Here is a 71,576-nt window from a genome sequence, read left to right as displayed (position 1 = left end):
AATAAGTGGCAAAGAATCAGTGAAGTCACACATTCACAAGGCCCCAGTTCAATAAATTTTTGAAAATTATTCCCATGTAATTACTTTTATTATAAAGACTACAGAGACTTGGCCTGGAATCGGTGTATTTCAACAAAGTAAAAGACTCTGGGGGTGGGGGTGTGTGGGCCCTAGATCATGATGGCAGAAGAGGACTTAGTGGGGGTTGAATTGTTATGTGGAAAACTGGGAAATGTTACGGATGTACAAACTATTATATTTTACTGACAACTATAAACCATTAATCCCCCAATAGAGATTTAAAAAAAATAAAGACTACAAAGATACTTATTATAATACATAATATTACTAACCACTTATGGAGATAAGAGAAATGACTATCTAATAAAAACTAGAGTTATAACTAAAACCTTACTTGAATATGAATTATTAATGTTACTAGATTATACGATATGTATCTTGAAAACTCATACAGCAAATAAAAGAAAGTCATTAGAATAAGACTAATGACAAAGAACCCAAAATTAATAGACTATATCATGTAAAAATAAATTTTTATGCTATTGAATTAAAGGGTAAATATAAGAAGAAATTTTTCTGGGGCCTGGTGGTGATGCACCTAGTTAAGCACACGTATTACAGTGCACAAGGTCCCAGGTTCAAGCCTCCAGTCACCACCTGCAGCGGGGAAGCTTCACAAGTGGAGAAGAAGTGCTGCAGGTGTCTCTCTATGTACCTCTCTCTTCCTCTATCTCAATTGAGAGAGAGAGAGATTTAAAAACAAAATACAAAAAGAAATTTTCCCTTTGTATCTCTCAGAAAGCAAACTTTTGAGCTATGGAATGGCTAGAGCTGGATCTAAAAACATCTAAACTTCATTGATAGGGTCAATTTACCTCCTTCCATGACCTGCCTAATACTGAAGCCACTCCTGGTTCTAAGTCTGAGGAATAAAGAAACATGTGGACTGAGCTGAGCATATCAGAAGCACCTGCAGAGTTTAAAGGCCAGGCTGGCATTGCCTCATCTCTGCAGACCTGCAATTGTAGTGTCTGCACAAAGGTGATAAGAGCCAACTGGGGAGGACAGAGCCAGAGTGTCCCCAATGAGCATTTTACCTGTCTTCTAACTTTATTCTCTGCTGGAAACTAACAATCTGGAAGAAGTGTGCTTGAAAGTTTTCCACCAGATCCCTTGGTACATCTGCCTAGAGGAACCAGAGGTGTAATGATCATGGCAGGTTGCACCAAGTTGTACCATTTGACTCTAAGATCCAATTAGTGCAGTCTCACTCCACACTCTGTAATATGTGCTTTGGAGTCAGAGATTCCTGCTGTGTGAGGTCACAGTGGCTCCAAGCGTCCACTCTTTGCAGTGTGGTGGGGATGGCCAATTCAGGTAGATTCTCTAAGAGAATGTATGGTTTCCAGGTAACATCACTCATGAGTTTCATGATTTCCATTCTGTCACTTTTATATTTCATGCTTTCACATTAAAAAATTTCCAGGGGGTCGGGCGGTGGCGCAGCGGGTTAAGCGCATGTGGCACAAAGCGCAGGAACCGGCGTAAGGATCCCGGTTCAAGCCCCCGGCTCCCCACCTGCAGGGGAGTCGCTTCACAGACGGTGAAGCAGGTCTGCAGGTGTCTATCTTTCTCTCCCCTTCTCTGTCTTCCCCTCCTCTCTCCATTTCTCTCTGTCCTATCCAACAACGAACTGCGTCAACAAGGGCAATAATAATAACCACAATGAAGCTACAACAAGGGCAACAAAAGGGGGGAAAAATGGCCTCCAGGAGCGGTGGATTCATGGTGCAGGCACCGAGCCCAGCAACAACCCTGGAGGAGGAAAAAAAAAAAAAAAAAGATTTCCATTCTGGCCAGAGATGAAGGGCAGAGGTCCCTTTGTCATTTCCTAGAAACCCATGGAATAAATCTCAAAATGGGAATATGCACCCCAGCATGTCAATAGCTCCAGATCATTTCTGATGTCCAACCATGTCTTTGAACAAAGTTGAGGATTTGTTACATCCTGTGATTGAAGTATTAAGAGATTTGATTCCCAATTTTCCTAGATCATCAGTGAGAAATCATGGTGGACAACACAGCACTACTCAGAGGATTTCTGCCACATGAAAATGCAGACTTCATTAAGAATATTCTGTGTACCCAAATAAATCGGATCATAAGTGAAAGAGAAGATATCACAACAGACACCGTAGAAATTCAACATATCATGCAAGTCTTCTATGAACAACTATACGCCACCAAGCTAGATAACCTGGACGAAATGGACGATTTCCTAGATACCTATGAACTTCCAAAATTAAGTAAAGAGGAACTAGATAACATGAACAGGCCCATCACAGCTAATGACATTGAAACAGCTATCAAAAAGGTTTCCAAGAATAAAAGTCCTGGACCAGATGGTTTTACAAATGAATTCTACAAAACCTTCAAAGAAGAACTAATACCTCTACTTTTAAAAGTCTTCCAGAAGACACTGGAATACGCCCTTCTAGTTTCTATGAAGCCAACATCACTTTGATACCAAAAGCAGACAGGGACACAACCAAAAAAGAAAACTACAGACCAATATCTCTGATGAACATAGATGCTAACATATTGAACAAAATTCTAGCCAACCGGATACAGCAGTATATTAAAAAGATTGTTCATCATGACCAAGTGGGATTTATCCCAGGGATGCAAGGTTGGTTTAATATACATAAATCAATCAACGTGATACACCACATCAACAAAAGCAAGACCAAAAACCACATGGTCATATCAAAAGATGCAGAGAAAGCCTTTGACAAAATACAACATCCCTTTATGATCAAAACTCTACAAAAAAAGGGAATCGATAGAAAATTCATGAAGATAGTGGAGTCTATATATAACAAACCTACAGCAAACATCATACTCAATGAATAATTGGAAGCATTTCCACTCAGATCAGATACTAGACAGGGCTGCCCACTTGCACTCTCTGAAAATTCAAAGCCAGTAAGATTGGCCAAAATAAAGAAAAAAAAAATTACAACCCAGCAGGTACTGGGGCAGTGGAAGAACTGAATTATAAGCTCCATTCATCTGTCTAAAAGAGCCTGAGAACCCTACCCTACCCTTACCCCTACCCCCCATGCAAGGTCTTTTCTTTCTTTCAGCTTAGCCAGGACTACCTAGTGTAGAGGCACCCACTAAAAGGCATTCGACTGGGGTGTTTGTAATAGTGGGAGTTCAGAAGGAGGCTGGCCAAGGGGTTTGGGAGACAGCTCATACAATAGAGCATACACTTGGCCATGCTCAAGGACCCCAGTCCCAGCCCCACAGCACCATGCAAGGGGGAAAGCTTCATAACCAGTGGAGAGGTAGGTGCCATGGTGTCTCTTCTTCTCCCTCTCCCTGTCTCTCACCCTCTGTCTGGAAAGAGGAAAAAGCAAAATAAAACAAGAATCCATAGGGAGTGCTGAAAACAGGCAGGCATGAAAGCCCAGTAGGCCCCCCCCAAAAAAAAAAGAAAGAAAAAGAACAGAAGGAAACTAACTGAAAAATTTTTAAAGTAAAATCTAGAAATGAACTTTCCATGGGCTGAATTGAATTCCTGGGAACCCAAAAGACCAAGAGCACAGTTGGGGTTGCAGGGCTTCCAGGGGGGACAGGCTAATGATCTAAGCACTCAGCTGTGGCTGATCTAAAGCAGAATAACAAACGGAGCCTCATGCATAAGGCATCCTGAGCACCCTGTGGTCCTGCCTTCCAGCTAACTCAAGAGACTGTTAGCTCCATGCTACTCAAAAATATCTCTCTGCACACATCAGCTGACCAGTATGGTGACACAGCAAGGATTTCGGAGGCCACAAAGACAAAACAATACTTTATAAAATTCATCAAATTTCAGTGCTCCGAGATCTGAACTGTTAACAAGCCAGGTGAGTCCCTTCACCTGACTCTCCTCAGTGAGAGAAACATTGCCTATTGCTGTTGGTTCCACCTCCTGCACTCCCATTCACCCACCTGACTTCTCTCCCACTCCCCGGAGGAAGCATGGTCCTCAATGATAGCCCTGGCCGGTGACTTTCCCACTTCTCCCTTCAGCCTACAGCCCTTGCCACATATCCATATGATAGATGTCTCAGCTAGAACAGTGCAAACACAGGGCATTTCACCAGTCACGAGTTTTCCTGCCCTAAGTCTCTTTCCTCTGAGGAGTCCCAACCCTCTCCTGACCACCACCACCCATGCTCCCCAAACCCAAAACCCTGGGAATGTTTTTAGCTTCTTTCCCCCCCCCCTTTTTAGTCACTTCTGATCATCAGTAGGACTTGCCTATCCCAGAGTCAAAATCACATCTATCCCAAATCCAGCCACCTACATTGTTGCCACCTAGCAGAGCCACCACAGACTACAATAGGATAGCAGAGGAGAAGATGGCAGGATAAGATAGGATAGGAGAAATGTTTGGACAAAATGACCAGAGGGCTCTGAACTCAAGACCTGGAGAGAGAAGGACGACAAAAGGAAGGACATTTGGAAGTAACAATCAATATATGTGTGGCTTAGAAAGGAAGAGAAGGCAGGACCATAGAACAGATGGACAAACATATATGTAGAAAGATAGATGATAGATAGATAGATAGATAGATAGATAGATAGATAGATAGATAGAAATGGAGAGAGGTATGATTATAGAAATAACAGTCAACCCACTTCAGTGATCCTGGAAGAACTACTGTAGTTTCCAGTGGAAGGAAGGGGACATAGAACTCTGGAGGTGGCAATGGTGTGGAATTATACCCATTATCACATAATTTTGTAAATTAATACTAAGTCACCCATTTAAAAAAAGATAAAATAATATCAGATAGGATAAACTATCATAGAACAGAATACAATGAATTATCACAAAATAGAATATAAAAGAATATCACAAAATAGGAACTGGTAGAATGTCACAGAGGGAATATCCTAGAATTGAAAACAATAGATTAGAATAGAATAGAATAGAATAGAATAGAATAGAATAGAATAGAATAGAATAGAATAGAATAGAATAGAATAGAATATGATAGGATCTCAGAGAATGGAATCACAGAACAGAGCAGAGTGACACAGAATAGAACACAGGAGAGTTATTACAGGACACAAAATATCCTCTTGATCTTCCTGCCCACTGTGGCAGATCTGGCAGATGCTCAGAGATCCCAGTCCCCAAGACTATTCTCTAATGTTCCTTAAAGCTCAGAATCACATGGCCAGGTCCTGGCTGCTAGAGTGTGGAAGGAAGGAAGTGGTGTTGCTACCTGGATCCTCACTCCTGAAATGGCCTGCTGCTCCTTTTGACGGGCAGAAGCCGGGCCAAGGTGTTGAAAGGCTCACCAGTCACTCCAGCCTGGGCCGCTAATGCACTTCCTGGAGGAGGACCCCAAACAACCACATCACTCTGAGCAGTGAGTGAGAGAGAAAACTGTCCATGTCAAACTGAGAGGCAGAAGTTTTCTGGTACTGCAGCCAGCTCCTCTGCATTCTTCTAGGATACATCAAAAACTCAAGTGGAAGGACTGAGGAGATAGCATAATGGTTATGCAAATTCTGTTCATACCTGAGTTTCCTGAGTTCCCAGGTTTGATCCCCAAAACTATTTAAAGCCAGAGTTGAGCAGAGCAATGGTAAAAAGAGAGACAGACAGACAGACACACACAGAGAGAGAAACAGAGAGAGAGAGAGAGAGAGAGAAAAAAAAAACAGGTAGAGATTACTTCATTTGGACATTTAGAACCTTGCCCTGAGACAGTATTTTCTCCATTTTTAAACACAAATTTGCTAAATACCATTGAGATGCATTGTGTCCATTAGACACAGCCAAATAGAAATGTTTTAGAAGCAGCAGCAGATCTGTTTCTCTCCTCTCCTCTCCTCTCTTCTCCTCTCCTCTCCCATATCAACTAGGCATACCAAAGGAGACCACCTGGGACTGAAACAAGACAGGACTAGAACGACTACAGGAACCCACCAAATCACCAGTGAGTGCAAACACGTGGCTAGTGACAGAGAGAAGCCTAGGGAGAGACTAAGTGGCTGGTAACAGTCCGATGCTCTATCCATTGAGACACCACCTCCACCAACAAGGAGACAGCTGAAGGGGGGAGAGGACTCCCCGGAGACTCACCAAGTGCAACTCTGAGTCTCCATTGCTATTGCCCTCAAAATCTGGAGCAGCAGCAGGGAGGGACACCAGGGACAGAAATCTAACCAGGAAATTCAGGAGAAGACATATACCTCGGTGGCATAGTTGTGGGGCTGTGAAAGTCTCTTTGCATAACCACCAGACTATCTCTGCCACACCTTGCCTTATCTCTTGGTTAAGAGTCAGTGACTAAGTTAGAAGCCCTCAGGCTCCCATAGTCTACAGAGAAGAAAAAAAAAAAAAAAAAGAGGCTTTTAAATCACTGAGCTCCAACTTAGGGATTAAAATACTATTGAAACAACTGTTAACTTCCACCACTGTGAACCCTTTAATTACCTTACTTAGACACAAGTCAATCTAGGAAATAGTGATCAGTAATTTGAAAAGTACTAAGAGAGGGAACTCATAACATAATATATAAAATGGGTAAACCAACAAGAAGAAATATTGGAGAAACTAATCAGGACAACAGTCCAGCTAAAAGTCCCCCAAAGGGTGAAGCACAAAATAACGAGTTCAACATCCAAACATTAGCTAAGGAAATCATCACAGGAGTTAGTAAAGAGTTTTAAACAAATGTAATCAGAAATATAGGAACAACAAATGAGACTCTGGAAGAAAACACTAACTACCTCAATGTTCTTAGAGAGCTGAAAGCTGAAATAGCTGAGCTAAGAACAGAACTAGCTAAACAAGCTAAAAAAGTATCAGAACAGGGAAACAAAATAGATGAACTCCAGAAAACAGTAGAGGGCAGAGAGAATAGAATCAATGAGGCTGAGGACAGAATTAGCAAGATCGAGGATGAATTAGAGACAACTAAAAAAGAAGTAAGAGATCTCAAAAAGAGATTAAGAGATGCTGAAAACAACAACAGAGACCTATGGGATGACTTCAAAAGAAACAATATACGCATTATTGGCTTACCAGAGGTAGAAAGAGAGGGAGAGGAAGAATGCATTCTTCAGGCCATAATAGCTGAAAACTTCTCTAGTCTAGACAACATCAAAGACATAAAAATTCAAGAAGCCCAGAGGGTCCCAAACAGAATTAACCCAGACTTAAAGACACCAAGACACATCATATTTAGAATGGAAAGGAATAAGGATAAAAAAAAGGATCCTGAAGGCTGCAAGAGAAAAACAAAGAGTCACCTACAGAAGAAAACCCGTAAGATTAGCAGCAGACTTCTCCACACAAACACTACAGGCCAAAAGAGAATGGCAAGATATCTATCGAGTGCTCAATGAGAAAGGCTTTCAACCAAGAATACTATATCCTGCTAGACTGTCATTCAGACTAGATGGAGGCATCAAAACCTTCTCAGACAAGCAACAGTTGAAGGAATCAAGTATCACCAAGCCTGCCCTGAAAGAAGTTCTGAAAGGTCTCCTATAAACAGTCAGACCATCATAAATAGGTCATATATCAGAACACTCTAAAACTCTACAAGAATGGCGCTAAAATATCTTCAATCTTTGATATCAATAAATGTCAATGGCCTGAATTCACCTATTAAAAGACACAGAGTAGGAAGATGGATCAGAAAACACAACCCAACAATATGCTGTCTACAGGAAACCCACCTAACTCAACAAGACAAACACAGACTTAAAGTGAAAGGATGGAAAACTATCATACAAGCCAATGGCCCACAAAAAAGGGCAGGAACAGCTATTCTCATATCTGACATGATAGACTTTAAAATAGATAAGATTTAAAAAGATAGGAATGGACACTACTTAATGCTCAGAGGATCAGTCAATCAAGAGGACTTCACAATTATTAACAGCTATGCACCCAATGAGAAGCCATCTAAATACATCAAACGTCTACTGAAAGAGCTACAGCAATATATTAACAGCAATACAGTCATAGTAGGGGACTTCAACACCCCACTCTCTCAACTTGACAGATCATCCAGGCAGAAAATAAATAAAGACATAAGCGAGCTAAATGAAGAGATAGATAAACTAGAACTATTGGACATTTTCAGAGTCATTCATCCCAAGAAACTGGAATACACATTTTACTCAAATCCACATGGGTCATTCTTAAGGATAGACCATATGTTAGGCCACAAAGACAGCATCAGCAAATTCAAGAGCATTGAAATTATCCCAAGCATCTTCTCAGACCACAGTGGAATTAAACTAACACTTAACAATCAACAAAAGATAAGTAATAGTCCCAAAATGTGGAAGCTCAACAGTACACTTGTAAACAACCTCTGGGTCAAAGAGGAAATCAAGGAAGAAATCAAAATGCTTTGAGACTTCAATGAAAATGAAGACACAAGCTATCAAAATATTTGGGACACAGCTAAAGCAGTCCTAAGAGGGAAGTTCATAGCTATACAAGCACACATTAGGAAACAAGAAAAGGCACAAATAAACAGCCTGATTGCACATCTTAAAGACCTAGAAGAAGAACAACAAAAGAATCCTAAAGCAACCAGAAGGACAGAAATCACTAAAGTTAGGGCAGAAATAAATAACATTGAGAATAAGAAAACCATACAAAAGATCAATGAAAGTAAATGTTGGTTCTTCAAAAGAGTAAACAAAATTGACAAACCTTTAGCCAGACTCACAAAACAAAAAAGGGAGAAGACCCAAATAAATCAGATAGTAAATGAAAGAGGAGAAATCACAACAGACACTGCAGAAATTCAACATATCATGCGAGGCTTCTATGAACAACTATATGCCACCAAGCTAGAGAACCTGGAAGAAATGGACGATTTCCTAGATACCTACCAACTTCCAAAACTAAGTAAAGAGGAAGTGGATAACATGAACAGGCCCATCACAGCCAATGAAATTGAAACAGTTATCAAAAACCTCCCCAAAAATGAAAGTCCTGGACCAGATGGTTTTACAAATGAATTCTACAAAACCTTCAAAGAAGAACTAATACCTCTACTTTTCAAAGTCTTCCAGAAGATTGAAGACACTGGAATACTCCCTGCCAGCTTCTATGAAGCCAACATCACTCTGATACCAAAAGCAGACAGGGACACAACCAAAAAAGAAAACTACAGACCAATATCTGATGAACATAGATGCTAAAATACTGAACAAAATTCTAGCCAACCGGATACAGCAGTATATTAAAAAGAGTGTTCATCATGACCAAGTGGGGTTTATCCCAGGCATGCAAGGTTGGTTTAATAAATGTACATAAATCAATGTGATCCACCACATCAACAAAAGCAAGACCAAAAACCACATGGTCATATCAAAAGATGCAGAGAAAGCCTTTGACAAAATACAACATCCCTTTATGATCAAAACACTACAAAAAATGGGAATAGATGGAAAATTCCTGAAGATAGTGGAGTCTATATATAGCAAACCTATAGCCAACATCATACTCAATGGTGAAAAACTGGAAGCATTTCCTCTCAGATCAGGTACTAGACAGGGCTGCCCACTATCACCATTACTATTCAACATAGTGTTGGAAGTTCTTACCATAGCAATCAGCAGGAGCAAGGAATTAAAGGGATACAGATTGGAAGAGAAGAAGTCAAACTCTCCTGATTTGCAGATGACATGATAGTATACACAGAAAAACCTAAGGAATCCAGCAAAAAGCTTTTGCAAATCATCAGGCAATACAGTAAGGTGTCAGGCTACAAAATTAACATTTAAAATTAACATTCCTCTATGCAAACATTCAAAATTAACATTCCTCTATGCAAACATTCAAAATTAACATTCCTCTATGCAAACACTAAGCTAGAAGAAATTGAAATCCAGAAATCAGTTCCTTTTACTATAGCAACTAAAACAATAAAATATCTAGAAGTAAACCTATTCAAAGAAGTGAAAGACCTGTATACTGAAAATATGAGTCACTACTCAAGGAAATTGAAAAAGACACAAAGAAGTGGAAAGATATTCCATGTTCATGGGTTGGAAGAATTAACATCATCAATATGAATATACTACCCAGAGCCATCTACAAATTTAATGCTATCCCCATCAAGATCCCAAGCACATTTTTTAGGAGAATAGAAAAAAATGCTACAAATATTTATCTGGAGCCAGAAAAGACCTAGAATTGCCAAAACCATCTTGAGAAAAAAGAACAGAACTGGAGGCATCACACTCCCAGATCTCAAATTATATTATAGGGCTGTTGTCATCAAAACTGCTTGGTACTAGAACATGAATAGACACACTGACCAGTGGCATAGAATTGAGAGCCCAGAAGTGAGCCCCCACACCTATGGACATCTAATCTTTGACAAAGGGGCCCAGACTATTAAATGGGGAAAGCAGAGTCTCTTCAACAAAGGCTGTTGGAAACAATGGTTTGAAACATGCAGAAGAATGAAACTGAACCACTGTATTTCACCAAATACAAAAGTAAATTCCAAGTGGATCAAGGGCTTGGATGTTAGACCACAAACTATCAGATACTTAGAAAAAAATATTGGCAGAACTCTTTTCTGCATAAATTTTAAAGACATCTTCAATGAAACGAATCCAATTACAAAAAGGACTAAGGCAAGTATAAACCTATGGGACTACATCAAATTGAAAAGCTTCTTCACAGCAAAAGAAACCACTACCCAAACCAAGAGACCCCTCACAGAATGGGAGAAGATCTTTACATGCCATACATCAGATAAGAGTTTAATAACCAACATATATAAAGAGCTTGCCAAACTCAACAACAAGACAACAAATAACCCCATCCAAAAATGGGGGGAGGACTTGGACAGAATATTCACCACAGAAGAGACCCAAAAGGCTGAGAAACACATGAAAAAAATGTTCCAAGTCTCTGATTGTCAGAGAAATGCAAATAAAGACAACAATGCGATACCACTTTACTCCTTTGAGAATGTCATATATCAGAAAAGGTAACAACAGCAAATGCTGGAGAGGGTGTGGGATCAAAGGAACCCTCCTACACTGCTGGTGGGAATGTCAATTGGTCCAGCCTCTGTGGAGAACAGTCTGGAGAACTCTCAGAAGGCTAGAAATGGACCTACCCTATGATCCTGCAATTCCTCTCCTGGGGATATATCCTAAGGAACACAACATATCCATCCAAAAAGATCTGTGTACACATATGCTCTTGGCAGCACAATTTGTAATAGCCAAATCCTGGAAGCAACCCAGGTGTCCAACAACAGATGAGTGGCTGAGCAAGTTGTGGTCTATATACACAATGGAATACTACTCAGCTGTAAAAAATGGTGACTTCACCGTTTTCAGCCAATCTTGGATGGACTTTGAAAAAATCATGTTGAGTGAAGTAAGTCAGAAACAGAAGGATGAATATGGGATGATCTCACTCTGAGGCCAAAGTTGAAAAACAAGATCAGAAAAGAAAACCCAAGTAGAACCTGAAATGGAATTGGCGTATTGCACCAAAGTAAAAGACTCTGGGGTGGGTGGGGAGAATACAGGTCCAAGAAGGATTCAGAGGACCTAGTGGGGGTTGTATTGTTATATGGGAAACTGGGGAATGTTATGCGTGTACAAACTATTGTATTTACTGTTGAATGTAAAACATTAATTCCCCAATAAAGAAATCAGAAAAGAAAAAAAAATTAAAAAAAGAAAAAAAAGAAATGTTTTAAAGTCAGGGTGAGTGGTGACCTATTGATCACCCTGATATTTTCTCCACCCTATCAAACTGCCTTTGGAGAAAATTCATCTTTTAAAAAACAAAAAGGAAAGGGGAAAGGAAGGCTTACATATTCCCTCATGTACTATAGCAAAGACCATGTCCTGACAACTTTCAGACTTTGAATGAAACTCCATTTTTACAAACCTCCCTAAAATGAGGAGGGGCCTAAGTCCTCACACAATTGAAATGAAATGAATTTTTCTCAGGAATTAGTGTGTCTTGTATGCTTTTTCTCGCCTACTAATTTCAGTTAGGGGATATGAATGGAATTTCGGAAAGAAATCTTTCTGACAGAATGCTGCTTCCTGAGAAAAATTATGAAATTCAGAGCTTGACAAAGAAAAAAATAATGTCAAAGCAAGGACTGCAAAAGCTGAATAAGGGCAAGAAACTGGCATACTTTAAGGATGACTCTTTAGTCACTATCAGGCCACCCCATCAGCTGGGGCCCTATTCGGAGAGTCCTGAGATTCCCAGACATGATGGGCCTACACCTCAAATAAGTCCCTCTCCCCAATGTTGCCAGTCATCTCTGTCAGAAACAAAAAAACCAGACCCCTTTGTGGGCCTCCATAGGACCTTGCCCTCAACTTGGATCAACATTAGCAGAGAATGTTCCATCCTCCAAAGGGAGGATGGACAACATACTCTATGTTCCACCTGAGGAAGATGGGTCCTGAAACTGAGACAGCTTGGAATGTTCCTACTCATGACCAGAGAATGTGAGCTCAGATCTACAGGGATGCAGAAGTCACATAGGCTCCTAAGCTGAATATGGGCCCCAGATCACATCAAATTGATGGGGCTTACTGTCAACAATATTTATACCCATTTCCCATATTTGGAAGCTACTCTCTTCCCTGATCCAGCTTTCTGGTCCTTTTTCCAGCCATGACATCATCTCCCCAGACAATAATTTGGATCCACCTGCATATCAGCTTTCAGGCTCAGGGAAAAAAGAAAAAAACTAGTATAGTCAAATAACTAAAATATGACTACTAGCTATCTACAAAACGAAGACCCCCAACTCTTCATCTGCACTATTCCAGCCTTTAGGTTCATGATTATTCAACAACTTGTTTGGCTTTGTATGTTAACTCTCTTTTCAGCCACCAGGTTCCAGATGCTTGCATGATACCAACCAAACTTCCCTGGACAGACAACCCCATCAATATGTCCTGGAGACCCCACTTCACCAGAGTCCCACCCAACTAGGGAAAGAAAGAGACAGGCTGGGAGTATGGATCAACCTGTTAACAACCATGTTCAGCGGGGAAACAAATACAGAAGCCAGACCTTCCACCTTCTACATCCCACAATGACCTTGGGTCCATACTCCCAGAGGGTTAAAGAATAGGAAAGCTATCAGGGGAGGGGGTGGGATACGGAGATCTGGTGGTGGGAATTGTGTGGAGTTGTACCCCTCTTATCCTATGGTTTTGTCAATGTTTCCTTCTTATAAATAAAAACTAAAAATAAGGAAGTTGGGCCATAGCGCAGTGGGTTAAGCGCAGGTGGCACAAAGCGCAAAGACGGGCATAAGGATCCTGGTTCGAGCTCCCAGATGCCCACCTGCAGGGGAGTTGCTTCACAGGCGGAGAAGCAGGTCTGCAGGTGTCTTTCTCTCCCCCTCTCTGTCTTCCCCTCCTCTCTCCATTTCTCTCTGTCCTATCTAACAATGATGACATCAATAACAATAATAATTACAATAACAATGAAAAACAAGGGCAACAAAAGAGAAAATAAATAAATATTTAAAAATAAAATAAATAAATATTTTTAAATAAAGATTTTTATTGGAAAAAAATGAAAAAAAGAATGTCCCAACCTTGGTCAAGGTCTCCAAAGGATGAAAATAACAAATATTGAAGGAAGAGGCAATGAGGAGATTCAGACCCTGAAGCTGTTTTTGAGTCCAATGATGTGACTTGCTCTCCCAGAGCAAGATGATGGTACTGAGACTCCAAGTGCATGAGTTTCCCTGCACTTCTATACTTGTTTCCATCTGGAAAAAAAATCAGTCAGATGCAGAAACTCACTGAGTGTTGCATTGAATACATAAAGGCCACTTATATCAAGCAAGTCACTTTCCCATAGCCAGTTTGCAGGGGGCCAATACTCAGCGGCCTCCAGAGAAGACCTTGGCTACAGTTCTGGTGCCATCTCGTGTCCATTCTGAGATCAGCACATCAGAACGAGAAAATATAAATTAAAAATGTTTCATCTCCTTTGTCCCATTTTGGCTGTTACTTGTAAGAAATCACATTAAGTGAGATATGCCAAAAAGAGAATGTTGGATACTGGATGATCTCACTCATAGGTGGAACTTAAAAACAAGGACGAGAAGAAAAATGTAAAGGAAAACATGGACTGAGTTTGATGTATTGCACGAAAGCGGAGGACTCTGGGAGGGAAAGGGCTGGGAGGAGCTACTTTGAGGTCCTGGTGCATGGCAGTGGAAAGAGGCGAGAGGTGAGAGTGTTTTGCAGACACCTATCACGGTGAGATGAGAAACTGTACCCCGTGTCTACAACTGTGCTGTGATCCATTAATCCCCCCCCAATAAAATGTAAAAAGGAAATAAAACAGAAATAGCTAGAAGAGTAAAGATGCCAGACTCTGAGAAGCTGAGCTGCAAGGCTCCAGGTCCCCACCTGCGGAGGGGCACTTCACAAGCGGTGAAGCAGGTCTACAGGTCCCTCTCTCTCTCTCTCTCTCTCTCTCTCTCTCTCTCTTTCTTTCTCTCTCTCTCTCTCTCTCTCTCCCTGCCCACCCCCATCTTTCCCCCTGTCAATTTCTCTCTACCCTATCCAATAAAATGGAATAAATAGCCATCAGGATTAGTGGATTCATCATGCAGGCACCAAGCCTCAGCATTAACCCTAGAGGCAAATAAATAAATAAATAAATTTCAAAAGAATTTTTTAAAAAAGGGTAAAAGAGAGCATAACTTGCCATTTACTAGATGACATGGAGCACACCCCTAGTTGTGCACAAGTCCTAACACCATATAGAGCACCTTACACAGTCATAGGGGAAGCTCCATATATGGTGGAAGTGTTGTGGCCTCTCCTCCTCTCTCTGTCTCAATAAATAAAGGGATAAATAATATAAAACTGGGTCGGGAAGACTGCTCCTCAGTATCACGCATACACAAGACCCCACCACCCAATGCAGCATGAAAACATTAAAGATAAAAGTAAAATAAATAAATGAATAAATAAATGAATAAATAAATAAGAAACTTCAGGAGAACTCGAAATGTGGAAAGCAAATGCACTGCCCACACCATCCCAAAAGAGCTCCTCTAAGAGAATTCAAGTCGGTCTGGGCTCCGAGACAGGAGGCTGACCAGACGACACTGCCCTGGAAACACTGGCATAGCCTCGCTCTCTCACCTCCAGGCCTGCACACCCGCCCTCTCTCACCTCCAGGCCTGCACACCACCCTCTCTCACCTCCAGGCCTGCACACCCTCCCTCTCTCACCTCCAGGCCTGCACACCACACTCTCTCACCTCCAGGCCTGCACACCACACTCTCTCACCTCCAGGCCTGCACACCCGCCCTCTCTCACCTCTAGACCTGCACACCACACTCTCTCACCTCTAGACCTGCACACCACACTCTCTCACCTCCAGGCCTGCACACCCTCCCTCTCTCACCTCCAGGCCTGCACACCCGCCCTCTCTCACCTCCAGGCCTGCACACCACACTCTCTCACCTCCAGGCCTGCACACCACACTCTCTCACCTCTAGACCTGCACACCCTCCTTCTCTCACCTCCAGGCCTGCACACCACACTCTCTCACCTCCAGGCCTGCACACCCTCCCTCTCTCACCTCCAGGCCTGCACACCCGCCCTCTCTCACCTCCAGGCCTGCACACCACACTCTCTCACCTCTAGACCTGCACACCCTCCTTCTCTCACCTCCAGGCCTGCACACCACACTCTCTCACCTCCAGGCCTGCACACCACACTCTCTCACCTCCAGGCCTGCACACCACACTCTCTCACCTCCAGGCCTGCACACCACACTCTCTCACCTCCAGGCCTGCACACCACACTCTCTCACCTCTAGACCTGCACACCCTCCTTCTCTCACCTCCAGGCCTGCACACCACACTCTCTCACCTCCAGGCCTGCACACCCTCCTTCTCTCACCTCCAGGCCTGCACACCCGCCCTCTCTCACCTCCAGGCCTGCACACCACACTCTCTCACCTCCAGGCCTGCACACCCACCCTCTCTCACCTCCAGGCCTGCACACCACACTCTCTCACCTCCAGGCCTGCACACCCTCCTTCTCTCACCTCCAGGCCTGCACACCCGCCCTCTCTCACCTCCAGGCCTGCACACCCTCCCTCTCTCACCTCCAGGCCTGCACACCCACCCTCTCTCACCTCCAGGCCTGCACACCACACTCTCTCACCTCCAGGCCTGCACACCCTCCTTCTCTCACTTCCAGGCCTGCACACCTGCCCTCTCTCACCTCCAGGCCTGCACGGCCGCCCTCTCTCACCTCCAGGCTTGCACACCCTCCCTCTCTCATCTCTAGACCTGCACACCCTCCCTCTCTCACCTCTAGACCAGCACACTCTCCTTCTCTCACCTCCAGGCCTACACACTCGCCCTCTCTCACCTCCAGACCTGCACACCCTCCCTCTCTCACCTCTAGACCAGCACACTCTCCTTCTCTCACCTCCAGGCCTGCACACCCTCCCTCCCTCTCTCACCTCCAGGCCTGCACACTCACCCTCTCTCACCTCCAGGCCTGCACACCCGCCCTCTCTCACCTCCAGGCCTGCACACCCGCCCTCTCTCACCTCCAGGCCTGCACACCCGCCCTCTCACCTCACGTGACCCAGGCAGAGGACTAGTCTGGCCGCCTGGCCCTGCACACACAGAAGCCGCCCGCACCCACGCCCACCATCTGCACCAGTAGGGAAACTGAGGCCCGCGGAGGGTCACTTCTTAGGCAGAGGGACAGACCCCGGCTCCCGGGCAAGGTGGGGTCGCATGAAGGGGAACAGGTGCCCCAGCGCCCCCACTGCAGCCTCACCTTGCTGGCCACACCTATGGCTTCTCTCCTCCTTCGTCACCTGGTCATTACTTCATCGTGAGTTCACTCAGTCCACTTGGCCCGGCAGAGTCTACTGGCCTGCTTGGTACACCTGCTCAGAAACTCTAGATGCACTCGGCCCCACTCGGCCCTACTCGGCCACTCAGCCTCACTCACCTCCACTCAGCTATCCTACCGCACTCGGCTTCACTCGCCCCATTCAGCCCTCCTCCGTTCTATTCCGCTCCACTCCAGCTCACCTCCTTTCTCCTTATCTTGTTGATTTCACAATGCTAGAGTCTCCCCTTATGATTGCATAGGAGTGGAATAAGACCCTCTTAAAAACACATATGTACTTGCAACTGGAGGTAATTGTGCTTAGCAAAATTATTAAAGAGGTGAAAAACAGCTATGGATAATTTCAGTCATGTGAAATCTAGAGACCTGAAACACCTGAACAACAACAACAAAAAAAAAAGACAAGCACACTGTCGCTAAAATTTTGTGAGAACTATGGTGGTTCTTGATGGGAGGGTGGGGCACAGAACTTTTGGGGTGGGTGCAGTGTGGAAACGTACCTCATAATCTTGTAAACCACCATTAATTGCAAAAAATTAGCTTGGAAAAATTTTAACAAGTTAACAAAAACAAAAGGGTATTCACTCAACAGCCCAGAATTTGTTTACTTGCTTATAATTTCAGTGTCCTCTTGATTCTGCTTTATTCTAGAGCCAAATGTTTTAACACAACACTGACCAAATGTTGATAATAATGGAATGTGAGCTCTAATGTTAAACCCTTTCATTTAACATCTATGGCTTTTTTGCTGGGCAGTGCAGTCTCTCTTCTGGGTCCCTGAATGTCCCCTCAGGAGCCCCACCCTAGGGCATGAGGGCTAACTTGTGCCCCCTCCCCTGCCCCGAGGGAATACTTACTGATGGGCAGCTCAGAGCAGGGGAGGAGGAGAGATTTCGGAGAGAGACTGCACGGCTCCCACTGGCAGCATGGCTCACTGGGAGGCTCCCCAAGTGGAGACTCTGAGGCAGCCGCGGGGACGTCTGAAAGCTGGGCTGCCCTGCTAAGTCTCTCACATGTGCAGAATCGAGTGGACAGACCTTCGTTTTGCTTTGTAGAGAGCATTGTGTCTTTTCTAAAAGGATGTATTCATTTACTTTGGAGAGATACAGAGAGCAGGAAGAGGAAGAAACGGGAGAAGGCAAAAAAGAGGGAGAGACACCACAGCATTGCTCCACCATCCATGGAGCTCCCAGTGCCACGGATGGAGTGATTCCAGGACATCATGGGCAGCAAGGCGTGCTCCCTACCCACTGAAGCCAACTCCCAGGTCCCTGTTTTAACAACCTTATGTGAACATCCCAGGAGGAAGAATCAGATACCACTTCCAGTTTACAGCTCTCCTGGGATGAGGCCAGGACAGAGTCTAAGTTACAGAAATAAAAAATAATGGAGCTAGGATTCAAACTTCTGCAGTCCTGATACTTCTATAAGTATCAAGAAGCTATCTAGCAGAACTCAGTGCCTGTCCTTAAGAACTATAAAACTTCAGAAGCAACCAATAGCACAGCTATATACAAGATACAGCAAACCTTAACAAAAGGACTTTTCAAAGTTAACCCAATTACCAAATAATGTGATGATAACATTAACTATCGATTGTCTTTTTGAACCCTAAGACAGCAGGAACCTCACATCTCCACTCTAGAGCCTCTACTTCCCCCAGTCCTGGAACCCTTGGATAGGGCCCACTTTCCCGTATGCCTCTCCCAATCCATATCAAATAATATTGCATCTGCCAATCACAACCTAATCAATGCAACGATTGCCACCTCAACATGCTTCACTTCAGACTGTGTCCAGAGACAACACTTGAGCTTCATTACTCGGGTAAGACCTTTCCTTTCATAGTATACTCTGATTCTATCTCAGGTGGTTCACTTTCTAACAAAGTCCCAAAACCTAGATATACACCAGTTTCTGTGAGAGAGAGCATATGTTCACACGTATCCAAAATATATACCTGAAAGCAGAAGTACACTAGAGTTTGCAGTGAGTACCTCCCTAACACTTCCTCTCCACTATTCCAAGCTTTGGGCTCATGATTGCTCAACAATTTGTTTGGCTTCGTATGTTAACTCTCTTTTCAATCACCAGGTTCCAGATGTCATCAGGATGCCGGCCAGGCTTCCCTAGACTGAAGACCCCACCAATGTGTCCTGGAGCTCAGCTTCCCCAGAGACCCACCCTACTAGGGAAAGAGAGAGGCAGACTGGGAGTAGTATGGACCGACCAGTCAACGTCCATGTTCATCGGGGAAGCAATTACAGAAGCCAGACCTTCCACCTTCTGCAACCCTCAATGACCCTGGGTCCATGCTCCCAGAGGGATAGAGAATGGGAAAGCTATCAGGGGAGGGGGTGGGATATGGAGATTGGGTGGTGGGAATTGTGTGGAGTTGTACCCCTAATACCCTATGGTTTTGTTAATTAATCCTTTCTTAAATTAAATAAATAAATAAATAAAAATAAAAAAAAGAACTATAAAACTGCCATTCTAAAGTCTCTCCTGATGTCTCCAGCAGGGGGCGCTAAAGTCCCGGCATACCCTGTCCTGACCCTGGACGCACTTAGCATGGTGGACATAACCATCGTGCAGCAGGCACCTGCTCTTCCTTGACCCAGGAGGAGAAGACAGCTGAGGGGCCCCAGTGCATCTGCGTGGCTGCGCTGAAACAATGTTCTACAGTCGGTCCCATTGAGTCTTTCTTTCTCCCATTCTTCCTTTCTTTCTCGCCTCCAGGGTTATCGCTGGGGCTCGGTGTCTAAACCACGAATCCACCGCTCATGGAGGTTCTTTTCCCCCCCCCCCTTTTGTTGCTCTTGTTGTTTATCGGTGTTGTTGCTACTATTATTGTTGTCATTGTTGTTGGACAGGACAGAGAGAAATGGAGAGAGGAGGGGAAGACAGAGAGTGGGAGAGAAAGACAGACACCTGTAGACCTGCTTCACCGCCCCTGCATGTGGGGACCCGGGGGCTCCAACTGGGATCCTTATGCAGGTCCACGTGCTTGTGCCACGTGCGCGTAACCCGCTGCGCTACCGCCTGGCCCCCATCACTGAGTCTTTATTATTTTAATTTTTTCCCTTTTGTTGCCCTTTTTTTAAAATTATAGTTGTTGTAGTTGTTATTACTGATGTCGTCGTTGTTGGTTAGGTCATTGTTGTTGGACAGGACAGAGAGAAATGGAGAGAAGAGGGGAAGACAGAGAGTGGGAGAGAAAGATAGACACCTGAAGACCTACTTCACCGCCTATGAAGCGACTCCCCCAGGTGGGGAGTTGTGGGATCTAACCGGAATCTTGTGTTTCGCGCCACATGCGCTTCACCCGCTGTGCTGTGCTACTTAATAGGAAGACTCCCTCCCTTTGAGTCTTGGTATTAAGTGGCGCTAACCGATTGCGCCACTGGAGCTATTCACACCTGGCCCTTCATCTGGGAATGAATCAATGACGAACACACACACACACACACACACACACACACACACACACACCCCTCTCAGTCCAGTGAGAGATTAGATGATCTGGAAACAACCCAGACAAAAATGACCTGGAAATATTGCCTGCTTTATCTCTGACATGTTTTGGGAGGTTGTTTGTTTGTTTTCCTTGCCACTGGGGTTATCACTGGGGCTGGGTGTCTGCTTGATGAATCAACTACTTCCAGTGCTCATTTTTTCTTTCTTTTTCTAATAGAGACAAAGAGAAATAAAGAGGGGAGAGAAAGAGAGGGAGAAGAAGAGGGGGTGAAGAGGGAAAAGAGAGAGAAAGGAGGAGGAGAGGAGAGGAAGCAGAGAAGGTGAGGGGAGAGGAAGAAACAGAAGAAAAAGAGGAGGGGAGGAAGAAGAGGTGGGAGAAGAGGAGGAGGAGGAAGGGGAGGTAAAGAGAGAGGATAGGAGGCAGAGAGGGGAAGGGAAGGGGAAGAGAGAGGATAGGAGGCAGAGAGAGGAAGGGGAGGTAAAGAGAGAGGATAGGAGGCAGAGAGGGGAAGGGGAGGTAAAGAGAGAGGATAGGAGGCAGAGAGGGGAAGGGGAGGGGAGGAGGAAAGAGTGTGGAGGAGGAGGAATAAGATGAGGAGGAGGGATTTGAATCCTGGAGTCTGCTCAGTGATCCTACCGAGATACTGGATACTTATTGGGTACTGGGCCCCAAGAGAGCAAGTCTCTGTCCTCCCAGGTCCTCCTTGTGCCCATGCGCCTGACAGACACCTCGTGAACTGTGGACAGACACAGGAGCAGCGTTTCTCAGGGAACCTGTGTCATTTACACAGGTCTGATGGGGGTTGTGATTGGAGTGGTTTGTTTTCCTTTCCGCTCTGCCACCGACTGCTGAGTTTGGGGAAATACCTTTCGGATTTAGGAGCACTGAGGGTTGAGGTGAGGGGTTTTAGGGACCTCTGGCCAGGACACTCAAAAACACCACCTGGGCCGGTTTCACACAACCTGACACCCCTACACCCCAGTGTGGGGAAGGGGGCTACCCCAGTGGTCCTCAGTTCAGGTCCTATGGAGAGAAAATCATTTTCCCCATTTTTATTTGGAGGGGAATGGTTTACAGCACAACTGTCTACACGTGGGCTGCATTTCCCAGCTCCACGTTATGAGCTCCGCATGTTCTCACACCCCAGCCTAGGACCCCCCACCCCCCACACTTCAAGCCCCTCTTCTTCCATTCCTTTCCCAGAGTCCCTTGCTTTGGTGTAGTGTCCCGCCCCCAGTCCAAGTCTCACCCTGTGTTCCCCCTTTCTGACTGTCCCTCTAGTGTCACCTATGTGTGTAGTCACCCGGTATTCCTCCCTTTCTTCCCAACTCAGCCCATCCAACACATTATCTTCAGGTTCCAAGCAAGGTGATGTGAAGATTGGAATTTTAGAGTCTGGTGTAACATGTCACCTTATTTTTTTATTTATTTGCCTCCAGGGTTTTCACTTGGGCTTGGTGCTAGCACTACAAATCTGCTGCTCCTGGAGGCTATTTTTCCCATTTTGTTGTCCTTGTTATAGTTGTTATTGTTGTTATAGCTGTTGTTGTTGTTGTTGTTGTTGGATATTACAGAGAGAAACCAAGAGAGGAGGGGAAGACAGAGAGGAGGAGACAAAGACACCTGCAGACCTGAGTCACCTCCTGTGAAGCGACCCCCCCCCTCAGGTGGGGAGCTGGGGGCTCGAACTGGGATCCTTTTGCCCATCCTTGTGCTCTGCACCATGTGAGCTTACCCCGCTGCACTACGTGACCTTTTGATGTTTGCTTCCAGAGGATGTATAAATGATACTAATGAGTACACTATCATTACACAGGCTTCAGAACTCACATGCTTAACCACTGAACAAAGCAATTTGCTGGGCAGTCTTTTGAGAAGGCCCAAGACGAAACACAAACATCTCCCAGAGACCAGGACTTCGGGCTCTGTCTGCCCTGGACTGCCTCCAGGGAGGCCTCGGAGCACTGTACTACATTCTCTTATTTTGCAAAGCTGTTTTAAGCAGTCACAATGATAAGCAAGTACTACAAGGAAATCAAGGTGAAACAGAAAAGAAGACGGTAGAGCTCAATCTGACGCCAGTGTGTGAGCAGCCGTGTGCTGTGCAACAGGCGTGTGAGCCGCCTAGGGAGTGGTTCTGGTGTTTAGGGAAGAAGTGAGGCTGGGATTGGAGGCTCTCTCTCTCTCTCTCTCTCTCTCTCTCTCTCTCTCTGTCTGTCTCTCTCTCTTTCACACACACAACATTTTGACATTAAAAAATGATGAAACAAAATATTTTCTCAGGGGTCAGGCAGTAGTGCAGCGGGTTAAGTGCACATGGTGCAAAGCTCAAGGATCCATGTAAGGTTCCCAGTTCGAGACCCCGGCTCCCCACCTGCAGAGGGGTTGCTTCATGGGCAGTGAAGCAGGTCTGCAAGTGTCTATCTTTCTCTCCCTCTCTCTGTCTTCCCCTCCTCTCTCACTTTCTCTCTGTTGTCCTACCTAACAGCAGCAGCAGCAACAATAATAATAATAATAATAATAACTACAATAATGATAAACAACAAGGGCAACAAAAGGGAATTCACTCCAGGAGCAGTGGATTCATGGTGCAGCCACTGAGCCACAGCAATAACCCTGGAGGCAAAAAAAGAAAAAAGAAAAAAAAGAATGTTCTCATCGACAGCCCTATGGGCCTGTGTGAGGAAGAGAATATTGTGAGGTTTCCTTTTATTTATTTCTTGGTTTTTTTTTTTTTTTTTTTTTTGTATTTTGTTATTGCCAGAGCTTCACCATCCTGGGCTGACTTTTCCAGTAAGAAAAAGAGAGGGGGGAAAAAATGCCACAGCACAGAAGCTAAAAGCCTAAAGTTATATTCATTATTACTGATAACTTCTAAAACCAACCCAGCTTACATTATTTATTTATTTATTTTGCCTCCAGGGTTATTGCTGGGGCTCAGCGCCTGTGCTACAAATCCACTGCTCCTGGAGGCCACTTTTTCCCATTTTGTTGCCTTTGTTGTTACCCTTGCTGTTGTTAATTATTACTGTTATTGCAGTCATTTGTTGTTGGATAGGACAGAGAGAAATGAAGAGAGGAGGGGAAGACAGAGAGGGGAGAGAGACCTGCTACACCGCCCATGAAGCAACCCCCTTGCAGGTGGGGAGTTGGAGGCTCGAACCGGGATCCTTACCCAGTCCTTATGCTTCGCACCATGTGTGCTTAACCCACTGTGCTACTGCCCGACCCCCACGTCAATTTTTCTGAGTAATTTTAAGAATGAAAAGTGAGGACTATATCAATAGCCTGAAGTCATCCCCACCACTGAATCAAAAATGGTTGGAAATTAAGGGGTGAAAACAAGAAATTAATTCGAATTTAAAATTCAGGGAATTCCATAGAATTCTTAGCATGTTATACATTCAAAGATTCTTCTGTCTGGTCTATGGCAACGGTAGTGCAAATGCTCTGGAAGATTGGTGGGAAGCTGTCATGAGTGAAAAAGAAAATTTTCAACTAAAAATAGGCCAGTGTCACACACCTTTGCTCTCCCAGGTTTGAGAGCAAAGAGTGAATTTTGCCTTTGGATAAATGAGTAACTCATGCAGCTGAGTTAAACTGCTTCTTTTTTTAAAGTTGTAGTTTATTATTAAGACTCCTTTTTAATTGATTGCTTTTATTTATTTCTTATTGGGTAGAGACAAAGAAATTGAGATAGGAGGGAGAAATAGAGACAGACAGACAGCTGTAGCCCTGCTTCACCACTCATGAGGATTTTCTCCCTGCAGAGGAGGGCTGGAGCTTGTGATTTCTTTTTTTTTTTTTAAAAATATTTATTCCCTTTTGTTGCCCTAGTTGTTTTATTATTGTAGTCGTTAGATAGGACAGAGAGAAATGGAGAGAGGAGGGGAAGACAGAGAAGGGAAGAGAAAGATAGACACTTGCAGACCTGCTTCACAGCCTGTGAAGCGACTCCCCTGCAGGTGAGGAGCTGGGGGCTCGAACCAGGATCCTTATGCTGGTCCCTGCACTTTGCGCCACCTGCGCTTAATCTGCTGTGCCTGATTCCCAAGGGAAAAAAAGTGATTTCTACATAGACTCTGAGTTGGTTTTAAAAAAGCTTCTGGGGCCAAGCAGTGGTAAACCTGGTTAAGCATTCACATTATAGTGTGCGAGGACCTGAGTTCGAGCCCCTGGTCCCCTCTTGCAGGGGAAAGCTTCACAAGTGGGGAAGCAGGGCTGCAGGTATCTCTCTGTCTCTCTCCCTATCTCCCCCTTTCCCTCTCAATTTCTCTGTCTCTGTCCAATAGTAATTTTTTTAAATTAAATATTTATTTGTATTTACTTTTCCCTTTTGTTGTCCTTGTTTTTTTAGTTATTGTTATTGTAGTTGATATCGTCATTGTTAGATAGGACAGAGAGAAATGGAGAAAAGAGGGGAAGACAGAGGGGGAGAGAAAGACAGACACCTGCAGACCTGCTTCACCACCTGTAAAGGGACTCCTCTGCAGGTGGGGAGCCAGGGGCTTGAACCGGGATCCTTATGCCAGTCCTTGCTTCATGCCATGTGCGCTTAATCCGCTGCGCTGCTGTGCTACCGCCCGACTCTCAATAAATAAATATATTTTTTAAAAACTTCTAGAAGGTACTGTCTGAGAGGTGATGTAGTGGATATTAAAGTGTTGGATTCTCACACATGAGGTCCTGAATTCAATCCCTGACAGTACATGTGCCAGTGTGATGTCTGGTTCTCTTTCTGTATCACACAAAATGATATTATCTGTCTCACAAATAAACAAGATCTTAAAAAATAAATATGTTCTAAAACGTCTCTCTCTGTGTGTATGTGCACACGTGTGCATGTGCTATATATAGTTCTTTCTGTTTGTTGTTGAACTCTAACTTGTGATTCTCAAACTTCATCCCGTATCAGAAATTCCTGGAGGGCTGGTTATAATGCAGATTTCTGGACCCCATTCCGAAGCTTCTATTTCAGTGTCTGTGGGCAGGGCTCTGCAGTACAGTAGCCACAAGTGGTTATTTAAATTTAATCAGAGTCAAATGAAAAGTCCAACTCCGTAGTCACAGTATCCAGCCCTCAGGGCCTCACCAGCTGCACGTTTGCAGAGCCTACGCTACTGGAGAGCACAGAACACGATTCCACACAAGGGTCTGGGAGACCAGCTGGGTCTGACTGGAAGAACCAAGAGACTTAAATTTTTCAGTGGTCTTCATAAAGCTACAGTGGTGGGTTGGGTGGTGCTGTACCAGGTTGAACGCACAAGATACTAAGTACAAGGACCTAGTCCTCACCTGCAAAGGGGAACTGCATGAGCAGTGGGGCTGGGCTGCAAGTGTCTCTCTTTCTCCCTTTCTACCTACCGCCCAATTTCTGTCCTATCAAATAACAGAATGACAGAAAGACAGAGAAGGGAAGAGAGAAAAAGGGAGAAAGGGAAGGAGAGAGGAGAGGGAGAGGAAAAGGAAAAGGGGGGGCCTGGTGGTGGTGCGCCTGGTTGAGCACACATGTTACGATGCACAAGGACCTAATTCTAGCACCTGCAGGGGGAAAGCTTTTCAAGTAGTGAAGCAGGGCTGCAGGTGTCTGTCTCTCTGTCTCTCTTCCTCTCTGGCTCCCCCTTCCCTCTTGATTTCTGGCTATCTCTATCCAATAAATAAATAAATATACTAATTTTTAAAAAAGAGAATAAGGAAGAAAGACAAAGAAATGACCGGCAAAAGAGGTGAATTCATAGTGCAAGCACTGAGCCCCAGCAATAATGCTGGTGACAAAAAATTAAATTGAATTAAGTAAAAGTTGGTTGCATCCTTAATCTGCTCTTGAGCCTGAAACCCAGGAGCCTGTATGTCTCACGGGCACATCAGTGAATCTGTGGAGCTGTTCTATAAGCCGGTGTTTGGGAGTCAAACTCCACTGAGTCTGAGTGACTATCTAGACCCCCTAACTACTATCCTCACATGCATTTGTGCTCCCCAGCACACCCCACAGCAGCTAGAGTGAGCTCCAAGGAAGACAAAGCTGACAGGAGCACTGCCAGAGGCCCCTCACTGGGCTCAGGAGAAAGACCGCACTGGGCCTGCAGACCATCCACAACTGGTCACATGAGGGCTGATGGGAGGTTTTCTTGCTATCCCCTCTCCTGTGGTCACTCAGCTCCTGAGGGCAGGTGTGACCTTGTCCCCATAGTAGCCAGTCCTAGACTGAAGAGCAGATGCTCCAAAGCCTGGGCCTGGGTGCAGTAAACATGCTGCTATGTGGTGGGAGGGGAGAGCTGTTGGCTGGGCAGGCCCCTGTCAGGTTGGGCATGCAGGGCATGTGAGTCAAGGCCTCCCCCACTTCTGGTCTTCACATCCCACTCAGAAGCCTCCTCATTCTTCCTAGGGGTTAACAGAGGACATTAAGGACACAAGGAGTCAGTCAGAGCTGTGCTGCTCCAGGCCTGGGCCTCACCATCTCAAGTCCAACATGATACCTTTATTGGAATGAATCACACCCTAGCTCAGAAGGGGCCCTTTCTGGACCTTGAAGGCTGGCCTGGCAGCAGCACGGACACCCAGCCCCATGCTTGCAATGGTACTGGGCTTGCAGTTCATGGCCTGAAATCCACAGCCCCTTCCGCAGCCAGCCATTTAACTCTGAACCGAGACCATCCGGCGGGGCCTGCCCTCCCTCATGCTGTTTGCTTCCTCTATTTTCACCTCCGATGATGCCTGGCTAGTGAATTTGTCCAAGCTCAACATGGTAGCATTGAGTAAGGTGTTTTTTGCCACTTCCTCGGATACATCAGACATCACACTGTCCATAGACGACCTGTGGAAGAACAAGCAATGAGGCACAGCTTTCTGGGAGGTGAGAAAAGCAGTCCCCACTAAGGCAGCTCTGCGGTGGCCCTCTCACCCGTCTCCTGTAGGCCCCCAGCCAGCCACATCTCCCCGACACCATCACTCACCTCCAGGCCCAGGCTCTAGCCACACCCTTCACTCTTCTGCCACTGTCCTCACTGGGGGCATTTGCTGAGCACTTACCTGGAGCCAGACACTGTCAATCATTACTGTGGGTTTAATCCCCACCCATCCCCAAGTCCTGTGAGAGAAGAAGGCTGGGCTACATGACTTGGCCTCCCTGTGCCTCTGTTTCCTCATCTCATCTGGGAGAGTGTGAGAAGACCTGCCTTGCATGTGGCTGGTATTAAGACTAAGTGTAAGGTGTGGGGGGCAGAGAGTAGGCAGGAGACAGCATAACAGTTCTGCAAAGGACTTCATGCCTCAGGTTCTGAGGTCCCAGGTTCAATCCTTTGCACCCTCTCTAGAAGGGGGAGGAGGATGGGGGGAGCACCTCCAAGGGCAGCAGCCCAGTCCAGATGGGAAGCAAAGAACTATAAACCCCAGTGGTTCGGGAGGTAGCGCAATGGATAAAAGCACTGGATTCTCGACCATGAGGTCCTGAGTTCAATCGCCGGCAGCACATGTACCAGAGTGATGTCTGCTTCTTTCTCTCTCTACTTATCTTTCTCATAAATAAATGAATTCTTATAAATAAAAAAAGAACTATAAACCTCATACTACTCTGCAGTAAAAAAAAAAAAAATGATATTGTGTCCTTTGGGACAGAATGGTTGGAGCTTGAGGTGACTATGAAAAACAGGTCAAGAGATGAACAACTACTACACTCATAGGTTCATACACATGCACTTGAATGGAAAAAAAAGAAAAAGAAGCAAATAAACTGTTGCCAAGACTTGTGAGAACTACGGTGGTTCTCTTAGAGAGGAGGGAGGATGGGGAAACACAACTCTGATGGTGGGTGTGGTATGGAGCTATACCCTGCAAAATCTTGTGACCCACTATGAATCACATGTAAAAAATGGGGGCAGGGAGGCCAGACAGTGGCGCACCAGGTTAAGCGCACATATTACCAGGTGCAAGAACCCAGGTTTGAGCCCCTGCTCCCCACCTGCAGGGGAAACATTCACAAATGGTGAAGCAGGCCTGCAGGTGTCTCTCTTTCTCCTTCTCTATCTCCCTTCCCCTCTCAATTTCTCTCCATCCTGTCAAATAAAACAGGAAAGAGAAAAAAGGAAAAAAAAGGCCACCAGGAGTGGTAGATTTGACACCGAGCCCCAGTGATAACCCTGGTCACAATTAAAAAAAAAAAATAGAAAAAAGGAAGCCAGGGAGAGGAGAGGACTTGCCCAGGCTGGCCCAGGGTGGCCCAGGAGAATCTGTCAGAGAGGCTGCTGTGATCACAGAGTGTCCCCATGTCCCAGGCCTCCTCTGCTGAAGGGCCAGGTTTAGACAGTGCCTGGCCTGCTCTTGGTGGCCAGGGCTGGAGAACCAGGCCCAGCCCTCAAGGGCCTCGCACACCTACTCTGTGCTTGGGGAGAAGAGCTCCAGGTTGTCCGAGAGCGGCTGGCTCTTCGTCTCAGGCAGCACGGTGGAGAGGGTCACGGCCAGGATGGCTGAGATGCAGCAGAAAAAGACAGCGAGGAAGATGTAGTTCTCTTTGATGAGCGTCAGGGATAAGATGGCTCCGGCCGACACGGCCAGAGTCACCAGCCCCAGACCTGTGGCCCTAGAAGGGGAGGTGAGAGCTAATCTAGGGGACCTTGTGGGCCCAGATACCGGTTAGGGTGCTGGAGCAGCTCCCCTGAGCCCCACCCTTCCAGTGCCCACCCACCCGGGGTCTGTGAACCATCTCGGGAAGCTGAGTTCCCCGTGGAGTCAAAGTCAAGAGTAAAGTTTTCTGAGCCTTTCTTTCATTCTTTCTCTTTCTTTTCTATTTTTTATTAATTTATTCATGTTTGGATAGAGAAAGACATTGAGAGGAAATGGGGAGACAGAAAGGGAGAGAAAATGATAGAGACCTGCAACACTGCTTCACCACTTGTGAAGCTTTCCCCCTGAAGGTGGGGACCAGAGGCTTGAACCTGGGTCCTTGCTTACTAAAAAGTGTGTGCCCAACTGGGTGTCAATACCCAGGCTCTCTCTCCCTTTTTTTTTTTTTTAATATACAGCCACCAGAGTTATCACTGGGACTTGATGCTAGCACTAGGAATCCACCACTTCCAGCAGCCTTTCCCCCACCCATATTTTATTTTATAGGACAGAGAGAAATTGAGAAGGGAGGAGAAGATAAAAAAAAAAAAAAAAAAAAGGAGGGGGTGGGGAGCAGGCAGTGGCGCAGTGGGTTAAGTACACATGGCCCAAAGCACAAGGACCCAAGTGAGGATCCTGGTTTGAGCCCCCAGCTCCCAACCTGTGGGGTGGGGAGGGGAGGAGAGTCACTTCACGGGTGGTGAAGCAGGTGTGCAAGTCTTTCTCCCCTCCTCTCTGTCTCTCATCCTCTCTCGATTTCTCTCAGCCCTATCCAACAACATCCAACAACAGCAGCAGTGGCAACAATAATAATAATAACAACAACAAGGGTAGTAACAAAAATGGGAAAAATGGCCTCCAGGAGCAGTAGATTCATGGTGCAGCCACCGAGTCCCAGCGATAAACCTGAGGCAAAAAAAAAAAAAAAAAAGGAAAGGGAGAGAAATTGAGGCACCTGCAGACCTGCTTCCCCCTGTAGTTGGGTCCTTGGTCCTTGCACATGTGTGCTCGCTGCCAGATGTGCCTCTACTCAGTCCTATCTTTTCTAAAAATAATTTTTGAACTTATTTTATTTTATTATTTTTAATTTTATTTATTTATTTCCCCCTTTGTTGCCCTTGCTGTTTTTTTATTGTTGTTATTGATGCCGTCACTGTTGAATAGGACAGAGAGAAATGGAGAGAGAAGGGGAAGACAGAGAGGGGAGAGAAAGACACCTGCAGACCTGCTTCACCACCTGTGAAGGGACTCCCCTGCAGGTGGGGAGCCGGGGACTTGAACTGGGATCCTTACACTCATCCTTGTGCTTTGTGCCACGTGCGCTTAGCCCGATGAGCTACTGCCCGACTCCCAATTTATTTTATTTTTAATTAATAAGACAGAGAGAAATTGAGAGGGTAAGACCAGACGACGGAGCACATGGTAGAGCAAAACATATTACAATGCACAAGGACCTTCAAGGGGAAGGCTTCAAGAATGCTGAAACAGTGCTGCTAGTGTCTCTCCTTCTCCCTCTCTACCTCTCTGTCCCCTCCCAGTTTCTGTCTCTATCCAATAAATGCAGTATTAAAACAGACAAAAGTCTTATCTTAAAAAAAGAAATTGAGGGAGTCGGGCTGTAGCACAGTGGGTTAAGCGCAGGTAGCGCAAAGCTCAAGGACCGGCCTAAGGATCCCGGTTCAAGCCCCCGGCTCCCCACCTGGAGGGGATTCACTTCACGGGCAGTGAAGTAGGTCTGCAGGTGTCTATCATTCTCTCCCCCTCTCTCTCTGTCTTCCCCTCCTCTCTCCATTTCTCTCTGTCTATCCAACAACAATGATATCAATAGCAATAATAACTACAATAATAAAACAACAAAAGCAACAAAAGGGAATAAATAAATATTAAGAATAATAAATTGGGGGAAGGCAAATAGAAAGGGAGGAAGAGCAGCACTGCTTCACTGCTCTTGAAGCTTCCCCGTGTGTGGGGACAGGGGACTTGAACCTGGATCCTTGTGCATGGTAATGGGTGCACTCAACCAGGTGTGCCACCGCCCATTCCCCTTGTGGGTTATGGACTCTGGAGAAACAAAGCTGGGAGCACCAGAGAATCCCCCCTCCCACTCCCTAGAGAATGGCCAAGACTGGTAGAAGGGCAGGACGACACTGCCCAGAGGGAGACAGGGACCAGAGTCAGAGTAACAATGGGCCCCAGCTCCATCACTTGCTGCCTCTGCCCTTGAGCTGTAGCCTCGCTGGCTCTGACTTCTCTGTTCACAGTTGGGTTGGTGAGAGCATTTGGGAGGCTCTCGGATGGAAGTGGGTATAGCACCTATCACCAGGGCCAGGGTCCATGGGAGCCCTGTGCCCATCCTGTATGTAGCCAACCTTCCCACCCTATGGGCTCCATACCTGAAGATGGTGGGCAGCAGCTCAGCAGAGTAGAGGAAGAACACAGTGGCTGACGAGGACATGATGAATTTTCCAAACAGGACCATCAAGATCCTCGTCGATTTCAACTCTGTGGCAGGACAAAGTGGCCTCCTGAGTCTGCGGCCACCTTCCTCACTCTCCACATGATGGAGACACCCATCAGCTCCACACACACACTCCCAGAAGACACCCACCTTTAGTCCTCCCCCTGCCCCAGCCAGGCAGGAAGGCAGTGCATCTGTGATGAGAGAATTGCTCCCCTGTGGTCTCTCAAACCAACAGCCACCATGTTGGATTCAGCTTCCAAGTCCCCCGACTCCAGGCTCTCCCCTATCTTCCTTCTCCTCACCCAGAGGCAGCCCTCCACCCCACTGCCCCCACTTCCTGGGAGTCTCCACAGCACCAGGCCTAGGCCCTGCGCCTTGGGCATCCTGCCTCAGGGTTTCATCCCTCTCCATAAAGTGGGTGGGGGCAGAGGAATGCTGTGCTTAGTCTCTCCCTTAGACCTTAATGGCAGACATGCCAAGATGCCTGCCTCTGGGTATTTCTTCTACCTTTTTTAAGTGTCAGACAGAGACAAAGAAGGAGAGAGAGAGAGGAGACGCCATAGCACTGTTCCACTGCTCGTGGAGCTTCCCCTCTTGTGCTCCTAAGTCATAGTGGGGACTCAAACCTGGGCCCTTAAGCTTGGTAAAGTGTGCATTCTATGGGAAGCGTTACCCCCCAGGCCTAAGATTCATATGATTATTGTTATCAATTATTCTTTTCAGAGCTGGAGCCACACTGAGCCACTTGTTTCTCTCTCTCTCTCTCAGTCTCTCTCTCTTTTCATTCAGATGGGGAAGCACAGAAGGAAAGACACCACAGCACCAGAACTTTCTTAAATACTGCAGGCCATAAACAGTGAGTTATTTTTCTGGCGTTCTGACCTGATTTTTAAAAACCACCAAGCAAGGCCAAGGAGATATTTCAGTGATGGAGCATAGTACTTGCATATGCCTGAGACCCATGGGGCCCCAGACTCAATCCTCAGCACTGCCTTCTGTCAAAACTGAGTAGTCTCTCAAGCAAAAAAAATCTGTTTATTTTAGCCACTAGAGGATAAAAATGTGACAATAGATTTGTTTTCCTAGCTGCATTATTCACAACGAAAAATCGAAGCAGCCAAAATGCCCATCAGTAGATGACCAGATGACTGAAGAAGTCATGGGATATATTCGCTATAGTATTAATACTACTCTGCAATCTAGAAATGTAATGTTGGGTCCTTTGGGACCAAAATGGATGAAACTGGAGGTGATGATGCTTAGCAAACTACAAAAGAGATGAAAAGACAGATAGCGGTCAACTTCATTCATGTGGAATCTAGAGAACAGAAGCACAGGAAACATGAACGTGCGAGGGCCCAGAACTTGGGGTAGGTGCAGTGTGGAACTATATGTTGTAATTTTACAACCTGACAAGACACTATTAATCACAAATCAAAAATAAAAGACTTGTAAAGCACTGAACCTGTTTCCCCAGCCAGTCAACACTGGCAACATCTGGAGGGGAAGGGGTTCAGTCAAGATGCTCACTTCCAGCTCCCAGAGACCCTTGACTCAGAGCTCCTGGATACAGCCTCCAGGCCCCATCCAGCCTTGTGACTTAAAGTACATGTGCCATTCTAAGCCTGCAGGATGCAGGGGACCATTTCCCTCTGGGAGGAGAAGCCTCTATGCTAGAACTGCCCCAAGCACGTGGCCCGACGTGGCAGTGTTCAATGGGTCTCTTTCCTGGTGAAGCCACAGATGACAGAGGCTTTGGCTGGGAGGCAGAGCCTGGGCAGCTGCTGAATGTCTCTGCTGCTTCTGTTCATGTGGCATTGTTGGAGGACAGTTTAGGGAAACAGCACCCTCCCCCTGCACCCTGTAGGCAGCTAGGAGAAGGCCCTAGGCAGGGCCGGAAGCCCAGTATGCCTGCATATACTACCCCAGCTCCCTCCCTCTCTGACTGCAAAGGCCACAACATGCAGATTAAGGTAGGTACGACCCCTGGAGACAAAGGCTGAAGCATATCCCCTGTGGGTCCCGCCCTTCCTCTGAAGGGGCTAGAAAGCTGGGAAGTCCTTGAGTCTTGGGCCTCTCTCTCTCTCTTTCCCTCTCTCCCTCTCCCTTTTTCTCTCCCTCCCTCTCGCCCTCTCTCCTCCATGCCTACATGGCTGGCACTTTATTCTTGTGATTCTTTCATGTAGAAGTCAGTCTAGAACCCTTTGGGAGGGAACTGGGGAATGCACCCAGTTAGCTGTACCCTCCCCCTCAACTGAGCCATCAGTTCCACTGTGGACACAATCAGGTGGGAGGAGCTGCCTGCTCCCCCCACCGCAGGATGGTTGTCCTAGCAAGGTGCCTCTCTCCCCCAGGCCTCTGGGCACACACTGCAGAGCACAGTGCTCCAGAGACTATCTTCTGGGTTGCAGGTGAGACTATCTTCTGGGACGCAGGTGCCGCTGGGGCCTCTGCAGGATGCGTGGGTTGTGTATTCTGGAGGCTCCCTCCAGGCTGTCTTGTTGGCTGGGTGGAGCAGAGGGTGGGAGAGATGGTCTCATCAGGAGGACATCAGGAGGGGTGGGAGGAGAGGGTTGTGGCTGGGCGGGGACTGTACCTGGGGGGAGGAGGAGGATCAGTGAGCACATGAGACAGCCCTGCACGAGAGTTAAGACCACGCTCCACTTCCTCCCGATGTGCTCCAGGAGGAAGATGCAGCACAAGCGGGCAGGCACCTCCAGGAGGCTAGAAAGCATGTGTATTAAGTAGGTGTCCAACTCCAGGACCTGCAGCTGCAGGGCGAGTGTGAAGTAGCTATAACCAATGGCAAACCTGCAACAGGGGCAGGAGAGAGACGCTGAGAGACAAAGAGGGAGAGAGAGAGAGAGCAGACAAGGAACGGGGGGGGGGGGGGGGGGGGAGGGGGCTAGGGTAGGAAGGGAGGACAGAGCCCAGCAGAGGCCCTGTATCCAGGGACCTCACTCCCCTTGTTTCCCTGCGCACATCCCTTCCCGGGGACTCACCACACGCAGAGGATCACCAGGGTCACCTTGCGGAGGTGATCGTTGTTATAGAAATCCAGGACAGAAGCTTTGACCATATTCTTCTCAGAAATCTGCCGTTACAGGACAAGCAGGACCGGCCAGAGGCAGGCTTGAGATCCCAGCTTGCTCCCCGTCCCCAGAGGACCCCCGAAAGACTCATCTACTGCTCCCCCACCCGCCAGGGCCAGCCTGGCCACTGGCCTTCCACAGGCAGGGGTGGGTTTTGCAGTCACTGTTGTCCTCAATGGCAGATTGGGGACAGACACCCTCAGGGCTGAAGTCCTACCCAAAGGATGAAGAGGAGGGAGAGGTACTGCCCCACCTCTACCCTGGCCCCCTGCCCCAGCCCCCCTCCAAGCCTGAGGACTCTTACCTTGTCCAGCAGATAGGAAGGGATGGTCTTCTGGTTCTTGTCAGCCGCGGAGCACAGCAACTTTTTGGCTTCCCCCACCTTCCCTTTCACCATCAGCCACCGTGGGGATTCGGGGAGGATCCTGCAGAGTGCACCCCTCTCACTCAGCATTTCAAGAGGTCCCAGAGACCCCACTGGGACCCCATCCCAGCCTCTACTGTGACCATCTGTTCCAGCAGAAGGTGACTCAGATGTCATAGGCCTTGAAGGCAAAGATCAAGCTGGAGATGCCCCCTCTGCCTTCTCCTGCCAGGCCACACAAGGCCCATGGCTGCTCCTAGCACCTGGGTCACTTCCGGGTCACTGATGCCCCACAGCCTCCTCTGCCCTCAGTTACCTCCACAGACTCTGCTTTTCTGTTTTAGGTCATGTCCCTTGGTCACAGGAATACTGAGGGTGCTGTCCATGCCCACAGCCACAGAGGCAGCCTCAGTCTCACAGCCCAGGCTTGTGCCCAAACCTCTCACAGGCTAACAGCTTGGAGACAGTGAGGATCAGGGCTCGGCCTCTGATGCCCAGGCTCAAACCTCTCATAGGCTAACAGCTTGGAGACAGTGAGGATCAGGGCTCGGCCTCTGATGCCCAGGCTCAAACCTCTCACAGGCTAACAGCTTGGAGACAGTGAGGATCAGGGCTCAGCCTCTGATGCCCAGGCTCAAACCTCTCACAGGCTAACAGCTTGGAGACAGTGAGGATCAGGGCTCGGCCTCTGATGCCCAGGCTCAAACCTCTCACAGGCTAACAGCTTGGAGACAGTGAGGATCAGGGCTCGGCCTCTGATGCCCAGGCTCAAACCTCTCACAGGCTAACAGCTTGGAGACAGTGAGGATCAGGGCTCAGCCTCTGATGCCCAGGCCCAAACCTCTCACAGGCTAACAGCTTGGAGACAGTGAGGATCAGGGCTCAGCCTCTGATGCCCAGGCTCAAACCTCTCACAGGCTAACAGCTTGGAGACAGTGAGGATCAGGGCTCAGCCTCTGATGCCCAGGCTCCACCTCTCCCGCTGAACCAAGTTTCCATTCCGACCATCTATCCCATGGCACACTCTCTTGCCTTGCTTTTATCTTTTCAAATAATTTATTTATATATTTTTTATATATAAAAAGGAAGAATGAGAGAGGGAGGGAGGTGTAGGTACTGCTTAACTGACATAGGCTGGTGCTGGGGATTGAACCTGTAGCTTCTGGGGCCTTAGGGATACAATTTTTGTGCTATAACAGGTTGTAATATCCTCCCAGATAACGGCATTCTACTATAAACTTAATAAATACATCATAGAATTAATTTAAATTTTAAGTTAATAGAGAATGCAGACAAAAGAATAACTTAGGCAGAGAAAAATGTAAATGACTAATAAACATGAAAATCCACGCTGGAGTAAGTCACCCAGGTGCGAAGTCCTTGTGGTCTCTCACTACCCCCAGTCCTGTTCCACCACTCATGAAGCTTCTCCCTTGCAGGTGGGGACCAACGGCTTGATCCAGGGTCCTTACATATTGTAATATGTACACTCTACACCACCTGGCCCCTCTTTCCCTAACTTTAAAGCTCTTTTTTTGTCATGAGGGTAGTTGCTGAGACTCAGTGCCACCATTACAAATCTATTACTCCCAGTGGCCATTTTTTCCCCCGGTTTTGTTTTTGATTTTTTTGGTTTGTTTGTTTGTTTATCTGTTTAATAGGATAGGACAGAGAGAAATTGAGAGAGGAGTTGGAGATAGAAAGGAAGAGAGACAGACAGATACCTGCAGACCTGCTTTACCACTCATGAAACATCTCTCCTCCCCCCCCCACCCCCACCACCCAGGTGGGGAGCAGAGGCTCCAACCCAGGCTCTTGTGCACAGTAATATGTGTGCTTAACTGGATGCACCACAATGTGGCCAAAAAAAACTTTTCAAAATTATTTTAATGAAAAGGGGGGAGAGAGAGAAGGAGAGACCAGAGCACTGCTCAACTCTGGCTTATGGTGGTACTGGGGACTGAACCTGGGACCTCAGAGCCTCAGGCATGAGTATTTTGCAGAACCAGTGTGCTGTTTCCCCAGCCTGAGAGTGGAGGACATTAAAGGCTCTGCCCCTGGCTCTTCCAAATCTCATCTGCAGGGACTTTGCTTCAGGGAAAAGTCCACCCACTCTCAACTCCTCCAGTCTCCTGCCTTCCAGCCTCTGGCCTGCACCCATTCCCAGGCCCACCCAGTAGGTGTCCACTCACCAAATGTAGGAGATGAGGGGGAAGGAGGGCACCCCACCCAGCAGCAGCAGGAGGCGCCAATGTGGCAGGCTGTAGGCAAGGCCTGACAGGAGCATGATCCCCATGGAGAAGAAGCAGTGTTCCAGGATGATGGCCTGTGACCGGTGCTCGCCCACGAGCCACTCTGAGACTGTAGGAGGACAAGCCTAAGGTCAGCTCAGGGGCCCAGGACTGACTATCCCTGCAGCTAGCCTCCTGAGAGGGCCAGCCTTGCCTGAGATGGTTCTTTCGCCTGCTCTGCTCTGCTCTGCTCTGCTCTGCTCTGCTCTGCTCTGCTCTGCTCAGAGCTAGGGTCAGACACACCCCTTCAAAGCTGGATGGGGGGGGGCAGGTGGCATACCCAACTGAGGGCACACAATACCATGTGGAAGAACCCCAGTATGAGCCCCTGCTCCCCTCCTGCAAGGGGGACACTTCACAAGTGGTGGAGCAGGTCTGCAGGCATCTTTCTCTCTCTCTTACTCTCTATCTACTTTGCTCCCCCCCCTCAATTTCTCTCTATCCTATTAAATAAAATAGGGGGGAAAGAGAGAAAAGAATTATGGCCACTGGGAGCACTAGATTTGTTCTGCAGGCACTGAGCCCCAGCAGTAACCCTGGTGGCCATAAAAATAAAAATAAAATCAGGACAGAGTGCCTGTGTCCTCCCCACACTCCCCAGGGAACAATCGAGACCAACAGAGATATGGAAAAATTCTCCAAGTCACTTATTGTCAGAGAATTGCAAATAAAGACAACAATGAGATACCACATCACTCCTGTGAGGATCAAAAAGGATAGTAATAACAAATGCTGGAGAGGCTTTGGGGGCAAAGGAACCCTCCTGCACTGCTGGTGGGAATGTAAATTGGTCCAACCTCTGTGGAGAGCTGTCTGGAGAACTCTCAGAAGGCTAGAAGTGGACCTACCCTCTGACCAGACAATTCCTCTTCTGGGGATATATCATAAGGAACCCAACACACTCATGCAAAGGGCTCTGTGTATACCTGTGTTCTTAGCAGAACAATTTGTAATAGCCAAAACCTAGAAGCAACCCAGGTGTCCAGCAACAGGTGAGTGGATGAGCAAGTTGTGGTCTATATACACAATGGAATACTACTCAGCTATGAAGAATGATTAAGTCACCTCCTTCACCTCATCTTGGATGGATGATTCTTGAAAGAATCATATGAAGTGAGATAAGCCAGAAAGAGAAGGATGAATATGGGATGATCACATTCATGGGCAAAAGTTGAGAAATGAGAACAGAAGGGGAAACACAAAACAGAACTCGGACTGAGTCTGGTGTATTGCACCAAAGTAAAGGACTAAAGGACTGGGTGGCTTTCAGATCCCGGTGCCTGGTGGTGGAGGAGGACCTAGGCTCGAGGTGAGAGTGTTCTGCAGAAAACTGAGAAAATTTATACATATATCAGCAACTGTGTTTACTATAAATCATTAAAGCCCCCTCCCCCTGTAAGAAAGAGAGAGAATAAATAAATAAAGTAAATAAAAATAAAAGCTGGACAGAGTGCTTGTGTTTCTTCCTGCCCCCTTCCCCAGAGCAGAGCTGAAGCCACTTACTTGCCTGAGCACTGCCCCACCTCACTGCCCCCCAACACGGGACCAAAGCCTCTCATCCTGAGGGTCTGCCTCTGAGCACAGTGCCTCCCACGCAGCCTCATGTGGCTGGGAGTCACTTAGCTCTGCACACACACAAACACACACACACACACACACACACACACACCTCCAGGAAGTGAGGTGAACTATCCTTCCAAGGAACCCCCAACACACAGGCCATGGCAGATGGAGGCAGAATGAGTGTGTGGACTATTAGTGCCTTAGCATCTCTCAGGCCTGAGGTGAAATCTGACCTCTGGCAAGTGACCTCTGTGTGACCCTGAGCAAGTCACTTCCTGAAGCTCCTGCCCCTGCACCCCCAAGGGGCAGAGCTTTGGTGCTGGCTTCAGGGTGTTGCCAGGAAACATCCAGGTACTCCATGGAAAGTACTTCTGAGGAATACTTTATATCTGAGGAATATTTTGATAGGGTAAGAAGGGGGTGGGGGGAGCCTTTAAGAATGGAATAAAAATCACTTGAGTTTATTTTAAATAAAATAAAAAGTTATGAGACATGTACTAAATGGAGTACTACTCAACAATTAAAAATACTTTTATTAGGGGCTGGGCAGTAACACACCCAGTTAAGCGTACATGTTGCAATGCCCAAGGATTCGCTCCCACCTGCAGAAGAAAAAGCTTCACAAGTGGCGAAGTAGTGTTGCAGGTGCCTCTCTTTATCTCTACCTCTCTATCTCCCTTTACCTTTTTAATTTTTTTAAAGATTTTTAAAATTTATTTATTTTCCCTTTTGTTGCCCTTGTTGTTTAGCCTTGTTGTGGTCTCCTCTTTCAATTTCTGTCTCTATCCAGTAAATAAATAAATAAAATGGTTGTTTTCTTTTTTTAAAAAAAAAAAAAAAAAAAGCTTTATTATACTCTGAGACAAAATGGGTGGAATTGGAGGTGATTAGCTTTAGTGAAGTAAGGGAAGGAAGTGAAGAACGACCACAAAATGGTTTCACTCATATATGGAACACAGAGGATTAAAACACACAAACTTGGGGGGGAAAAAAGAGTCAACCCAGATTTAAGACCTTGGGAGAACTGTGGTGGTTTCGGTTGGAGAGGCAGGGCCACAGAACTTTGGTGGTGGGAGTGGAATGGAACTATACTCCTTTTCTCTTATAAATCACTATTAAATCAGAGAGAGAGAGAGAGAGAGAGAGAGAGAGCAAGTGCCTTACTGCTCCCCTGCCCCTTCTGTGTGTAAGGGGTGGGATGGGGGAGGTAATAGGGGGCACAAGGGGCTTGAGAGGTTGTGTGGGTTCTGAGGAGGGGAAAGGGTGGACCACTGGGACAGAAGGGCAGTGTCAATACAGATTCTCTGCCAGCTTCAGGCACTGTGAGAGGAGGCTACCTTCACCACTCTCTGCCCCTTCTCTGCCCATTTTCTGTCCTCTGCTGCCTCTCTGCCCACATTGTTTGTACTCTGTTTAGCCACTGCCTGCTCTGTGCCCACTGCCTGCCCCCTCTAGGCCCACTGCCCACTATCTGCCCAGTTTCTCTCCCCTGCCACACCCTCTGTCACCCAGCCTCACCTAGAGATGTGCTGCTGATGGAATAGCATATCGACGCCTGGAACATGCCAAAGCGGCAGAAGAGATACTGGTAAAAGGTTCTGACAAAGGCTGCTCCGAATCCAAAGACCGTCATCCCCAGCAGTGACAGCAGGATGGTGGGGTGGCGGCCCAGCCTAAAAACAGGAAAGGAAGGCTGGGCCAAGTGCATGACCTCCCTGGCTGGCCCTAGGAGGGTCCAGGCCCTGAGCCACCCCACAGGCCTGTACACTGTCCCTCCCTCTCCTCCCACAGTCTGAGAGTCTTTAGCTTTGAATGCCCAGGACAGGGTGGAGAGGAGGCACACAGGGGTGGGGGGTGGGGGCAAAAGGAACTCCAGGAGACTCACCTGTCACTCATGAACCCGAAGACCACAGACCCTATCAGGGCCCCCACCAAGTGCGCGACCGCCTCGATGTCCAGTTTTGGTTCTTTGTCACACACCAAGTCAAACTAGGGGTTACACACAGGGATTGGCCACAGGCATTCACCCAGGCTCAGCCCTTCACATTCAGAGGCTGGCCCTTGCCCCAAGGTGAGCCACAGGCAGAAGGGGCCTGGGACAGGGACAAGGACAGAAGTGGGCCACATGCCATGATTCTGCTAAGTCTGTAGCCCCAGGCAGTCTGTGGGAGTTTGGTTTGGACAGAGGATCAAGAGGCACTTCACTCTTGCAACAGTGGCAAGGTCACTGGACCAAAGCCAGAATCACCAAGACTCCCCAAATCCAGAAGCTGGACCCCAGTCCAGAGATTCAAACAGGGCAGACCTGTGTTGACAAGAGCCATAACACAACATAACTGACCAAAACTGCTTGTGTCTCCACTTTGCTATGGATCCTATGGACAGAGACACAACTGTAGAAGCAGGTCCCATGACAGACAGCAAACCCTGCCAGCTAGCATCTGTCTGCCCCTCTCCCCACCCCACTCCCCAAGGACTGAACTTTCTGGCTAAAACAGGCAAAATAAGGCCTGGAAGGCAAGAATCTTGTGTTTCTGCCTCTGCCCCGGGGAACCTTAATTTCACTGCTTTTCCTTCCTGAGTCTCAGTTTTCCCAATTGCTTGGTGAGAGCAGATACCTGATTACATCAAATTCTAGGCTTACTCTGCAACTCCTGACCTATCCCCAAGGATGCAGCCATAGTTCAGGGACTTGAAATAAGGCTTCTTTTGCCCTCGGGGCCTTCTGACAATCATCTGCGATGCTGGCCAAATATCCTTGGAGGCTGGATACAGTAACAATAGGGAAAGCAAAGAATTTCTGACAGGACAGGTTCTAATGCACAGTCCTGAACAATTTGAGAAATGGGCCACCTGTCCATAAGTAATCAGGCATAATGAAACACAGGGTCCCCGATAGCCTGGAGAACCCCGTCTAGCCCCGCCACCCCCAGAGGAGGACATGGCACACCTCGTTGATCAGAGATCGCTTGGTGGCCTCGGGATAGACCCACCCATGGAGGCACCGCTGTGTTTGGTTGAGGCCAAACTGCATGATAGAGTCCAGAGTCCAGGCCACAGGCAAGTACATGAGGCAGCTATGGAAAGTGCCATTGGCTTCCCTGGGCAGGGTCAGATGCATCTGCTCGGCCTCTGACAGGTTGGGGCCCACTTCCAGGATCCAGCTGGTGTTGCAGTAGTGCTTCTGCTCTGTGAACATGAAGGTGTCAGCAAACAGGAAGAAGGAAGACAGGATGTTGGGGACTAAGATGAGGGCCACCAGCCTCCGCTGGAACGTGCCGAAGTGCCCAATCACATTCAGGATGCTGGAGAACACGTCTTCCTTCTTGGTTTCAGTGGTCCTCAGTCTGTGTAACACTAAGTCCAGAGACCAGGAGTTGGATGGCACATCATGATGTTGGTTCGAGTTCATGGAACAAAGCGAGAATCTGTGGTTGTCCTGGGCGTTGTTTTGCTTTTTCATCTGTCCAAAGAAAGGAAGCTGCTCAGTCTGTGCTGTCACCTCTTCCCAGACTTCCAGAGCCAGAAGGTATCAGGGAGGGAACCACCAGCCAGAAGTTGGTCTTTCTGGTTTGCAACAATATGAGTTCCAAACTCATCAGGTGTTCTTTGTAACAGCTGCTTTTTGTTTCTGAAGCTTCTTAGCTAGCAAATCTCTCTCTCCCTCTCCCCCCCCCCTCTCTCTCTCTCACACACACACACACACACCATGCTTTAGCTCTCTATCCCTGAATGTCAGTGCACTAAAAAGCTTTTGTTTTGTTTTACAGGGGCTTCCCATATGTGTGATTTCACTGCTCCTAGTTGCTTTTCTGTGTGTGTATATCTGTGTGTGTGTGGATCTGTGTGTGTGTGTGTGAGAGAGAGAGAGACAGAGAGAGAGAGAGAGAGACCACAGCACCAGAGCTTCTCCCAGTACCATAGTAATTCCATGTAGTACAGGGATTGAAACTTGGTGAACTATCATTATACCTCAAGTGTGTGTGTGTGTGTGTGTGTGTGTGTGTGTGTGTGTGTGTACCTTATGTTTAAAAATTACTATACTTTCCTGGTCATGAAGAATCCTAAGGAGCGATCATATAAATTTCACACAATTCAAATTCTTACACACACACCATCAGTCTTGCCAAAGTGAGATGTCTCCAAGGAACATTCCTTTAAAGGAGACAAATCTCCCTCAAAATATCTGGGTCTCTGGGTCCATGCTCCCAGAGGGATAGAGAATGGGAAAACTATCGGGGGAGGGGGTGGGATATGGAGATTGGGTGGTGGGAATTGTGTGGAGTTGTACCCCTCCTACCCTATGGTTTTGTTAATTAATCCTTTCTTTAATAAAAAATATATATATATATATCTGGGTCTGCAGTGGCCAGGAAACAAGGGTGGTTGAAAGCCTTGCTCACAGGGATGGGTAGTCTTAGCAGGTGCAGTGGGACATCAGAATAGCAAGGTGACATTTAGCCACACAGGGATACTGGGAAGGAAAGAACTAGGGTAAAATAAAGACAGTTCCGGGAGTCAGGCGGTAGCGTTAAGCCCAGGTGGCAACAAAGCACAAGGACCAGCGTAAGGATCCGGGTTTGAGCCCCCGGTCCCCACCTGCAAGGGAGTCGCTTCACAAATGGTGAAGCAGGTCTGCAAGTGTTTGTCTTTCTCTCCCCGCCCTTCTGTCTTCCCCTCCTCTCTCCATGTCTGTCTGTCCTATACAACATCGATGACAATAATAACTACAACAATAAAACAACAAGGGCAACAAAAGGGTATAAATAAATAAATTTTTTTTTAAAAAAAGACAGTTCCAGATAGTCAAAACCTGAGGGAGCAGTAATACTGGAGGCCTGACCATGGAACTTCTAAAGGATAAGGAGGAGGAATATTATTTCAGGAGGACCATGTGAGGTGTACATCATCAACATGTTAAATATAGAGGCAACTCTAAATGTTGCTTATGTTGGCTAATTAAAATGTTCAATTGCAGAGTTAAAGAATTAAACAATGAACAGTAATAATAACCATCACAAAGGAAATAGAAGGAGCAAGGTAGCAATGTTGACTAAGAATATTATCTTGGAACCATAGCAAGAAAGGAAAACTAAGCTTTAATTTTTTTAAAAAAAAAAAAACTTTAATTGCAGTTTTTTTTTTTCTAAGTCAGAAGTCTCGGCATCTCTGACATGGTCCTGGGTTGGGGCACCCCTTACCCCACTCCCCAACCCCCCACCCCCAGCAAAAGCTGAAGCCCTCTCTGTGAAGGAGTTTGTTCAAATTTGGCCCTTTTAACTCTCATAGATTGAGAGCAAAGAGTTGAAAACAAAGGTTATACAGTGCCTGAGAAAGACAGCCATCCCTAATGCTAGGAGTAGGTACAAATTTAGACGTGGATGTTGAAACTGTCAGGTACAGCATATAGAAAAGCTATTTATTTTTACAAGCTTTTCAAAGAAATAAAAGCTGTGATTACAATGTTGAGCTTAAAACAAGAATGAGAAAATAGCAGGCACCACTGGGAGGAATGATACTGAAAGAAGTGAAAGTTATGGGAGTCAGGCTGTAGCGCAGCGGGTTAAGCGCAGGTGGCGCAAAGCACAAGGACCGGCATAAGGATCCCGGTTCGAACCCCGGCTCCCCACCTGCAGGGGAGTCGCTTCACAGGCGGTGAAGCAGGTCTGCAGGTGTCTATCTTTCTCTCCCCCTCTCTGTCTTCCCCTCCTCTCTCCATTTCTCTCTGTCCTATCCAACAATGACAACAACAATAATAACTATAACAATAAAACCACAAGGGCAACAAAAGGGAATAAATAAAATAAATATTTTTTAAAAAAAGAAGTGAAAGTTATTTAACAGCAAGGAATTCAGAGGAGAGTGAAAAACATCATCAAAACACTGATGAAAAAAAAGAAAAAGAAAGAAAGAAAGAAAGAAAGAAAGAAAGAAAGAAAGAAAGGACACACCTAGTCCCAACTGTGACCATGGACTATGAGCACAGTCTGACAGGGACCTGGCAATTACACAGGCTCCTGTGCTGAATATGAATAGATATGGGCACCAGGACAGATGGATGTGATTAAACGTTAATTGTAATTTTTTCCCCCCAAGTTTAGGAGTTATTCTCAGCTCTCATCCAGTTTTCAAGTTCTAATCTCAGATCTGACATCAACCCCCAGACAATATTTCTAGTTTACCTTCATGTTAACTATCAAGCTTAAGCAGAGATTACTAAAGTCATAGACACCTAGGAACATACCTAAATTAGACATCATAGCTTTTTCTACCCCATGGTCTCTATTCTTATCTGCTATATTCCTACTCTTTGTTTCCTGTTTATTAAACATTTTGTTCTGCTTTATATCTTACTGCTGGGGGTTGGGCTGTAGCACAGCGGGTTAAGTGCACATGGCACTAAACTCGAGGGCAACAAAGGGAATAAATAAATACAAAAAAAAATTTGGTCCATACTCCCAGAGGGATAAAGAATAAGGAAGCTTTCAATGAAAGGGATGGGACATGGAACTCTCATGGTGGGAACTGTATGGAATTGTACCCCTGTTATCTTATAATCTTGTTAATCAATATTAAATAACTAATAAAAATTTAAAAAGAAAATAATCAGGGAGTTGGGTGGTAGTGCAGCAGGTTAAGCACAGGTAGCACAAAGTGCAAGGACTGGCCTAAGGATCCTGGTTCGAGCCCCCGGCTCCCCACCTGCAGAGGAGTTGCTTCGCAGGCGGTGAAGCAGGTCTGCAGGTGTCTATCTTTCTCTCCCCTTCTCTGTCTTCCCCTCTTCTCTCGATTTCTCTCTGTCCTATCCAACAACAATGACATCAATAACTACAACAATAAAACAACAAGGGCAATGAAAGGGAATAAATAAAAAGAAAAAAAAGGAAAAGAACAGTTGGATCAAGGTGTCAGTATTTAAAAGCAAAACAAATATGTCATTTTTAAATAAGATAGCACTAATTCCATTTATTCCAGAGCATACCCACTTTATGCTTGCTGTGTTCATGTCATGACTAGAAGGGTTCCATTACCCTTTAATAAGTGTTTTAACACTTTAATAAGTGTTTTAACAGGAGAAATTGACACCTCCAACATCATTAGAAATGTCAATGTACCTGCAGAAAAGTGCAACTAGACCACCACTTAACACCAAAATTAACTCAAAATGGATCAAAGATCTAAATATTAGACCTGCAACTGCAAAAAATACATAGAAAAACAAATTGGTAAAACACTTCAGGACCTCAATATCAAAGATTTGGAGAGTCAGTCCCGTGGATAAATTAAACTAAAATATGACTAAATAAGTGAGACTACATCCCATTAAAAAACTTCATGGGGGGGGAGAATACAGGTCCAAAAAAGATGACAGAGGACCCAGTTCGGGTTGTATTGTTATATGGAAAACTGGGAAATGTTATGCATGTACAAACTATTGTATTTACTGTTGAATGTAAAACATTAATTCCCCAGTAAAGAAATTAAAAAAAAAACAACAACTTCAACACACCAAAAGCAAACTCACAATAGTAAACAGGCAATACAGCAACTGGGGGAAGGTATTTGGACAACACGCATCTGGCAAGCAGTTAATATCAAACATATATAAAGAATCCATAAACCTGGGCAGTGGCACACTAGGTTAGGTGCACATAGTACAAAGTGCAGGGACCAGGTTTGAGCCCCTGGGTCCCCACCTGCAGGAAGTGGAGGGGGTCACCTCACAAACTGTGGAGCAGGTCTGCAGGTGTCTTTCTTTCTCTCCCCCTCTCTATCTTTCCCTCCTCTCTCAATTTCTCAATGTTCTATCCAACAACAGCAGCAGCAACAACAACAATGAAAAAAAAAAAGGCCTCCAGGAGCAGTGGATTTGTAGTGTAGGCATGGAGCCCCAGCAGTAACCCTTGGAAGCAAAAAATGAAAAAGAGAGAAAGAGAGACATGACCCACAGACATATGAGGAAATGCCCCCACTTCACTCATCATTAGAGAAATGCAAATTAAAACCACACTGAGATTCCACCTTACAGTGCGAAGTTACCTTCATTAACAAAACAGGAAATGATAAGTGTTGGGAAGGATGTAGAGAAAGAACTCTTGATGCAGCCATTGTATAAAAGAGTATGGATGGGAGTCAGTAGCGCAGCGGGTTAAGTGCACATGGCGCAAGGTCCAAGGACCAGCGTAAGGATCCCAGTTCGAGCCCCCGGCTTCCCACCTGAAGGGGAGTTGCTTCACAGGCAGTGAAGCAGGTCTGCAGGTGTCTATCTTTCTCTCTCTCTCTCTGTCGTCCCCTCCTCTCTCCATTTCATTTCTCTCTGTCTTATGACATCAATAATAATAATAACAACAACAGAAATGAAAAACAACAAGGGCAACAAAAGGGAAAATAAATAAGTATAAAATTTTTTTTAAATAAATAAAATCATAAAAGAAAGAGTATGGAGAATCCTCAAACAAATGAAAATGGGATTACTTTCTGATCCAACAATACAATTCCTCAACATTTGTAAAAAAAAAAAAAAAAAAAATCCAACAGGAAAACACTCAAAAGGACATACATTCACAGCCATGTCATAGCTGCATTACTCACAATAGTCAGAATATGGAAGCAACCTAAAACCCCATCAACAGAGAACTAGATGAAGAAGTTGTAGGACATACACTCCACGGAGTAATCATCTCTGGAATTTAAAAAGTTGATATTATGTCCTTTGGGGCAAAATAAATGAAGCCAGAGGTGATTGTGCTTAGTGTAGTGAGTAAGACAGTAAAAGTCAACTTAACTCATGTATGGAGTAGAGAGAATTGAAACATATAAACTTGAAAAAATATCCAAACTGTCTCTAAGACCTTGGAAGAACTATGGTGGCTATTACAGTGGGAGGGGGATGAGGAACTATATCCTTAATACCTTATATAATCTTGTAACTCACTATTAAAACCTTTTTTTTTTTTTTTGCCTCTAGGGTTAGCGCTGGGGCTCGGTGCCTACACTACCAATCCACTGCTCCTAGAGGCCATTTTTTTCCATTTTGTGCCCTTGTTGTTTTATCGTTGTTGTTATTGCTATCGTTATTGTTGGACAAGACAGAAATCAACAGAGGAGGGGAAGACAGAGAGGGGAAGAGCAAGATAGACACCTGCACACCTGCTTCACCGCTTGTGAAGCAACCCCCCTGCAGGTAGGGAGCTGGGAGCTCAAACCAGGATCCTAATGCTGGTCGGTACACTTCATGCCATGTGCCCTTAACCCGCTGTGCTACCACCGAGCCCCCTATTAAAAAAATTTTAAGTCTATGTATCACTTTCAAGGGGTCATAAATTTAAAAAAGATATATAATGGTTAAAGAACACAACTTAAAACTTTAACAAACAAGAGCACTGGACTTGGAAGCAGGAGGTCCCAAGTTCCATCCCCAGCATCCCGTGTGCCAGAGTGACACTCTGGCTCTCTTGCATCAATAAATAGATCTTTAAAAATTCAAAAAAAAATGGGAGTCCAGAGGTAGCACAGTGGGTTAAGCGCATATAGCGCAAAGCGCAAGGACCGGGGTAAGGATCCTGGTTTGAGCCCCCCCGGCTCCCCACCTGCATGAGAGTCACCTCACAGGCAGTGAAGCAGGTGTGCAGGTGTCTTTCTCTCGCCCTCTCTGTCTTCCCCTCCTCGCTCCATTTCTCTCTGTACTATAAAAAAAATTTTTTTTAACTTTAACAAACAACCACTTATAAAATTCTGCATCTAATAACCAGAGAATGCATATATATTTTCATTTTTTGTCACTCCTCCTTGTTGTAGTGCAATTAGATTCAAAGTCACTGATAAACAACTTATTAACAATTTTAATTGCCATATATTAACATATTTGTAATAGGTATACTTGTTACATTCTAAATTCCATCCTGATATTTTGAATCTCCTAAATATTAAAACACACACATGGGTATTTACAATTTGTGTTATATAAAGTGCTATGTGTTTTGATAAATGCATAGATTCCTATATCTACCCTTACGATATCATTAGGATACCTAAAATAAAAGCTGTATGCACTTATTAGGTCATCCGTCATCATCTCAATACCCTGTCAACCAGTGATCATTTTGCTATCTGTCTCCCCTTTTCCATAATGTCGTACAGTTGGAATCATACAACTTACAGCCTTTTCAGTCTGACTGCTTTCAGTTAGTAATACGCATTTCAGGGTCTTCCATGTCTTCCCATGCCCTAAAGAGCCTTTTAAAAAAAAATCTAGGACTGAATAATATTCTTTTTTTTTAATTTCTTTATTGGGGAATTAATGTCTTACATTCAACAGTAAATACAATAGTTTGTACATGCATAACATTTCCCAGTTTTCATATAATAAGACAACCCCCACTAGGTTCTTGAACTGAATAATATTCTACCATACTCAAGAACCACAACTTGCCCCCCTCAACTATTTAGGGACATCTTGGCTATTTTCAGTGTTTGACAACTGTAAATAAAGTTGCTATAAATATTTGCTTGCAGGTTTTTGTGTGGACAAGTTTTTCAATGCAGTTGGGTAAATACCTAGGAACACTGAATCGTATGGTGAGCCTGTTTAGTTATGGAAGAAACTGCCAAACCATCTTCCACCATCTACATCACTCTGCACTCCCACTGCAATGAGTAAGAATTCATGCTCTGAAGCCTTGCCAGAAATTGGTATTGTCAGTTTATTGGATTATAGCCATTCTAATAGGTATGTAGAATGATCTCACTCTTTCTTTTTAATTCATTCAAACTGAAATTCCCCAACAACAAATAATGTTGGAGATCTTTTCATACACATATTTCATACAAGAAGGAAGGAAGGAAGGAAGGAAGGAAGGAAGGAAGGAAGGAAGGAAGGAAGGAAGGAAAGAAGGGGGAAGAGTTCTGGAAAAGGATGACAGAGGACCTAGTGGGGGTTGTATTGTTATGTGAAAAATTGAGAAATGTTATGCATGTACCAACTATTGTATTTACTGTGAAGTGTAATACATTAATCCCCCAATAATGAAATTTTTAAAAAGAAAGAAAAAAATTAAAAAGAAGGGGAGGAGAGTGCTGGAAAAGGATGACAGAAGACCTAGTGGGGGTTGTATTATGTGGAAAACTGAGAAATGTTATACATGTAAAAACTTTTTTTTTAAGTTTTTTTTGTTTTGTTTTTTTGTTTTTTATTTTTTAAATATTTATTTTATTTATTTATTCCCTTTTGTTGCCCTTGTTGTTTATTGTTGTAGTTATTATTGTTGTTGTCGTTGTTGGATAGGACAGAGAGAAATGGAGAGAGGAGGGGAAGACAGAGAGGAGGAGAGAGAAAGATAGACACCTGCAGACCTGCTTCACCGCCTATGAAGCGACTCCCCTGCAGGTGGGGAGCCGGGGTTCGAACCGGGATCCTTATGCCAGTCCTTGTGCTTTGCGCCACCTGCGCTTAACCCGATGCGCTACAGCCTGACTCCCCGGAAAAACTATTTTATTTACTGTTGAACGTAAAACATTAATCCCCCAATAAAGAATTTTTTTAAAAAGTTAGATAATCTTTTTTTTCTTCCCAGAAAAGAAAGAAGGGAGGAAGATGGAGAAACATACAAAAGCATGGTCAGTATCTAACACCATGTACAGAAATTGATGCCAAACAGATTAAAGACTTGAGTGTAAGGCATAAAACCACAAAATATACAGAAGAAAGCATAAATAGTGCATTTATTAACATCAATCAACCTCAGAGATGTACTAAGGACTCAACTCCTATAGCAAGGGAAACAAAAACTAGAATAAACATATGGGGATACATAAAACTAAAAAAGTTTCTGCATCTTGAAAGAGAATACCTACCAAAGAAATAAATAAAAAGACTACTGAATGGGGAAATATATTTATTTGCACATCACATATCTGACAAAGGGTGGTTATCTAAAATACACAAAGAGCTCATAGAACTCCACAATGGGGGCCAGGCGTTGGCACACCTGGTTAAGTGCACACACTGAGTGCACAAGGATCCAGGTTCAAGGCCCTGGTCTTCCTCCCCAGAAGCTTCATGAGTGGTGAAGCAGAGCTACAGTTGTCTATTTCTCTCCCTCTCTATCTCCTTCTCCCCTCTCAATTTCTGTTTCTGTCCAATAATTTAAAAAAGCAATTCAGATTCAGTGAAATATATGGTGGTTACCAAAGGAAACAAAGAAAGGAGGAAGAGGAAGATAGAGAAGTCTTGTCGACAGTGAAATGAGAATAGAACTTTGGTGGTGGGTGTGATGAGTCTTATACATATTAAGACAGTTAAGACTATGCACCTTAAATTCCATCATTGTAAAATAATAATAGCTTTTTAATTTTTTTTATTTTCCCTTTTGTTGCCCTTGTTTTTTTAGTGTTGTTGTACTTATGTTATTTATGTCATTGTTGTTAGATAGGACAGAGAGAAATGAAGAGAGGAGTAGAAGACAGAAAGGGGGAGAGAAAGATAGACACCTGCAGACTTGCTTCACCGCCTGTGAAGCGACTCCCCTGCAGGTGGGGATCCGGGGGCTCGAACCGGAATCCTTATGCCGGTCCTTCACTTCATGCCACCTGTGCTTAACCCGCTGTGCTATCACCTGACTCCCAATAATAGCTTTTAAAATAAAAAATAGGCAGAGGATTTGAAGGGATTCTGCTCCAAAGAAGACACTAATAAAAAAAATACTAAAATACTAATTCCTATGGATCGACCTGTCAACACCCATGTTCAGTGGGGAAGCAAATACAGAAGCCAGACCTTCCACCTTCTGCACCCCCATAATGACCTTGGGTCCATACTCTCAGAGGGTTAAAGAATAGGAAAGCTATCAGGAAAGGGAGTGAGATGTGGAGTTCTGATGGTGGGAAATGTGTGGAGTTATGCCCCTCTTATCCTATGGTTTTGTCAATGTTTCCTATTTACAAATAAATAATAAAAAATAAAAAATACAAATTCTGTGTTTATTGCTGCATTATTTATAATATTCAAGTACTGGAATCTACCTAAGTGCCGACCAAGCAGCTGACAAATGGATAAAGATGTGATATATATGAATGGTATTCAGTTATTTAAAAAAAGAGATTAAAATTGGGCTGGCTGGTATGCATCTGATAAAGCACACATATTACAATGCACAAGGGTCCAGGTTCAAACCTCCAGTCCCCACCTGTGTCAGGAGAGGTGAAGGTGCATGAGTGGTGAAGCAGTATTGCAGATGTCTTTCTCTCACCTTCTCTATCTCCCCCTTGCATTTTGATTTCATTCTGTCTCTATCCAATATGTAAAAATAAATATTTTTAAAAGATTGAAACCTGCCATTTTCAGCAATATGGATGAGTCTAGAAGCTGTGGCAGGTTGAAGAGGGTGAAGGTAGGTGGAGTAGACTTCAGGGAGGGAGGCCTTCTTTCTCCTTACAGGGATTTAGCTTTTTTAAAAATTATTATCAGTATTTATTTATTGAATAGAGACAGCCAGAAATCAAGAAGGAAGGCAGTGATGGAGAGGGAGAGAGACAGAGAGAGACTTGGAAAGCTGCTCCACCATTCACAGAGCTTTGCCCCTGCAGGTAGGGACGAAGGGCTTGAACCCGGGCCCTTGTACATTGTAGCATATATGCTCAAATAGGTGCACTGTCACTCAACCCCAGGATTTAGCTTTAAGAACTGGTCAAGGTGAGGGGGGATACAGTATCAGCCTCCCTGCAATGAGTCCCCTCAGTGTCCCTCCTAGTTATCACCTGAACACCCAGTGGGGCCCTGACACCCACAAGACCCTGAAGCTAGACTAACTCCCTGTACAGATGCCAATAGGGCAGGTCAGAGGACACAAGAGGAGACTGAGGCCTGAAGAGGGAGGCGAGAAGCAGAAGCAGCACTCCTACTGAGGGCAGGAAATGGCCAGAGGCCACATCTGAGAACTCACACTTCCTAGGACGGCAGCCTGCTCCTTCAGAAGACTCCCCAGAGCCAAACAGGCCCCTGCAGGCTCCTGTCCACATCCGTGCTGAGAAATGCAGCCCCACTGGATATCAGTTTCTGGGTCTCATAACTGCCACCTTCCACACTCTCCCAGTCCTTCCTCCCTGGAAATGGGACCACAAGCCAAAGCCAGGGCCCACCTGACTACAATCCAGGCCCAGCCAGACCCTTGGAAGCGGAACCTTGAGGTTCCACTGGTGGCCAGGAAGCAGCATCATAATGGGACAGGGCTCCTCAGGGTGGGGTAGGAATGGTGAGGAAAGGCATTCTGGTCTGGAGGCACAAACCCTGGGGGCTGCATGGGGCAGGGTAGGTTGGGAATATCTTCCCACATACAAAGCCCCTGAGCTTCTGGACACTGTCATTGTCACCGGGAGAAGCTTCCCGCTGAAGGAAATGCTTCCATCCTCTGAAACACAACTTGCCCTTCTCCAGCCCACAAGGGGGAGAAAGAAAGGGAGGGGTTCGAACCCCGGCTCCCCACCTGCAGGGGAGTCGCTTCACAGGCGGTGAAGCAGGTCTGCAGGTGTCTATCTTTCTCTCCTCCTCTCTGTCTTCCCCTCCTCTCTCCATTTCTCTCTGTCCTATCCAACAACGACAACAACAATAATAACTACAACAATAAAACAACAAGGGCAACAAAAGGGAATAAATAAATAAAATAAATATTTTTAAAAAAGAAAGAAAGGGAGGAAGGGAGAGAGTGAAGGGGAGAGAGGGAGAGAGAGAGAGTAAGCTCTGGTGATAAAGAATATTGGAAGGGGTGCTGGGTGCCACTGGGGACTGTGATCGTGTCCTATGTTGAAGCCAAAGGCTGAGAAGTCACAGAACACCTGTGACTTCGTTGGGGAGAGATGACTGTCAGCACCAGTGGTCAGGGTGCAGGGAGACAGAGAGCAGCCTGTCAGGCTCATCAGCCTGTCAGAAGAGCCACGGCAGCTGGGCACAATCAGGGTGTGAAAAGGGTAAAGTGCAGGGGGTTGGTGATGGAAAGAAAGGGATGTCAATCAAAATTAAAATGGTGCCATCCACCCTGCAATCTAAACAGAGAAGACAAGGCCAGTGAGATACTATCAGCAGACGAGCAGGTCCAGTGAGGCTGAACTCTTGTCCCCACACATACACGCAGTGTAGACATCAAAGCCCTTACCCCCAGTGGGGTAGTATTTGGAGCCTTTGAGAATTCTGGTCAGCTTGGTGAGCCTTCCCGGCGGAACCAGTGGTCTAAGGAAGAGAGGCAGGAAGGCCTCACTCTCTCCACACACACACACACTGAGGAAAGGTCATGGAGGGCACAGTGACAAGGCAGCCCTCTGCAAGGACTCCCACCATGGAGAGGGGCCTCAACACAGCCTGGCTCTGCTGGTACTCTGGTCTTGGACTTCCTGTCTTCAGAAACTAGAGAAAATCCATTTCTGTGATATCATAGCTGGGTTGGGACATCAGCAGAGGCGGTACTGTGGCCTGAATCAAGGCTCCTTCGCTCATGTACTTCCATGCTGAGAATTCTTGAGCTCTGGACGGGGAGGAGAATGTCTCCCAAGATGATGGCAGGAGCTGATTGGAAAGAAGCCTGGGTGTTTCCAGATAAATGAAGCTGTGTCAGCTGGAGGTCTGGAGATGGGGGTGAAGTGGAGACCAGTGTGTGTGGCAGGGAGAGGGGGAGGCTGCAATAGGATTTTTAAGTGGTAGGGGCTGTAGTGGTCCAGCAGCAACAAAAGGGGAGCAGAGAGGCTCTGGCTCTGGTTGCCTGGCTGTGAGAGACCAAGGAGAGGAAGGAAGAGAAGAGGAAGGAGGAGGACTGGGGGCATGGGGATTCGCCTGGCTTTGGAGCAGCAATTCCTGAAACACAGGGTTGACCGACCCACAGCTAGAACCAGATGGGCTGGGGGCCAGGAGAGTGGGAGTTGGCATTGACGTGGAGGAGTTAGCTGGGCAAGTGTAGTGGACACAAGATGAGTATAAAGCAGGCTTAACTCATAGGATGTGAGAAGGGAGAGCTGTCACTAAGCCTAGTAGTCAGGAGACTTCTCTTGAACAGAACCAGAAAGAGCCAAGATGCTGAACTCTGGGGAGCACACAGCCCAAGATCAGTTCACTTTTTGGCTGGCCCTCAAATCTAGCCACCTCCTGGTCCTACTGCCTTCACCCATTTCCTCCTCAGAACATAATGGAGATAAAACAGCGTAAGGTGTGTTTGTGGGTCATTTCACGGTTGTCAGGATGCCCTGCCTGGATTTTCTGCCTCTGCTCTTACCCTTTTCCAACAACTCTTTAGCTAGAGTTTGGTTTTTAAAATACAAACCCCACGGAACCACTGTTTTGCTGAAAAAGAAAACAAGAACTCTGACCTTTAAGTACCCTCTGGAGAAAGTTCAAAACTGAAATAAAGGTCTCACTAACCACACCTGCATCTGATTCCTCAGACTCCCAGAAGTCCTTGCAGCTGTGACACCTGCCCACTCATTGCTCATCTTCACCCCCAAAAAGGACTCTGCCTCCCCGAATGCCTTCTCCCCCCCCTCCATGGCCTGCCACCTGCCCTTCAGGGGGACCTTTCTCCCCCCACACTTGGTCTCCTCACCCAAGTTACTGCTCAAGGTGCAAGGGAGTTTCACGTCTGCATGGATTGGGGCTCTTGGGGTGCAATATGCTCAGGGCCTCCCTAGGAAATGACCAGGTATCTGGGTCAGTGGGTGTATGAGGCAGGGCCAAACACATGCTTGACAGTGACCTGGGAGATGCTGGGTGGGGTGAGTGACAGCCAGAAAGAGAAGGGTGAGTATGGGATGGCCTCACTCTCAGACAGAAGTTGAAAAATAAAAACAGGGGGCCGGGTGGTGGTGCACCTGGTTAAGCGCTTGTGTTATAGTGTGCAAGGACCCACGTTCAACGCCCCCGTCCCCACCTGCAGGGGAGAAGCTTCACGAGTGGTGAAGCAGTGTTGCAGTTGTCTATCATCCCCTTCCCTCTCAATTTCTGGCTGTCTCTATCTAATAATAAAAAAAAAAAAATTTAAGATTTTAAAAAAAGAACAGAAGGGGAAACACAAAGTAGAGCTTGGACTGGGTTTGGTGTCTTGCACCAAAGCAAAGGACTCTGATGGTTGGGGAGGCAGCTTTCAGGTCCTGGTGCAGGAAGGTAGAGGGAGACCTAGGCTGGGAATGAGTGTTTTGCAGACACCTAAAACACAGAAGTTTTACCCCTGTGTCAACAACTGTACTTACTGTAAACCATTAATCCCTCAGTAAAAAGGAAGAGGAAAAAAGTGAATGTCTGTACCAACCCTCTGAGGTCCCAGCTACTGACTTCCCCTCAGCAACTACTCAAAGACTTACCTGGTGACCAGAATAAGCCATCAGCCACTTTTTAATGCATACAGAGAAAATAACTCTCCATCACAGTCTCTTAAAAATAATAATAATAATAAAGGGCTGGGTGGTGGCATACCTGGTAGAGCGCACACATTACAATGCTCAAGGACCCAGGTTTGAACCCCCGGTCCCCATCTGTAGGAGGAAAGCTTTGCAAGTGGCAAAGCAGTGCTGCAGGTGTCTCTCTGTCTCTCTCCCTCTCTATCTCCTCCTTCTCTCTCAATTTCTGGCTGTCTCTATCCAATAAATAAATAAAGATAGTAAAAAAACATTAAAAATAATAACAAGGCTCCAAAAACCAGCCCCAAGGCAATATGTGAGTTTTGGCATGTATCCTTATATCAGTGAAGGCTATATTTCAGTCTCCTTCCATCGATGAAGATCATTCTGTCTGCAAGGGGCACAAAGATCCACCACTTCTATCTGGGTTCTTCACACACTGGCAGTTTCAACCCAAGTACCATTTTGTGTCAAGGACAACTGACTATTTTTTATGGCACTGGGGCCTCTCACTTGTGTAAGTCCACAGGTCCCAGGCCAAATCTCATTTTTTTATTCCAAAGACATGGAGACACAGAAGGAGAGCTGCCAAAAGAGAGAGAGAGAGAGAGAGAGAGAGAGAGAGTGTGTGTGAGAGAGAGAGAAACACCACAGCACCATTCCACCATCCATGGAACTTTCCCCCAGTGCTGTGGTGCTGGAGCTACAGACATGCACTCTACCAGGTGAGCTGTCTCTGGGCCACAGAAAAACTTGTGAGTGTCCCCAAAGGATGAGTTTAGCCTGGGGTTCTATGAATGAGTCCTCAGCAGGAAGCTAAATAGAAATAGAATCCATCAAAGCTGAACTCCATGAGCAATAGATACAGAGAGGTTCTGGATACTTCCATGCTGAAGTTAGACATCAGCATAAGTCCCTTAGCCACTCCCCTAGTCCAGGACCCAGAAGAGAAGGGGAGTGTGCAGGAAAGGGGGGTCAGGAAGAACCCATTTTAGAGACTGGGGGTGCCTTGAGGAGAGAGCAGATCCTCACAGGTAGGAAGTTCGCTGAAAGAGGAGGCTTTGCAAGCCAGGCAAGCTGTGGGGGGCTGGGAGTGGGAGGGGATGTCAGTGCCTGAGGGGGCTCTTCTCCTGACCATCTGGTGACCCAAGGATATGTGGCATTCTTAGGGGTCAAGTAGATGCTGGGGAAGGTAATCTGGCTTGAGGTAGCTTGGTGGGACTGCACACATGAGGGCTGTAAGGCAAGGGGTCCAGGGAGAGACTGCAGGGTGTAGTATGGGGGGGGGGGACAGGAGCTCAAGAAGGGTGCCAGAGAGTGAGTTGTGAGTCCATTGCTTGTGCTAAAGTCCCCAGAGATGGCCAGGAACCCCACAAGCATGCTCTCCTCTGGGAGAGCTGGCTTAGAGGAGCTGTGGAGCACAGTGACTGATTAGCCAGCTCGAGCCTACAAGGGAGCAAGAAGCAGCTAAGCGAGACCTCTGCCCTTCCTCTCACCCAGAGCTAAGCGCACAGGGGTCAGAGGCAGTGGGGTGTGAGGGTGAGGAGGGGTGCAGAGAGCAGTGGACCTCTGTCCTCTTGTCCCACTGCCTCCGCTGAGCCATGCCCCAGAGTGAAGAGTGAACTAGCTGAGTGCGGGCAGAGCAATAGGGGAAGATAATGCGAGACTGAAGAGGTGGTGTCAGCTGGACACTGAGTCTCCTCTCAGCCGCAGCTTGTGTCCTTATGGGACCTTCATCACCTTGGCTCCAGCCACGTGAAGGACCCACCAGCTTCTCTCCATTCACAATCCTTTTGTCCACTTGCCTGCATGGAGTAACAGCTTCATATTCCTCCTCTTCCTATTCCTACTCCTCCTCTTCTTCCTCTTCCTCCTCCTCTTCTTCCCCTTCCTTCTCCTCCATTTCCTCTTCTTCCTTCTCCTCATCTACGTCCCCCTCCTCCTCTTCCTACTTCTTCTCTTCCTCCTCCTCCTCCCCTTCCTTCTCATCCATCTCCACCCTCCTCCACCCTCTTCTCCTCCCACATGCTTGAAAGGGCCCTACCTCAGTGTTCTGTTCTGGACTTGACTATTTTTTTTCCTTTTTTTTCCCTCCAGGGTTAACACTGGGGGCTCGGTGCCTACACTACAAACCCACTGCTCCTGGAGATCATTTTTTCCAATTTTTGTTGCCCTTATTATTATTGTTGTTATTGTTGTTGTTGGATAGGACAGAAAGAAATCAAGAGAGGAGGAGAAGACAGAGAGGAAAGATAGATACCTACAGACCTGCTTCATGCAGGTGAGGAACTGGGGCTCAAACCGGGATCCTTAGGCTGGTCCTTGCGCTTAACTCCACATGCACTTAACCCAATGCGCTACCACCCAGCCCCTTGACTGTATTTTGAGGACATGAGGACCCCAGGTTGAGGAGATCAGGGGAGCCACATCCCCATGAGACTGTTGAAGAAGTTCAGTCAAGACACACCCAGGACACTAAGCCAGACCAGGGTGTTGGGGACCCAGGGAAGAGGGAAATGTGTGTGTGTGGGGGGGGGGGGGCTGTCCCAGAAGCTACTAGGGCTGGGTTTGGCAGGAGCAGGGTGCTGAGGCCAGGGCATGGTATGTGCTGCCCCTTAAGCAAGGCTGGCTTTGCTCACGGGGCCCAGCCATCTTCAGGGGGCAGCCCCCCCACAGCCAATGCTCTGGCCTTTAGAGATACAGTCAAAAGTATGTGCTGCTCATGAAGGCCACCCCTGTGCTGGAGGTTGTCCCTTTGGCTCCCGAATCCTTTTCTGATGGCTTCTGCTTAGGAGACCTAGAGGGAGAGGGAGGCCATTACTGGGGGACCTTACCGCCCCTTCCTCAGAGTAGGGAGGCTCTATCCCAAAACCAGTCAGGTGCCTGGTCTTCCTAGAGAGGTCTCCTCCTTCTCCTCACACCCCAGGCTCTGAGTAACAATGGACAAGGGATGAGGGAGAGGCCTCAGCTTCTGGGATGGTGGATTGACTGGGGTGAGTGAGGCCCATCCCGGAGAGTAAATGGCTCACCGAGGGTGGGGCCCCTGCTCCAGGTCCTCGATGGTGTCCTTCAGGGGCTGCCCGCGAGTCTCGGGGAGCAGGATGCAGAGCAGGCCTGCCGCGATGGGAAGGCTGCCATAGATGACCTTAGGGAGGGCCTCGTGGTAATCAGCCAGCAGGATCACGAGCGGTGTGAGGATGCCCCCGATCCTCGAGAAGACGCCCACCAGCCCCATGCCCGTCTGCCTGAGGGAGGGGAGGAGTTACAGGGTGAGCAGCCCCACCTCAGGCCTGCTGGTCGATGATGGGCCCTTTCTCACAGGCCGTCCTCAGCCTCCAGGGTCTCGGGGCCTACCCAGCCCACCCAGCTCCACCTGCTTTCCTCCTCCCTGCTCCACATGCTAAGCTACCTGTGAGCCTGCCCTGAGCCAGGCTTCCTCCAGACCTGTGAGTGCCTGTTACATTCCTGCTCACCTATCAAGTTTCAGGCCAGAGACCACACCTCCTAACTACCCCTGGTCTCCACCTGGGTGCTCCTTCTTCTGGGTAAATATATATGGAGAGAGAGAGAAAAAAAGTTGAGAGGGAAAAGGAGGAGGAGAAAGAGGGAGAGCAAAATGGAAATTGAGAAGAAAATGAAGGGGGAGAAAAAGAAAGGAAAGAGAGAAAGAAAAAAAAAGAAATTGAGAAAGAAAAAGAGAGAGCGAAAGAGAGACTTGTAGCACTACTTCACCACTCTGGAAGCGTTCTGCCCGGCAGGTGGGAGACCAGGGGCTTGAACCCAGGTCCTTGCACATAGTAATGCTCTCAAACAGGCATGCTACCACCTGGCCCCTGGACTATTTATCTTTTGATTCATCCCAGGTGCCAGTCCTGGCAAGACCAGGACCTGACCTACTTCTGTATCTGCCCGTCCCCCCCCCCAGCCTTAAGACAACCTGGGGGTTCAGACTAGATTTTGAGTTGTCTGGACTCCCCCACACACACACACACACATACTGTTGTATGGGAGTAGCGTGGAACTGAGGGTGGGAGGAGGGAGATGAACAAAATCTGGGTCTGGGGAGCAGAAGGGGCTCCAGCAGCCCTTACCGGAGGATGGTGGGGAAGAGCTCAGCAGAGTACACATAGGAAATGGTGAATCCGGCAGCGGTGGCAAACTTCCCCACCACAGCCAGCACAGTCACCACCACTGGCTGACCTGGAGGAGGGTGCTGGTCAGTCATAGGAGAGAAGGGGATTGGGGAGACATTGGGCTGCCCTGCCCTATCCATCCAGTCCCCTCATCCCACTGGCTTCTAAAAATCAAGCAAGGGCCACTGCTAGCTCCTGGCCCCAGGTAAGAGTGGGCAGGTGGGGTAGGGAGAATGAGCCTGTTACCTGCCGGGATGAAGATGATGATGATGGACATGAGGCCTCCCAGAATCAGAGTGCCCATCTGGCTCCACCTGCGGCCAAACCACTGCATCATGTAAATACTGGAGTAGCGGGCGGGCACCTCTACAGCCCCGAAGATTAGTTGCGTCAGGTAGATGTCCAAGCCGAAGTCCCCTACCTGGAGACTCAGTCCAAAGTACCCCAGACTGTCCACAAACCTACAAAGTACCCAAGAATCCTTGTCACTGGTAGGTGATGAGATCTCATTATAATGCAGACAGCAGGTCTGCCTTGGCCGGAAGTCACACCAGAGAGAACGACTCAGCCAGGGAGAAAACCAGCCATCCCAGATAGCCCACCCTATTAAAGAAGCTTCTGACTCCAGATACTTGTTATTAGAAATCCTACTGACTGTCATCCAATCTGGTCTCCTATACCTACAGAAATCCTACTGACTGTTACCTTTGCCTCTATGTTTGCAAAATACAGATTTGTCTGCCAGGTACACTACTTTATCTAATAACACCAGGAGGCCTGTTTTTCAGACTGTCTCCCTTACTATAAGAATCCTGCTCTAAAGCAAAGTCTGGATATGTCAGAGTTTTTTTTTTTTCTTGGCCCATTGGCTAAATAGTGATGGTATTGCTACATGCCATCACCTGTAACTCTGATGTTTAGCTGCTGCCCTGAGGGTACAGACACTGTGTGTGGGATAACTGAAATAAACTCAGTATCTTCTGGCATCAAAAGAATGTACCTGACTTCATTTCCGGGCTTCAGCACCAAAAAAAAAAGAAAAAGAAAGAAAGAGAGAAGGAAAGAGAGAAGGAAAGGGAGAAAATAAAAAGAGAAAAGAAAAGAAAAAGAATGTGCCTGATGAAATGACACTGGACAATGGCAGTTTTAAACACCTTTACCCTGATGCTTACCCCCTTAGAAATAAATGTATTCTGATTTTTATCTGTGTGATGTATAACAACCCGTGACTTGTGCCTAGACATTTACTCCTGATGTATGTTTTAGTTAAAAAGCATCTTTAATCATCTTTATTCCTTTTAATGTAATGCATAAATTTTATGGATAAATATTCAGGGGACAGTCAGGATGGAGTCGCACATTGTCCCAGCTCGGGATGTCCTATGGCTGTCTCTCTAGACTTCTTCAGATAACACTGCATGACTAAGGTTGTTTTCTCTCAACCCTGAAACATGTTGGTTCTAAGGGTCCTGGCAACTGGCTAAGGTTCCCTAGCCATGTATCAGCCATAAACCCCATAGCCTGCAGACACACACCAGGGCCTGGCAGCCCTCATAGTTCTGGAGAGCTATGGCCCCAAACACTCACCAGACACAGAAGAGAATCAGGGTCATCTTCCGGAGCTGGGGGTGTCTGAACAGATCCAGGACATTCCCTGAGGGGACAGTCTTTTCTGGGACTAGCTGGGAAGGAGATACAGAGTGAAGGGCACTGGCACAGAGGTCTATGGGGGCATCAGATTCAAGTCGGGCCCTCCGGAAGTACCTGGCTCAGGCGCTCAGGGGAGAGTTTCCGCTTGTTGACTTTGGCGGCCTTTTGGATCAATTGTTTGGCTTCCTCCACCTTCCCCTGGGTCAGGAGCCACCTCGCAGACTCTGGAAGAGCCCTGTAGGCAGAGAACAGCTGTGGCCGTAGGACCTGGAGTTCTGGAGCCTCCCCACTCCCCCAGGAACCTTTCTGTTGTTCTAGTACATGCTGAACTCCCAGCCCTCAAAGTCCCTCTCTCCTAGATGGGTCTCTCAGTGTCCTGTGAGGCCAATGTGAGTGTGCCACCCTGTTGAGGTCAGAATATGAATAGAGAGAACCTGGGGAACATGGACACTGCTGCACCATGCCAGAACACACGTTCCCCAGGGACGCATATTTCCCATGCCTCTGGGGGGAAGGAAATAAATGTTGCATGGTGAAATGGGAATGGTAACTGGTGTGGGTGTGGCTTAGAAAGGAAGTGAAAGCGGGGCTTGGGAGTTCATAAGAAGCTATTATGGGAGGTCGGGCAATAGTGCAGCAGGTTAATCTCATGTGGTGCTATCCCAGTTTGAGCCCCTGGCTCCCCACCTGCAGGGGAGTTGATTCACAGGCAGTGAAGCAGGTCTGCAGGTGTCTATCTTTCTCTCCCTCTCTCTGTCTTCCCCTCCTCTCTCAATTTATCTCTGTCCTAGCTAACGACATCAATAACAACAACAATAACTACAACAACATAAAAAAAACAACAAGGGTGGTCCAGGAGGTGGTATAGTGGATAAAGCATTGAACTCTCAAGCATGAGGTCCTGAGTTCAATTCCTGGCAGCACATGTACCAGAGTGATGTCTGGTTCCTTCTCTCTCTCCTCCTATCTTTCTCATTAATAAATAAGTAAATTCTTAAAAAAAAAAAAAAGGCAACAAAAGCGAAAATAATTAACAGGAAGAAGAAGAAGCTGTTATGGGTGTGGTTTCTCTCTCTTTCTCTGCAAGGTGGGACCGTGAACCCGAGTAAATGGCTGTCTCACTCCCTTCCGCAGGCTCTCTCTCTCTCTCTCTCTCTCTCTCTCTGTTCACACGTACTCCAACATGTGGGTGTTCTCAATTTTCCTCAGTAAACTTAAAAATTACAGGCTGGTGAGACAGCATAATGGTTATGCAAACAACTCTCAAGTCTGAGGCTCTGGGGTCCCAGCTTCAATTCCCAACACAACCATAAGCCAGAGCTGTATAATACTTTGGTGAAGAAGAAAGAGGAGAAAAAGAAGAAAAAGAAGAAGGAAGGGGCGGGGGTTGATAGCATAATGGTTATGTAAAGAGACACCAAGCCTAAAGCTACAAAGTTCCAGGTTCAATCCCCCACACCACCATAAGCCAGAGCTGAGCATTGATAAGAATAACAATGCATTGATAAGAAGGAGAAGAAGAAAAGTTTAAGGTTAAAATTCCTGGAAATCATGGCTTCCCTTCATTTTTTTGTTGAGTTTATATATGTGATGAATATTTAACCATGTGAGAAGCAAGCTGGACCATACCCCACCTTGGCACCCTCAGCCAAGGCAGCTTCCTTCCCAGGAAGTCTCTTCTCACCAAATGTAGAAGAAAAGCAGAAAGACGGGCGTTGAGCCAGCAATCTGAAAGAGCCTCCAGTTCCGGACCCCATAGGCCAGTCCCGCGAGCACCATTTGTCCGACGGAGAAGGCGCACTGGGCCAGGACCACTGCCTGAGTCCTCCTTGAGGGCCCAGTCCACTCTGAAACTGAGCACAGAGAGGTCCTGCCCGCTCACTCTCTGCCATCCTTCAGGCCACATCCTGTCAGGGTTGGGGCCTCAGTCCCAGGACCAGAAGTTTAGCTGGGATCCCCTGAGGTGTGGAGGGGGCTGGTGAGCATCCCCTCCCCCTCCCTCTCCGAACGCAGCCTGGGGAATGTGAGCAGCCTGGGCCCCAAGGCCTCACCCTGTCGCTCAAGGCCTCATGGCCCAGATACTCACGCAAGGCGACATTGCTAAACGTATATCCAGCGACGGCGGTGGCCACAGCAAAACGCAGGACCATGTACAACTCAAAACTGGGCATGAAGGCTGTGGCCAGGCCCATGAGGCCAAAGAGCAGCAACTGAAGCAGAACAGTGATCTTTCGACCAATCCTGGTAACAAAGGGTCAGACCTGACGCAGGGTTGAAGGGGGAGGGTGGGTTGTTGTCTTCCTGTGAATCTTCTTGAAGGGACATGGAGGTGAGGGAGGCCCTGCCCTGTGCTCCCTGAGGGAGGGCACACATAGGCCTACTTATTTCTCTCTCCTCTCTCCCCTTTCCCTCTCAATTTCTCCTTGTCTCTATCAGTTAGGAAAAAAAAAAAAAAAAAAAAACTTGGGCGAGGGTAGATAGCATAATAGTTATGCAAAGAGACTTTCATGCTTGAGGCACCAAAGTCCCTGGGTCAATCCCCTGCACCACTATAAGCCAGAGCTAAGTAGTGCTCTGGTAAAATAAAGTAAAAAAGAAAAGAAACACTACCAAAAAGAGAGAGGGAGGGATAGGGAAAGAGAGAGAGAGAGAGAGAAACTTTAAGAAACAGTAAAAAGGGGACAGGTGGTGGAGTTCCCAGTTAAGCACACATAGTACTAAGCGCAAGGACCCATGCAAGGATCCAGGTTTGAGCCCTGACTCACCTGCAGGGGGGAATGCTTCACAAGTGTCTTGCTTCCTCTCTGTCTTTCTTTCTTTCTCTCTCTTCCTCTCTATCTCCCCCTCTTCTCTTAATTTCTCTCTGTTCTATCCAATTAAATGGCTGCCAGGAGCAGTGGATTCGTAGTGTCCGCAGTAAGCCCCAGTGATAACCCTGGAGGCAAATAATAATAACTATAGTAATAATAACAGTAAAAAGACTTTTTAAAAAATGAAGTAGCAACTGTGTGCTCAACTGCTAAAGCACAGGACTGTCATGCCTGAGGTTCCCGGTTCAGTCCCATGTTGCATGTCCCCTCTGGCTTGTCATTCTCTTTCTCTCTGTCCCCACTGGAAAATGAGGGGAACAGTGACAAAAATACAAAGTGGGGAGCTTGGCCCTGTGCTGTCTGGAGCCCCAGAGCTGGCTGGGTCAGAGGTGCCACAGTCAAGGTCCTTACCGGTCACAGAGGGGCCCAAAGACGAGAGCCCCGACGAGGAGCCCGGCCATGAACACGGACTGCGACGTCTCCTTCAGATGCTTCTGGCCACAAACCAGGTTGAACTGAAGCAGACACAGACAGAGCTGAGGCTTCTCCTGCCTCCGGCGGCTGAGGGGGAATCCTTGCTCATTCAGCCAACTGACCACCACGCACCGAATGGGGTGGTTCCCAAACAGTGTGCCAAAGCTTTCTGGGGTACCCATGTGAACTCGTGAGGGTAATGCACGAGTACTTGAACACTCAAAAGAAAATACAGCAACGTTCAACATCTGACCGACAGGTTGCAAATTAACACAAGATGGTGCTACATTCCTTTCAGTGGCATTGCATCTACATGAAGCTGTGTGATTTTTTTATTATTGTTGTTGTTATTTACTGTTAAAGAAAATGTCAAGCACCATGTGAAAAGCCACGTGGGGCAGAAAATTGGGGTGGCAGTATTCAAGCATCAAGGTGTCTGTAGTTCCCAACAGACATCTCTACTAGTGAATGTCCTTAGATGAGAATGAACTGGGGGCTGGTGGTGGCCCACCCAGTCGAGCTCACTTGTTACCATGTGCGTAGATGAGGTTCAGGTCCTGGGTCCCCTCCTGTGGGAAGGAAGCTTCAGGAGTGGTGAAGCAGCACTGCAGGTGTCTCTCTTTCCCTCTCCCTACCTCCCTCACTGCCGGGCTAGCCTGAGGGTGTTTCTTCCTGAGCATGTGCTCTCTGGGTTGGAGAGAACTCGACCGGAGCCAACCTAGGCTACTGCTTTCTCAGAGACTTGGGAGAGGAACCAGGAACTCTCATGGCTGAGTGGGAAGCAAGAGAAAAATGCCTTTATATCTTCTGAAGCGGAAGTGGCAGGTTGGAAAAGGAAATGGGTAGGAGAGGGGGCAGAGCGGAAAAAAAGAGTGTGAAGGTAGCAAGCTTCCATCTAACCGGTGGGGATTAAACCAATGCCCTGCAGGCATGGTGGGTCTCAGACAAAACAATGGTTTTGCAAATAGACCACAGCATCAAGCAATGCAGCGTGGAGCAGGGGGGAGCTGGCGTAATGCCCAACACCCCACCCTTCTTCATTTCTCTCTATCTCTATCAATTAAAAAATTAATTTTTTATTTTAAATAATAAAGTCTTTTTTAAAAAAAGGAATGAAGTGGGAGTCGGGCAGTAGTGCAGCGGGTAAGCGCATGTGGCGCAAAGCGCAAGGACCGGCATAAGGACCCCAATTCGAGCACCCGGTTCCCCACCTGCAGGAGAGTTGCGTCACAGGTGGTGAAGCAGGTCTGCAGGTGTCTATCTTTCTCTCCCCCTCTCTGTCTTCCCCTCCTCTTTACATTTCTTTCTGTCCTATACAACAAGGGCAACAAAAGGGAAGATAAATAAATAAATATAAAAAAATAAAATTAAAAAAAAAGGAATGAAGTAGCAACTGGGGTGCGCAGCACAGGACTTCCATGCCCAAGGTTCCTGGCTCAAACCCTGGTATTGCATATAGTGCTCCTGCTTGTCATTCTCTCTCTCTATCTCTACCAATCTATCTATCTGTCTTTCTATATATCTCTACCTCTCTGTCTCATGTGAAGTAAAATAAATATCTAAGAAACAAATGAAAGGAAGATGCTTTCTTTCTTTTTCTCTTTCTTAATGAGAAACATAGAAGGAGTGAGAGAAAGAACCAGACATCATGCTGGTACATGTGTTGCAAGGGATTGAACTTGGGACCTCATACTTGAGTACTACCTTCCAGACCACAAGAAGATTCTTTCTTCCATGTGATTTCATCTATTTTCTTTTTTTTTTTTTTTAATTTTGTTTTTTGGTCAGAGCACTTCTCAGCTCTGGTTTATGGTAGTGCTGGGGTTTGAAGCTGGGATGCAAATGGATGCAACCCTGCACAGATGAGTTATCTATATATTTTTTAAGTTACTAAGTTGTTAGGGTAGGAACGTTTGTTTGGTGATTTGGGCCTCCCTCCTGTTCAGTGTGTCTCTTGGTATGGACATACCATTTGAATTCAGTGACATGCTGAGAATGCAAAGTCTGAGGGCCCTCTAAATGCTGCTCCAGAAGGGACTGGAACTGAATGAAAGATAAGGACTTTCAGCCATCAAGTGTAGCTGTTACTGTGATTCCATCCAGACTTCATCAATGTGTGCAGAGCCCCACCTCCCCAGAGCCCTCCCCCTCTAGGGAGAGGTAGAAACAGGCTGGGAATATGGAACAACCTGCTAACATCCTTGCCCAGCAGAGAAGCAATTACAGAAGCCAGATCTCCCACCTCCTGCACCCCAAAAAGAATTTTGATCCATTCTCAGGGGGAGAAACATTAGGGGTAGATGACCAGAGGGCCCTGAACTCCAACTCCATCAGGACCCGCAGAGAGAGAGAGACGGAAAAAAGAGGGACATCTGGATGTAGTAGTAGTTGTAGGTGTGACTTTGAAAGGAAGAGAAGATGGGGCCTTTAAAAGGGGGTTGGGGTGAGGTGGGTATAGACAGATAGCTGCAGAAATAATAACCCATTGGTTAATTGCAGCCCTGGGAGAATTGCTGTAGCTTACAATGGAGGGTTGGGGATCCAGAACTCTGGTGGTGGGAATGGTGTGGAGTTGTACTGCTGTTATCTTATAATGTTGTAAATCAATATTAAATCACTAAAAAAAAGAAAAAAGAACTAGCTCTTGCCCATTTCCCAACCTCTGGTATGTCAGCAGCAGTCCTCACACAAGCTAGGCATTTCCAGGCTTCCAGACCCGACAAAGGAATATTCTCTGCCTCCCCTTTCCTCCCTTTGCTTTGGTGCCAGGACAGTCCACCACAGCTGCTGCTATTCACTGATGGCCTATCCCCCTCCCTATTCAGAGGTTCATGGAGGAGGCACTTTTTTTTTTCTTCTAACAAATTGGACACCTGGGAAGAGTTGGACAGGTAGACTGAGAAGTAGAGATGTACTTTACCCTTAAAGAGCATGCTGCCATCTCTTCTCAAATTACAATTGTTTATATTTTGATTTGCATGCAAGCCTTCTGGGTTGTGACAAGGGTACTTAGGGAGGGTCCCAAGTTAACATCCCTCCCCAGAGGTGGGACACAGAGGGAGGGAGAAGAGTTCACACCAAGGGAGCTTCCCTATGGGACTGAGCATGGGGTGATCACACAGGGACAGGCACAAAGTCCCATGGGAGTCACAGTCCTTAGGAGGGTGGGGTGGGGTGGGAAGGAGTGTGGCAGGGAAAGGCAAGAGGTCCAAGGCCAGCAAAGTTTAGGTCAACCATTGAGAGTAAAGAGAGAGAGGCCCTGTATCCCTGAGAACAATCTGTTTACGTGCCACACCTCTGTGCACCCCTGTGCCAGGAACACAGATAGGGTACTTGCCCTGCTACATTGCAGATTGCAGTTGTCCTCTCTCTCTCTCTCTCTCTCTCTCTCTCTCTCTCTCTCTCCACCCAAAATCCTTTTCCTCTTCTCTAACACCAGATTTTGGGTTCCTGGGAACCAGGCTCACAGAGCAACTCCTTTGAAAAAGTTTTCTGTTCTCCACAATTTTGAAGTCCATTGCTCTAACCATTGTGCCATCTCTCAGGCTAAGTATCCTTCTCCAAATCCTGGCTGTAGAATCACTCAGCTTTTTCTCTTGCTATAAAAAGCCCAGGGCTCCCCCACCCCAACCTGACCAGCAGGGATTCCCAGAAAGCAGAAAGTGGGTGCCTCCCTCCCTAGACTGTGTCCCATAGTTAACATTCCAGGGACTTAGGCTGGATAAGATCACATCAGGAGTCCAGTGTGAGCTGTCAAGAAGGTGTGTGAGCCAGTGATGAGAGATCTGGACGTCTACCTAGATTGTAAAGATGATAACATTTGGCCAGGTGGCTAGAGCTAGTTTCTGAGCATGAACAGAAAGGTAGGTCCACCTGTAGCACCAGGGGGCTGATGAGAGCTTCGAAACCCACCATGTGGCTGATGATGGGGAGATAATGAAGAAGTCAATGGGGGTTTAGCCAGGGAAATAGCTCAGCTGGTAGAGCATTGAATTCGCATACCTGAGGTCCCAGGTTCTATCCCTGGTACCACATATACCAGTGTGGTGTCCTGCATTCTCTCTCTCTTGCTCTATCTCAGGTAAAATTTTCTCTTTTTTATATGTAGTAACTAGAACTATTTTTAAAAAATAAACCAACAGGGGGGTCAGGCAGTAGTGCAGTGGGGTAAAAACACATGGTGCAAAGCGCAAGGACCAGAGTAATGGTCCCGGTTCGAGCCCCCGGCTCCCCACCTGCAGGGGAGTCATTTCACAAGTGATGAAGCAGGTCTGCAGGTGTCTTTCTCTCCCCCTCTCTGTCTTCCCCATCTCTCTTGATTTCTTTCTGTCCTATCCAACAATAGCAATGACAACAATAGTAATAATGGTAACAAGGGCAACAAAATGGGAAAAATGGCCTCCAGGAGCAGTGGATTCATAGTGCAGGCACCCTGCACTATGGACTCTGGAGGCTAATTAATTACTCTGGAGGCTAATTAATTAATTAAATCAGCAAGGGTCAGGTAGGACTTAGCCGCATAATTTCCAAAAGCTAGAAGAGTTCATGGGGACCCCCTCACCTCCCTCTCCCCATCCTGACAAGAGCCATAGGAGGTGGAGGAGGGTCAGGAGAAGACAGAAAGACATACCGTGTTCTCAGACTGCCAGAATTCTAGGGGAAAATTAAGGTCATATATTCAAAAGTGAATGTTTGCCATTGGTCAAAACATTTCCTTCTGAAAACCTCTAAAAAAAAAATGCTACCCTCATTGGGGCAGGAATGTGAATGTTTAATCTCTAGGCACCAGATTCCCCTGCTCCACAAAGACTCAGGATTGGCCATCAGAAAGGTGTAAAACTCGCAGATCCTCCCATCACGTGCCCCAGGTCCTCTCCTGTTTATGCACAGCAAGGTGCTTCTGCACAGCAAGCTATCTATCTTCCCATTCTGTGTCTAAGAGGGTGAATTCATCCAAAACAAATGCTTAATCATCCACAGGGCAAACCTTGAGCCACCATTATCCTCCAGCATCCCAGAAGTGGTCAGACAGAGCTCTAGAGAGAAAAGCTGAAAAGGAGGGGAGCAAACAGGAAGGCAAATGAATGGCCAGGAAATGGGTTAATGTTAAGAGGACCTGGAAGACAGGTAACGAGGCAGACACACACAGGGCCCTAGCAATGAACAGGCATGTGGGGACATTGAAACAGAAAGACAGTGGAAGAAAGGCAGGAAACTGGGTGGACAGGCAGCAGGACAGACAGAAGGACATGCAAAGATGAATGGACAGGTGGGCTGACACAAAGTGGATGGAACAGTAGCTAGGCCCGTGGACAGGGACCAACGAGAAAAACAAGGTAACTAGAACATAAAACATAAAACCAAAGTCATTCATACAGGCGTGGGGGCAGACAGAGAAGCAGCCACAGCGGTGAGTGAGGGCAGAGGAAACAGGATGGACAGAAAGGCAAAAGGACAGTCCTACCTCTCTCTGTAGAGACAGAGCCTTGTTTTCGGGGTATTCCCAGCCCGAATCGCAAGGCTGCGTCTCATTGAAACGGTGGCCCAAGATGTCCTCCAGGCTGGCGTTGTCAGGGGGTGGTCGGAACATGAGGCAGGACTCGGGGTTCCCTGCAGCATCTAGAGGTATGGCCAGGCTCAGCTGCTCGGAAATGCTCAGATTTAACGTCTCATTCTTGACCCAGGCCACCAAACAGTAGTGGGTCTCATCCAGAACCATGAAGATCTGGGCAAAAAAGTAGAAGGCAGACAGGAAGTTGGGGATACTCAGCAGGACCAGTAGCTGGATTTGGAAGCGACCAAAGTCACCAATTTCATCCAGGACTTGGCCAAACTCGATCATTGCTGCTGGTCACTGTCTGCTGCTCAGCCTCAGGCCACAAGGCAACTTTACTGTCAGACTGCAAGGCACTGGCTTTTCTGGGCAGTAGTGACAGTTGCATTAATGTTTAATCTGTCTTGCCTGGTTCCACCTGTCACTCCTCCGCTCACACTGTGTGGCCTTGGAAGGCGAGGTTCTGACTCGAAGACACAGCACCCTGCCTGCAGAATCTGAGGGTGTTGTGGATGTTTGTTCGTGGACACGGTGGTAGGACAGGTTTCACAGAAGGACCAAGAGGACCTTCTCGGGCCAATGGCACTGCAGTGAGCTCCATAGAGCAGAACTCCCATCCAATGGCAAAACTCTCCGTGACTTTGTATAGTGCAAACTCCTCCCATTGGGCTAAGCCCCCAATTTCTTTATTGAGGGGGTTAATGCTGTGTAGTAAATATAGTTGTTGGTATACATGTAAAATGTGTTTTCTGCAACACACT

General features: G+C 46.7%; 1 protein-coding gene across 6 annotated transcripts; it reads right to left on the bottom strand.

Annotated features, from left to right (window-relative positions):
- Positions 1-26,883: 26,883 nt before the first annotated feature.
- Positions 26,884-71,279, bottom strand: SLC22A13 (solute carrier family 22 member 13). Of its 6 annotated transcripts, none has more exons than XM_060180624.1 (11): positions 70,726-71,126; positions 41,775-42,287; positions 40,710-40,813; positions 40,343-40,497; positions 37,163-37,331; positions 34,911-35,031; positions 34,517-34,608; positions 34,106-34,325; positions 31,447-31,598; positions 28,827-29,030; positions 26,884-27,269 (listed from the first exon to the last, which is right to left on the bottom strand). In XM_060180624.1, exons 1-11 carry the CDS (start codon positions 71,101-71,103, stop codon positions 27,089-27,091), a joined length of 2,289 nt encoding a protein of 762 aa, XP_060036607.1. In that variant the 5' UTR covers positions 71,104-71,126; the 3' UTR covers positions 26,884-27,088. The 6 variants fall into 6 exon arrangements, 5 of the variants coding, with proteins under 5 accessions (XP_060036607.1, XP_060036604.1, XP_060036606.1 ...); XM_060180621.1 differs by having other exon boundaries at positions 31,447-31,555; positions 34,111-34,325; positions 70,726-71,125; XM_060180623.1 differs by lacking the exon at positions 70,726-71,126 and adding an exon at positions 52,765-53,276 and having other exon boundaries at positions 31,447-31,555; positions 34,111-34,325.
- Between the last annotated feature and the right edge of the window lie 297 nt (positions 71,280-71,576).

Source organism: Erinaceus europaeus, chromosome 21 (genome assembly GCF_950295315.1).
Source record: "Erinaceus europaeus chromosome 21, mEriEur2.1, whole genome shotgun sequence".
Lineage (NCBI taxonomy): Eukaryota > Metazoa > Chordata > Mammalia > Eulipotyphla > Erinaceidae > Erinaceus > Erinaceus europaeus.
This window is presented reverse-complemented; position numbering and strand designations above follow the sequence as displayed.

What these genes read in the sequence shown, in the direction of transcription:
- SLC22A13 (XM_060180624.1), bottom strand. Translation starts at nt 71,103, where the DNA reads ATGATCGAGTTTGGCCAAGTCCTGGATGAAATTGGTGACTTTGGTCGC. An exon ending in TTCGGGTTCATGAGTGACAG is followed by an intron (nt 40,498 to 40,709) that starts GTGAGTCTCCTG and finishes TCCTGTTTTTAG; the next exon opens with GCTGGGCCGCCACCCCACCA. An exon ending in CTGGTGATCCTCTGCGTGTG is followed by an intron (nt 34,326 to 34,516) that starts GTGAGTCCCCGG and finishes CCCCTGTTGCAG; the next exon opens with GTTTGCCATTGGTTATAGCT.